The following is a 69,222-nucleotide window of genomic DNA, read 5'->3' on the forward strand; positions in this document are numbered from 1 at the left end:
GGGCTGTCCCCTGCCCTCACCCCCCCAGACACACATACGGTTGTCTCCCCCCTCCAGTAACTGTAGGTGCCCCCTCTCTCACCAGAGCGAGTCCCCTACCTTGATGAGCTCTGCTGCCTCATGGCCGGTGGAGGGCTGGGGGAGCTGCATTTCACTGTAATTTAAATTTGCATCTTTCTCATTTCAAGCGAAGTTGAACCTGTTTTTATGGGTTCACTTCAGGTCTTGGTCCATTTTTCTCTTGGGTTGTAGGTCTTTTTCTTAGGTCTATTCTTTGTAAGAATTACTTACGTTATAACAAGCAGCGGCCCTCTGTGAAATGAGTCACCTATATTCCTGGTTTCTTATTTATCTTTTTACTCTGCGCCCCCCACCATGCATCTGCCTTTTATTTTCATGAGAGTGAATATATCCACCCTTTGTTTTATGGCTTCTAGGTTTTGTGTAATTCTTAGAATGATTCAAAATTACAGATTTTTTTTTTATCCTTCCTAGTAGTTTTACAGTTTCGTCTTTCCTTTTTAAAGCTTTGATCCATTTGGAACTTATTTTGGTGTCAAGGAGTGAGGTAGGTATCCAAACGTTTCCTCCAAATGTCTGTTTAGTTGTCCCAAGACTGTTTATTTATTCCATATTTTGAATCACTTATTGAAAAATCCATTTATCCCTCCTGGACTTCACCTGCTCGCTTCTCCTACTTGCACTGGAGTCTTTTGCTGGATTTTCCTTCCCGTCATCTGACTGTCCATGGGCTGTGTTAATTATTGTGGTTCTAGAACATATTTTAGGATCCCACATGGCTGGTCTACCTCGGTTAGCTTATTTTTAAAATTTTTTCCTGGGTTTCTTTGCTCACATATTCTTTCATGTGAACTTCAGAATTGCTTTGGCAGGGCCTCTTGATTTATTCAGAGAACAAGCAGTTAGAACTTCAGCAGGGCCAGAGAAGACGCAGCGCCCGGGTAGAGGTTGGGTTCTTCTAGTTGCCCTGGGCACCCCCCCCACCCCCGCCCCCCACCCCCGCGGAGTGCGCAGGCGTGGTGCTGTCCAGGGTCCTGGACTGGGGCCTGGCCCCGGCCTTGGAAGGACAGTGTCTCCAGGGAGTGGAGGAGGGAGAGGACCTACAATCTGGGTGTCCTCACTTGCCTGTGGAAAGGGAGGCAGCCATGGGGTTCTTTGGGCCCAAATGTGGGTGGTTCTATCACATGCCCCTGAGCAGAGCGAGCCTGGCCCAGTGGCCAGAGCAGCAATGGGCAGGGATGTCAGGCAGAAGATCCAGGCCCTGGGAAGGCGGCTGTGGTCACTGTGCCGGGCGCGCATTCCAGAAACAGCCTACAGGAGGGCAGAAGGCAGCAGCCAGTAGACCTTGCGGCTAAACCTGTGCGTGCTCAGCCCAGAGCCTGGGGCCTGGGGCCTGGGAGCTGCTTGGAGCCTTCCAGAAACCTGACCTCCCCCAGGCTGCCCAAGAGTGGTGGCTGAGAGACTCACACCCAGGATATGGGCTGCCCATGGTTCTGCACCCAGGCCTCCCTTGCCTGGTGGCACCCCTGGGGCCCAGGCTCAGCTTCCACGGTGGCTGACCCGAGAGAGCTTTACCTGGAGAAACCAGCCACTTGGGTGGGCTAGTAAGGCAAGGGCACTGAGCAGGGGCCAGGGTGAGGTGGGCAGACCCCAGATGTCCTGATGCAGGCTGGGAGAAGCGCCTCTGCGGCTGGCAACAAACCTCGGCCAGCCTGGACCGTCAGCAGGAATCCTGGCTAAAAATACCCCACTCTCAGAGGCCCGCCTGCTGTCACTGTCTCAGAGCCCCTCCTCACACCAGGCACCAAAAACGTGCCCTTCAACCCCCGTGCAAGGCACTGGGTGATAGTCTATTGAACAGATGAGAAAACTTGGGTCCTGTGCACAGGGAGTCCCAGCCCGGGGCCCCAGTCTCCAAGACCAGCCAGAGAGAACTCTGTCTCACCTCAAGACCATGTCTTAGCCACCGCCCTTCTCCTTGCCTGTGACCCTGGGCAGAGGTCAGGGCAAAGCTCAGTCCAGAATAGGCCAGGGCATGGGGTGAAAGCTCTGCTATCCTTACCCAGAACAACTCTCTGTCCTGTGGCTCTTGAGGTGCAGAGCCACTTGATGGGGGCCAAAGCCCAGAGAGCTTGAGCTGAGTCACCCAGCAGAATGTGGGGTGCCAGGGAAACTCTGTCCCAATTGCCTACTCCATTGGTGCATCAGTCCCTGTGGGCTTTTGGGTGACCAAGCAGTATAGATATACCCTTTATTTTGAGCTTACTAGCTGAGTGATCCAGGACAAAGCTGTGCCCCCAGGGGCTCAGTTTCCCTCACTGGATACGGTGAGCTACAGTGGGAGCAATAGGAATCTAGCTGAGCTATGAAGGTGTCTGGGATTGGCCTCCCGGCTTGTTTGCTCAATGACTAAAATGACTGAGCAAGAGAGCAGATGAAGGCACTGAAGTGAAGAAGGCGAAGGGGTCCTCCACAGTGTCCTTTGGGTGGGAGCTCCAAGCAGGGTGGGGGGCTGGCCCTTCTCTGCCCTCAACCTCTCCCTCTGGGAAATGGAGCACATTTGCATCCCTGTGGTCATGGCAGCCCAGAGGAGGGGCTCAGGGGCCCAGGGAGCCGTAGGTAGACTGGACACTGAATTGGAGCCCAGTGGAAGACCCCTCACTGTGGCCCCAGAATGAGCCTGTGATTTCTGCCCTGCTTTCCACTCATGTCCACTCCAGCAGCTGTGGCCATGCCTACTCCTGCCTTCTCTAGCCCATTGGGTGCTCCCAGGTCCCCTCACCAGGTGCCTCCCCGACCCGGTTTTGACTGCCCTCTGGGCTCCTAGTGTGAACAGCACATCCCAATTTAGCTGTCACTGCTGGGTGGGTGGCTCTAGAAGGATGCACATTCCTTGCAGGGGTGGAGGAGGGGCATGAATCAAGCGCTGACGCCTTGGGCACAGCCTGGGGACCCCACCTTCCAGAGCTCTGCCCCTGTACCAGATTTTGGGCCCTCAGGGCCCAGAAGTATCTTACTCATCCCTAGCTGAGAGACCACCAACCTACTGCACCTACTAGAAGACTCTGAGCTCCCCCCTCGGTGACCACCAGGGAGCCCCGGGGTCTCATGCCTCTCTTTGGAAGCCTGGAGAAGGGGCAGATCTAGCCTCGGGGACCAGGTGCCAGCAATGCATGTCCCACTCAGCCTGCGTCTCCTCACCTCTCCAGGCTCAGGCTGTCATCCTGGGGCCTGTCACAGGGGCTCCAGGTCAGCAGCAAGGGGGCTGGGGAGAAGGGAAAGGCAGTGCGGTGAGAGCCACCGCTGTGCAATGGATATGCTTCATCCACAGTCCTCAGCAGCCTCTTGGAGGTGGAAGGTGCACATGGCCTGAAGGGCACATCTAGCATTCCAGGATCCGGGGCTCTGTCCTGTGGGAGGAGGCCCCTGTTCAGTGCAGAGGTCGGAGGCATTTGGAGATGAGCAGACCGGTGGGATTCCTCAGGATGCAGCCAGGGGTCAGCCTTCCCTGTAATGGTTCCAGTTGCTGCTGTGTGTGGCTTTAATAAATAAGAGATGAGGAAGCTGATGAATTATGGCTTAATATGCACCAAAGTTGGGCAGAGGGGATCCTGGTGGGGGGTGTGTGTGTAAGGCTGATGACGCAAGACCAAGACGCCCTCTGAAGCTGTGAGATCGGGGATGATGAGGGGCTTGTAGGGGAAGCAGTGGCTGTGGGCAGAGGTGGCCCTCGGATGGGCTTCTAAGAGGTGGGTGGGTCCACCTCTGTTATCCCGTCTGTAAAATGGGTAGTGGTGGTGGTGTCTACACCACAGGACAGAATGGAACGGTGCACTCAGCACGCCTGGCACAGAGTCGTCGCAGGCCTCGGGCAGGCAGCCACCCTCTGCGGTGTGGGCAGATGGCAGGCCGGCGCCCCCCAGCTCCCTGGCACTAGGACCACATTCCCTGCCACCCACTCAGAGGGCTGGGGAAGGGTCACATTGGAGCAGCGCCTGGGTGGCAGGCGAAGGTTTGCCGCAGGAACTTTGAGCTTCCTTCCACGTCTCTCCTTGCACTTCCCGGGTGGGGGGCAGAATGTATGTAACAGAGACCATTCTCTTGCTTCCCCACACCTCCCTGGGAAGGCCCTGGGGCTACTGCATGCCTGTGGGTACCCCTCTGGGCTGCCCAAGCAAAGCCACCACAAGCCTGTCTCTCCAGGACAGGAGCCTACGCAAGCAGCAGCTTTCTAAGGAGGTTGAACTGTGTCCCTATCAGCCCAGGACCAGCCACAGCAGAAGGGTCCCCTTGGTTAAACGTGGAGGTTTGAGTGAAAATTCCACCCTGCCCGTGAGGGCCCCGACTGGCCCTCTCAAGGGATAAGAGAGGTGGACAAAGGAGAAACAGTGACCAGCTGACCTAGCCCAGGAATCATCAGCATCTGGCTTGTCTACAGGCTGCACTGAGCCCAGAGAGGCCAAGGGCTGGGCCAAGGTCACGCAGCTGGGAGAGCCTTCTCATGCCTGATATGTTGACTGTGAAGGCTGGTCCCCAGGGTGGGGGTGGGGGTGAGGCAGCCCCGCAGCAGTGCGATCCCTGGAGGAGCGTGGTGGGCTGCCTGAGCTCGAAGAAGGCCATATCCTAAGAGTGGCGTGTCTGAGGAGGGCGATGCAAGCAGAAGCCAGCCCGGGGGTGCGGTGGGGGGTGTGTGTGTGTGACAGATCTGTTTAGCCTCAAGAGCAGACCATGCCTACTCTAGATCTCCAGAAAGCCTGAGGGAGCTCAGATCAGTGGGGCTCAAATGGCCTATCCTGTCTGCACCCCTGCTGGGCCCCCCGCCCGGGAACTGGCTGGTGGAGAGCATGAGAAGAGGACAGTGTGTGGCCAAGCTCTTCCCACACGGTCTCTGGCTTCCCCCCCAGAGGTCGGCCCCCACGGCTGGCTGCCCTCCCCACTGACCCCTCACCAACTGTCATGAGCCCTCCCTCTCTCACCCTTTAGGCCCTGGGTGGAAATGGCTCATACCTGCCCTCCTGGGAGACGCACTGTCCTGCACACTGTCCCGCACACTGTCCTGCACCTGCCCACATCCTGATAAATGTGCCTCACCAAACCCCCTGTCTCCAGCCTGAGGAGTGAGCCGCATCCTGCTGGGTGGACCCGACTGCCGCCTAGCCCCAGTCTCCGCCTGTCCTGAGCCCCCTCAGCCCTGGCCCACCCCGCCCCGCCCCAGCCAACACCTGGGAGCCGTCTCACAGGCTGGGTGGCCCACGAGGAGGGTGCTGGCCCAGGTACTGACTGGGAGCACAGGTATCCTGCCTGTGGCCCAGAGCAGGGGGGCTCTCAACACCCAAACCTGTGTGCAGGTGGGAGGCCCAGGTGCCGGCCCAGAGCAGCCAGAAACATCTGAGCTGGCAGCTGGAGAGGATCCTGGTGCCAGAATCCTCCACATGGCAATACCGGCTCCCTGTTCCCTCCTATGTGCATTTGTGCCCCAGAATGACTGTCCCCAACTGCCCCCAGGAGGGGACTTTGATCCTACAGGAAAATGGGGTCACAATCGTCAGCAGGTTGGTCAGCCTGCTGTCCCGGATCATTATAGCCACCCAGGAGCATGAGATCCTAGCTCAGACCTCAGACCAATGGCCAGTGCCACATGACTCACCGTTTGATGTGAGGTGGCCCTGTGGAGGGAACTCTTCCTGGTCTGGGAGCTGCTGCATGCAAGGACTCTAGAAGAAGGGTGCGAGCATGGTGACGAGCCTCAGCCCCTGCTGGCTCTCAGTCTGGCCTCAGGTTCCCCACTTGTACAATGGAGGACACACCTCCTGTGTCATTGTGGCAAGGATTCACCAGTGGCACTCAGCAAGCAGCACCCACTGGAGAGGTGCCTGCGGGCGCGTGGCTGGGGGCAGGAGCAAGTGCACAGGTACCGGAGTGCTCTGGGCTCCACCTCACCTCTGTGTGTCTGGGAGTTAAAGGTACTCCGCTGTGACCTGGTAACGCAAGGCTGGGATGAAAGCAACGGGGACAGAGCGGGCAAAGTTGTGGTCAGGGCCACAGTGCAGCCTGAGGGATCGGACATTGCAGCCCCTACACCCGGCCGGAGGGCCAGACCCCCATGGGCGCCACCGTTGGTTTCCACCCCCCGAGGCTGCCTGCAGCCGGGCTCAGAGAGCTCCTTGCTTTCCCTTGGTGAGGCTGGTGGGCCACAAACCCTGTGCTCTGCTGACCTCTCCCAGTGCCCCCTCTGTGGTTGGGAGCGTGGTCTGGGGGGGGGGGGGATGCAGAGTGCACCAGGCTTTCTAGTGACCAGGTCCCTCAGATTCGTATCACCAGGTGACACTGGCTAGGGCTCCCAGGGGGACCACTGAGCCCTTGGCCAGAATGATGATGTAGTCACAAGGAAGGGTCCAGAGCCTGCCCTGGGCACAGGGTCCTACAGATTGGAACCAAATTCGCCAGCCAGGCTCTCATCCCTCTGATCCTGTTACCTGCAGGGTGGGCTCAGGAGGCCCAGGCCAGGCTGACCAGCGTCCAGCACCCCTCTGTGTGCAGGGCATCGGCAGGGATGCTGGCCTGGCAGCTGGCTGAGGACTCCAGGATGCCCCCAGGAGCTAATCTGGGGGGCCAGATAGACCCCCCCTTCCCCCCAGGAGAGGGACAGAGGGCAGGTGTGTGTGGGAAGGGGCAGGGTCAGTGGCTTCTCCCGCCCTTGAGCCTAGGCTGGCTTTGCGGAGGGAGGGATGGGGCACTGGGCAGGGAATCTCCTGGGCCTCCCGGTTCCAAAGGAGGGAACCGGTGGGTGCACCCGTGGGTCGGGGCAGGGCTGGGACCGCGGCCCGTCCCTGCGCTGGTGCAGAGGGGGCCACGAGGACGGTCCGGGGGCGTCAGGAACCTGTCCAGCTTGGAGCCTCGGTTTTCTAACTGGCAGACGGAGCAGTCCTACCCCAGCAGAGGGCTGCTCCGCAGCGGGGGCTCCGGGATTTAGGGGGTCGAGTGGGCCGGGCGGAAGCGCCCCCCTCCTCGGGGCTCCGCACGAGGTCTCCGGGGCGGCTGGACCCTTCGGGGGACCCCCCCCAAGCCGGGCCCGCGCCGGCCGCCACGCCCTGGGGCCCGCGCCCCCCGCCGCCGCCCGTGCGCGCCGCCGTCCCCGCCGCCGCCTGCAGGGGCCGCCGCCGCCCCAGCAACGCGCCGCCTTTGTCCGGGGCCGCGCGGCGCCGCTGCACCCGCCGGGCTGCTCCCTCCTGCCGCCGGCCCGCGCGCCCCGGCGCCCCCCGCGCCCCGCGCCCCGCGCCCCGCCCGGCCCGCGCAGGTGAGCGCCCCGCCCGCCGCCAGGCCCCGCCCCGCCCCGCCCCCGCCCCGCCCCGCCCCGGCCCGGCCGGCGGGGGGACCGGGCGGATTCCTCGCGCGGCGAACCACATGATCCCATAAAACATTCATCGGCTCCGGCCCGCGCCGCGAGCGCCCCGCCGCCCGCCGCCCGCCGCCCGCGCCCCGCCGCCCGCGCCCCGCGCCCGCGCCCCGCGCCCCGCGCCCGCGCCCGCGCCCCCCCGCCCGGCGCAGCGCCCCGAGCGCGCCCAGCCTCGTCCCGCGGCCGGGCCGGGGCCGGGCCGGAGCGGCGGCGCCTGGATGCGGACCCGGCCGCGGGGACACGGGCGCCGGCCCCCCAGCGACTTTCGGTCCTCGTCGCGCCCCGCCCGACCCCGACGATGAAGAGGGCGTCCGCCGGAGGTGAGTGCGGGCCGGGCCGGCCGGGGCGGGGCGGGGCGGGGCGGGGCGGGCGGGGGGCGCCGCAGTGCCGCGCCGGGAGGGGGCCCCGGGCGCCCCGGCCCCGGGAGGGCGGAGCCCGCGGCAGCAGGAAAAGTTGCCGCTTCCCGGGAAAGTTGGCGGCGGCGGCGGGGCCGGGGGCGGCGGGGCCGGGGGCCGGGGTGGGGTCTGCCGGCCGGAAGGGCGCGGCCCGGCCTCGGAGCGCCCCGGCCCCGAAGGGGTTAACGAGCAGGGCTGCAGGACCGCGGGCAGCGAGCAGGGGAGCAGGGGCGAGGGGGCCGGGGCGCCCCCACCCTTGCCCCAGGACTCGGCTCAGGGCGCCCCGGTGTCCCGGGGTCAGGCCGCAGCGGGACGGACGGGGGCGTTGGCGGCCGCGGAGGGCGTGGGGGGCGGGGCTGGCCCAGAGCTGCCCCCAGGGGGCTGACAAGGGGAGAAGGCAGGCTCAGACCCCCCACTCACACACACCCGCAGCCTGAAGGCCCTGGGCTGGGGTGGGGGGCTGGGGGTGCTCAGCTAAGAGGCCCCAGAAGTGGTGGGGCTCACAGCATCCGAGCGGATGCTGGCAGCCCTCAAGGGACCCTTGGCTACCCTGGGCGAGGTCCTGAGAGAGGGGTCTTGGGGGGGTGACCTCGGGCGAGGCAAGTCGGGCACGCCCTGCCTGGAGGGTGCTCCCTTGGCGCCCACCCGGGCTGCCCTGCTGATGTCCGTGGTGCCGCAGGCTGCACACACGTTTCCTTGCACGTGCACGTGTCTACAAGGGCTGCACATTTGTACACCGCGTGTGCCCATGCATGCCAGGCTGCCCCAGTGTGCACGCACACACACGCTGTGGATGCACATCCATGTCCTCGCCCCCGCCTGCACGCCCACGGCCACACATGCATGCACATAGCATGCCTGCTGTGGTCTCCACGCTTGGCACATGCTGGGGCCCCTTAGTGGGACCTGCTGCCTTGCCTGCATGCACATGTGTTGAGGGGGAGGCTCTGGGCAGCCAGAGCTCACAGATGGAGGGGCGAGAAACGGGCTGCAGGAGCACGGCCCCACCTCTGTCTGCCTACCCCCGTGTCCTGGGAGTCTCCCTTCCACAGCCCGCTGGGTCTTTGTGTGTGTGTGTGTGTGTGTGTGTGTGTGTGTGTGTGTGTGTGTGTGAGACTCAGTATACTTCCGCACGTGTGTGTCTCCACACGCGTGACCGTATGTGCCCGTGGCCACATTGGCATGTGTCTCTTTGCCTCCAGTGTGGGTGACCAGGTTTTACCTGTCTGTGTGCCCAGACGGGCTGTGACCAGGCTTTACCTAGATCTTCGGCAGAGGCACTGAGGGTGTGTGCTGAGGAGCAAATTTAACATGCCCAGCCTAGGGTGTGAGGCCAAAGCCCCCCCACCCCACCCCCGCCACTATTGCCCCTCCCCCCATGCTGGAGCGACACTGCCGGGTGAGGACTGGGACTCACCTGGGCAGGGAAGGCCCATTTCCAACCTCGAGGTCAACACGGTGACAAACAAACTAGACTCTTCCTCTGTGCTTTCTAGTCGCTGTCCTCGAGCCCAATGGGGTGCAGGTATGTGCCCACACTGAGGCTGACCCGGGGCGACCTCAGGAAGGCCCTGCCCTCAGGCCTCAGTCCCAGCACAGTAGGAGCCTTATTGGTAAGATGTTCTGTGGTGTGTCACCTGCCTCAGGTGGGGGGTGGGGGGGGCACTGAGGTAGGGGTGCTGGTGTCCCACTCTCGCTGTGGTAAGGAGGATGTCGGGCCGGGGCTTGGAGAGGCGGGGCCGTACTGCCTGGTGCCCATCGTGTCCTTGTCTGTAGAATGGGGACAAGTGGGTCAACCTTACAGAGCTTGCGGGGGTGAAACAGGGGCGGGCCGGAGGTTGGGGCAGGCGCAAGGGCTGGCCACTTCTCTAAGCGGTTCGAGGGAGGGAGAAGCAAGCTCCAGAGGACGAACCGAGCTGGGGGGGTGGTCTGCACCCTACCACCGGGCAGAGGGCTGCTCGCAAGCCCTGGTTGCTGGGTGTAGGACGGCAGAACAGCCTGGATCTGGGTCCCCGTGCAGCCAGCCGTCGGTGGAACGACCTTGGGTGTGACAGTTCGCTTCTGTGTGCCTCAGCCTTCTCACCCGTCACTTGGGCCAGCAAGCGGGTCCGCCTTGTGGGTAGTCGGGGGCGCTTCCAGGTCAGGTCCCCATGGGGTTCTGATGCCGGCGCTTTTGCCTTCAAAATACGCAAAACGTCACCCCCCACACACCACCCCAGTCAGTGGTTCCCACAGATGGAAGTCCTCCCAGCACCCTCGCATTGCTGCTGGACCTCTTTTCTACCTGTTTGCAGATAGGGAAACAAAGGCACACAGAGGTCACAGGGGAGTTGGAAAGGGTGATGGGCAGCTGGGGAGCAGGAGGTGAGAGCCCCACAGAAGGTGGGAGGTGGCCAGCAACCCGCTTCCCGAGCTGCTCTGCCGCTCAGCAGCAGGGAGCCTGCCTCAGTTTCTCTATGTGGAGATTCACAGCCAGCTGGGGGTCCGGCAGTTGGGACGGGCCCTCTCCTGCAGTCACGGATGAAAGGTAGGGGAGAGGGCCAGGGTGTCTCAGGAGGCACGAGGGCTTGTGGGGTGCCTGTGGAGGACTCCCCACCGCCCGCGTGCCGGGCTCTGGGAGGTGGAAGGGGAAGTCTTGCTGTCTGGGGAACCCGAGGGCTGGCTGGAGACCTGTCCCGGGGCCAAGGACTCGTGTGCCGTTACTCATCGTCAGTGACAGACCACGCGGGGCTGGCTGTGTGTGGTGGCCCTGGTCCCCCGTGCTCTCGGGGCCACAGACTCCCCGCCTGCTGCCCCAGGCCCAGGGACCTGTGCTCCCCCACAGCCGGTGCTGCCTCTGGGCTGCAGCCCCCCCTTGTTCCCTGCCCCAGGCCTGAATTCACGGATGCCTGTGGCAGCTGGTGCAGCACCTGGAGGGGCCCGGCTGGCGGAGGCAGAAGGAACCCCTCCCCCGGGGCTGCCTTTCCTGCCCCCCACCCCCCCGGGCTGGAGGCCACAGGGACTCCACAGAGCCTCAGTCTGTGCGGCCAGAAGGGGTCAGAACAGGGGCAGCAGGAAGGGGTTCCACGGTGAGCGAGTGAATCGCATCGAATGAGTGAATGGGTATGTGCAAAGGCATGTGTGAGTGTGTCAGGGGAGTGTGTGCGACTGTGACACTCTTGCCCTGGTCCCTGCTGCAGGGCTCCTGAGGGCTCCTGGCTGTGCCCCGCCCTCGGCCTGGTGGGCCCTGACCTCTGACCCCCAGGCAGAGTTGCCTGTCTCTTGGTGGCCAGCCTGGGCCTGGGCCTCGAGATCCATGGGAGCCAGGCTGGCTGCCCACCCCCACCCCATCCCTCCAGCGGTGCTGCGGCACTGGCCCCCACGCCCCATTTCCCCTCTCAGGGTAACCCCTTGGCGCCCCTCTGTGTCCCCCACTCTGCGGCCCAGCTGCCCCATCCCAGACATCGTGTTTGCTTCTGAGACACCCGTTCATTCGCTCATTCATTTGTCCCTAGCCTGTCAGACCCTATTTGGAGGCGGGCAAATAAAGGGATGTGGTCCTTGCCCCCCCCCCCGAGTTTATAGGACAAAATGCTTTAAAGGACAGGTGGTCAAAGAGCCAAAAACAGAAGCCCAGGCAGAGGGTGGGCACGCCGTCCACACCCGCTGCATCTCCCCGAACCGTCACTGGAGCGTGTGGGCCCGGCCGGGTGTTGTGTGCTGCCGTTTCTTCTTTTGTCGCTGTATTTTAAACATTTTGCACGTCGGGAACTATTCTTGTGCATCATGGGTTTACTGGTGTGTGTGGAATCCCTTCCTGAGGGTTCGCCATAATTTGTCCGAACTTGCCTGGGCCTCTCACACCATCCAGGGTCCTGTAGCTGGCCCCCAGGGAGTGTCCCCAGGGCAGGCCCCGCAGGTCCCCAAGGGCATGGCCACGGGCCCCCCTCCCAGCTCCTCCCAGTGTTTTGTGGGTGGGCTCCCCAGGCCTCTCGCTCACCTGGGGTCCAGTTTCTCCCTGGTAGTGGTGCAATCTGCTGCTGGGCCTTGGTCAGGACTCTGACCCTGGGGATGGCCCTTATGCAGCTGGGCTTCGGGCTGCCCCCCTCCCGCCGCTGCCCTCACCCTGCAGCGTCCTGATGGCCCTGCTGAGAGAGGATGAGGATGGCCCACGGGGCACCATCCTACAGCCTCGACCGCCTGTATCCCCAGGACAGGGTCGCCGGGCCCAGGAGGGACAGCTGAAAGGCAGGGCCACGGGCAGGCCTCCTGGAGGGGCCTGTATGGGCAGAGGCTGGGGACTTGGGTCCCCTGGGCTGGGCGCAGCAGGCTGTGAGCCCTGTCGGGGCCCCAGCACGTGGGGCTGGGCCGCCCGTGATGCGGGGAGCCCAGGTGGAGGGCCCCGGGTGTCAGGAGTCGCCGGGCTTTGTTGAGGCAGCCTGCCCAGCACGCGGGGGGCGCTCCTCTGCCCCCCAGTCAGCGCCTCGGCGTCCCTAACTGGCCATCACGGTCACACTCCGCGTCAGTGAAGTTCCAGAGAACGTTGGTGGGATTGAACGAGGATTTCGCGGTCAAGCAAATTTGGGACCGGCTGGGTTAAGCGGTGCTAACGGGCCTCACACACAGCAGGGTGTCTCCGGGCCTTGGGTTTGCAAGCAGGTCGGGCAGGGCCTCTGACGGGCACCCCCAGGCGGCCCACTGCAAGGACTGGTGAGCCCAGAAACGGTTTTGGGCAACTGGCTGAGATGCCTCCGAGAGCCTGAGGGAGACCTTTGGGCCCCAGGAAGGGGGAAGGGCCCTCGGGATGGGTGGGCCGTCCTACACCCAAACCATGCAGCCTCAGCACCTGGTGGGCGGGGGGACCATGCTCCTCCTGGCAGTGTGAGGCAATGTGCAAATTTAACCTTTGGGTTTATGACTCTATTTCTTTGCAGCAAATGTCACGGGAAATGTCAGGCTGAGGCTGAAGCTGGTGAAGGGCCCATCGAGGAAGGGGGTGGAGTGCCCAGGGGCTCAGGCCAAGACGGGGCTCCGGGCCCCTCACCTCCTCCAGGGAGCCTTCTCGGATTGCCCTTCGCTTGCCTGGGCCCAGCACCGTGTCCTCCATCTGTCCCAGCTATTGTGACCTTGTTGAGATGTTGCCTTTATTCACCTCCTGCCAGGGCCCAGATGGGGCGGGCTCAGAGGCCTGCCAGAAGCTTCCCCATCCCGAAGTCTGGGCAGGCGTTGGATTAGCCTGTGCAGCGCGGTCTCATGTGTGACCTTGGGCAGCACCCGCCCTTTCCTGGTCACCAGAGGCCTCATCCGTAATCCTGTTGACCAGAGGTGGTGATTCCGGTTCAGAGCCTTTGTGGGTGGGAAAACGCTCAAGTCTGAGGTGTGTAGGGTGCTGGGCTCTGGGGGAGAGCCATGGGGGCTGGGGGGCTGGACCCAGCATCGTGTGGCAGCTCCAAGCACACAGTAGGTGCTCCATCAGGGCCAAGGGACAGTGAGTACACGTGGAAGGTGGGAAGGCGGGGGGCGCAAGGCCAGCTGGGGACCCAGAGCCCCAGACTCACCTGCCGGCCCACCCACCGCAGCAGGGCCAGCCCTGAGGCCCAGCTTGGCCTGTCACCGGGTTCTGCTATGGCCCTCAGGTCCCGGCCATCGCGTAGCAGGCATTTATTACCCCCTCCTGTACACCAGGCCTGTGCAGTTGAGCAGGGGTCTCGGGACCTAGCTGCCCCCACCCAGCAGTTCTGAATCTTTCCCCTGCACATGCAGCTCTGCTTTCTGGTGTCACAGGTCCCCTGGCTCCAGCCTGTCCCGTGCTGGTTACCCCGGAACCACCTGCCCCTCCGCCCCCAACATCTCCACCCAAGGGCCACAGTCCTGGCTGCCTCCCATCCTCAAAGACGAGTCCAGTGACAAGTTGGGCTCTGGGGAAGTCTGTCCCCTTTTACCCCTCAGCGAGGGCCGGCCCCCTTCCAAGTCCACGGCCACAGATGCCCTCAGCTGCCTGCCTGCCATCTGGTCCTCCGTTCGGGCTCTGAGATGCTTTCCTAAAACATGTCACCCCAGCCAAGCCCCTCTGCCTAAACTCTCTCAAGTCTACCCCTGGGTGACCCCCATTGTTTTCAGGGCCTGGGCACTTCCTCTTCCACCCTCACTGGGAGGAAGCCTCCAGCTCCCTGGTCTCAGCACCTGACATGCACACCTGTGCCTGTTCCCCCTCTCCATGTCCCCAAGCCTGGCACCGGGGCTCCCTGAACGGTGGGGCGGTCCCCTGCTCAGCTCCCAGGAGACACAGGGGCTGACAGCTTTGGCCCTTGGGGACGGCTGCTGATTGTCCGGTGCAGGCCAGTTGCCTGAGGTAGCTGCGAGAGGGCGGACCCCTTGGACCCTGAGGAGCAAAGGCACAGGTCTAGAGAGAGCCAGATGCCATCCTATGGTGGATGCCCAAGGCTGGGCAGTTAATATCTGCATCGGGACCCTCCTGGCTTTAGCCCAGAGCCAGCTGAGCACCTGGGCATGTCACTCACTTTCTGAGTCTTCTTGTCACATGGGACACTCCGAAGGGGAGTCATTGTTAAATGTCGCCCACAGAGCCCAGCCTGTGGGATCCCCTGCCCTAGGCTGGAGCTTCCTGTGGAGATAGAGGCTGGTGATGGGGCTTCCAAGGGCCCTCAGTGGGTCATGGGGCCCCCACCTTCCCGGGACCCCTTGGGTTCCTTCACAGCTGCCCTGTCCTGAGGGGTCTGCGGTGCAACCCAAGCAGCAGGGTAGAGAAGGGCGTGTGGGTGCCCGTGCCCCCCGGAGCGGGAGCCTCTGTTGAGCCATGGGACCACGGAGGAGGAGCCCCTGTGTGCACCTGCCCCTGCCCACCCATCCTCCTGCCATGAGGGTCCTTGCTACCTGCCCCATAGGGAGTCTTGACTTACCAGTTCCTGCCAAGGGGAGCCAAGTGATGAGTGGGGCTGGGAGGCCAGGGGGGCTGGAGGTGGGACGCCCTGAGTGCAGGCAGGGCCAGCAGCAGGGGGGTCTGGAGGGGCCTCTGGGACCCCCATATGGCAAGGAATCCCCGAATCCCAGCAGGAGTCTGGGCCAGGCGAACATTGAGCCTGGTCACACCCTGCTGCCTCAGAAGGGGAATTCAAGGCCCCCCCTGCCTTCACCATGTGGAGACTTCTGCCCCACAGTTCACTTTGCAGCAGCTTTGTGGGGTGGTGGAAGGGGTGCCGCGTGGTCTTTGGGCAGGGTGCGGGTGTGCATTCGGAGGGTGGGCCGTCTGCCCCCCACCCCCCGCTGAGGCTTCCAGCCCAGCACCGCCCACCCCCAGAGACGGGGCTGGAAGCGGGATTACAGGGAAGGGCCAGCCACCGCCATAGCAGTGTCGGGAGGGCTAGGGGGCCCAAGGTCCCCCGGGATGCTCGCACCCAGCTCTCCCACCTCCTTCCACAGGCCTTTACCTGCCTCCGCAGCACACCCCAGCCAGGAACTGGGGGTGGGCCCTGGAGCTCTGCCCTGCCCGCACCCTTCCCAGAGCCCCGCCACCTTCCTCCCACGGCCCTCCACTCTCCACGGCCCTCAGCCACCCTGCCCGAGGCTCCTGCTCTCCCAGGACACATTTGGCTGGATGACGCTGTGTGAGCCAATGGCCTAGGAGCCTGGGGAGAACTGGGCTCTCAGGTTTTCTTGCAGGCTGAGCCCCAAGACCACCCCCTGGGGGGGCCATCTGAGGAAGATGTAGGACCGTCATTGTCTCCCTGCAGTGAGCACTCCTCACCCCAGGGCATGGGGGCCCCCATATGACAGGGGCTGATGGGGGAGCTGAGGGCGGGCCCTGGGGTGTGGTTCTGGAGTATGGCCTGGCAGGCAGCCCCCCAGCATCCCCTGGGCAGGACCATTAGCCAGGCACCGAGATGTACACTGGGGGTGGGGTCTGCGAGGGGGGCCTGGGCAGGTCCCTGAGGGTCACTTGGGTCTCCCTCCATTTTCTTGGTTAAGTGTTTTCCAGGCTTTAGTGTCAGGCCACCTGTGTTAGGCAGCAGGGACCCCTGGGTTCTTTGATACGTGCTGCCCCCAAGTCCCCCCAGGTCCCAGGGACATGCCCCAAAGCCCATGAGAGCCCCAGGAGAAAGAAGTGCTAGTAGGGGTGTGGTGAGGCCCCTGAGGCCTGGGCCCCCACCCTGAGGTCACAGTAGCCCCTGGGTCTTAAAGAGGCACTGGAGCTCTTGGCCTGGTGGGGGCTCCTGGGGTGGGGGGGCAGCAGAAGCCAGGAGATGCTGGGGCTGCGGCTGGGGAGGTGGGGGAGATGAGAGTTGGGTGGGGAGCTTGTGAGGGCCAGGAGGGGACCCAGGGGGGCCGGGGGATCTCGGGCAGGGAGGACAGGGTGGAGTGGACGCTGGTATGCCCCCCCCCCGCCCCCGGCCAGCCCCAGCGCGAGGCCAGCCCGCTGCTCTGTGTGCTCCCGGCCGTGGGACACGTGGCCCCGCACACCGGCCGTGTCCAAGCTGTCTTTCATCTCCCGGCCTCACAGCCCAATTTATGTCAGGCAGAGGCTGACACGGGGACAGGTGTGACAAGTGTCTGGCTTCCTGTTCGAAAATTGGCAAAAGAAAAACTCTCCCCATAAAGATATTCCATCTACATACCTCCTGGATGTCACAGAGAGGACCCATCACGGCCGAGACAGATGGTAGCCCTAATGGACTCCATTCTTTACCTGCTGCTGGAGCCACGGCCCAGTCCCCAGGGTGGCCCGAGGCGAGTGGTGGCAGTGTGTGTGTGTGAGTGCGTGCATGTGTCTGTGTGCGTGCATGTGTGGGTGTGTGTGCACGCACGTACGTCAGTGCACCTATGGAGCCCTCCCAAGGCCACGGCTGGCTGTCTCCCCACTCCCGATCACGGGGAGCCTGACATAGGCGTGACCCTCCTCATCAGTGACAAAGGGACCTGGGGGTGGGGGTGCGGTGTGTTCCTAGAATTAGACAGACCTTCACCCTCAGGCCCTGCCAGGTGGCCAGCACCAGCACCGGTAAGTTCCCTAGACGCCCCACTCCGAGGCCCGGGGGGTCAAGACCTGCTTGGCATGTCACTCCCTCCAGCCGATGCTTTCTTGCTGCCCAGGGCCCCTGAGCAGGAGTCCCCGGGCTGTGACCCTGGCCAGGCTCCAGGGCTCTGCTTGTTCACCTGCTCCCTTCAGTGGCCCCGTGGGAGTCCGGCGCTGGGGGCAGGAGTGAGGATGGACACCACAGGCAAGGTGTGGGGTGGGGTGGGGGGGACGGGTCGGGAAGGGCCTGGCCTCCAGAGGCTGGCCCCGTGGGGCTCTGAGGAGAAGAGCCCTTCCAAGGAGATGTGTTGGGAATCAGGTAGGCATTCTGGAAAGGGGAACTGGCCAAGCAAAGGCTCATGGGAGCCAGCCACAGGGTCCAGGGCACGTGCCCGGGCGGAGGTGGAGTGAGGCTGGGTCAGGCACCAGGATGCCCCTTCTATCTGTGACCTGACCTCCCTTCTGTCAGGTGAGGGTGGTGGGTCCATGCTGGGGTGACAGGAGGCACTCCTGAGACGATCCCACAGGTGAGCCAGGCATGTCCTGCGTGCTCACGGCGGACCAGCCCTGTGCGGGCCGTGTGGTCTCTCCCTGCCCTGCGAGATCAGTTTCATTATCCTCATCCTCCAGGTGACGGAACAGGGCCCACGAGGTTGGGAGGCCTATGTGAGGCCCCAGAGAGGCAGATGCAGCGCCAAGGCCCGGGCCTTCTCCTGCCCTCCTGCAGGCCCAGCTGCGGTGGGCAGGGACCCCACGGCCTGGGGGTCTTGGAGGAGGTCTCCCTGCCAGAGGACTGCCTCACTCAACCCTTCTCGGGGCAGGACCCCCCCCCCCCCCATCCAGTGTTGGCACATGAGACCAAACAGACCAAACTGAAAACGTTTCCGATTTACCGGTTCGTACGTGTTGTAAAAAAAAAATCTGGGAAAATGTATTCGGAGATGTAAGAGAGAAGTTGTATTAGTCAGCTCAGGCTGTCATAACAAATACCACAGACTGAGTGGCTTAAACAACAGAAATTTATTTTTTCATAGTTCTGGAGGCTGGAAGTCTGGGATCAGGGTGCCAGCATGGTCCGGTTCTGGTGAGAGCTTTCTTCCTGGCTTGCAGATGGCCACCTTCTCGCCGTGTCCCCACGTGGAGAGCATGAAAACAAGCCCTCCAGGACCTCTTCCTAGTAGGGCCCTAATTCTGTCATGGGGGCCCCACCCATGTGACCTCCTCTAGGTCCCCATCTCCCAAGGCTCCTCTTCCAAATTCCATCACACTGGGGGTTAGGGCTTCAACATAGGAATCTGGGAGGAGACACAGACGTTTCTGTAATGGGAGTGACGTTGCCTTTGGCCTCGGGGTGCTGTTGCCACGCCCTCATGGGGATGTGAGTACCCCGTGGACTCCTGGGCCTGCACGTCCTCAGGGAGCACAGAGTCTGCAAGCTGCCTGTAGTGGTGGGCGTTTCTCGCATTCGTGCGTGACAGACATTTATGGTGTGTGCTGGTCACCAGTGTCCTGTCCCTGTGGAGCCCACAGCCCAAGGGGCAACCAGCTAAGTTGACCAGCGAGGTGTGTGGTGACATGGGCACCCTGGATGGAGGAGGGGGGTGTCAGGGACCCTGGGTCCCCCGAATTGCCCCTGGCCCTGGGATTTGTCAGGTTCTCAGACCCAACCTGTCCCTTCCACGGACGACCAACCCAGACCTGAGCGGTGAAGTCACCAGTGATGCCTGAGCCGAGCTGGTGCCCCAGCCTCTCAGGCCTATGACAGCCGTGAGGGGAGACAGGGAGGCAGCTGGGTGGGGGGGCAGGAATGGGGCGAGGTGGGCACAGCCTGGTTTCCTGCAGCCTGGTCTGGGAGGGAGGCTGTGACTACCTGCCCAGGGGATTGCAGTGTTTTAAGTGTCCGCTTCCCGCAAGAGGTGCTGCTTGGGTGCACGGGCCAAAGGCACCCCGTTCCCTGATCATCTGCTCCCTTCTCTTCACGGGGCTCCTCCGGCCCTGGGGGGCCCCCAAGGCTGCAGGGCCAATGGGAGGGGGGCCTCTGGGAGTGCAGTCTTCCTCACCTTTGCTGAGCAGTTACTGAGTGCCTGCTGTGTGCTGCCCCTCACATGGACCAACGGGGAAGCAGGCTGAGCCCCTGGGAGTTGGGGGCCACCTGGGGGCACTGCGGGGGGGGGGGGGACCAAGTCTGTCTGAGCTGGGCCTGGGCGTATGCTGGGGGAGGAGGGAATGAGGATGGGGGCGGGGTGTGTGTGAAATCACTAGGAAAACGTTTAGGAAAAAGAAAAATGCCTTTCTAGGCTTAATAAAGTTGAGCCATCCTTGGCCTGGGCAGGGAGGTGGGGGGAGTCCAGCTGGGCACCCGGCACGTCCTCTGCGGGGCGACAGGTCAGGCTGCCCGGAGCCTGAGGGTTACGTGGGGTGGGGGAGAAGGGTGGAACGTGGCCTGCAGATGGCCCCCTGACCCTGATGGTCCAGCCACGTGCCTGCGGTGATCCCCAGCAAGGGCTTCGGCTTTCAGGGGCTCCTCCCCGGGCCCCACCCTTCCTTGGCCCAGGGTGCATGTGTGTCTTGGGTCTAGTGGGGCAGGCTGGGTCTCTTGGGAGCTTCCAGCAGCTGTTGGGAGGTGGGGAGAGGCCATGCTGGAGCACCTGCACTGGCCCGTCTGGGGACCCGGGGCCAAGTGCTGAAGAATAAGGCGGCCCTCCCTAGCCCCTGCCCCCAAGGCAGCCAACCCCCTCCCACATGCCAGCTCCTGGCACAGGAGCCTCAGGAAGTAGCCGAAATACACTGACCTGCTTTTCCAAGAGGCAGTGGCGCCTGGTCCTCCCACCCTCACTGGTGAGAAGCCGCCAACAATTTCCATCCCAAATTGATTTCAAATAAGGAAGAGTTATCACACACAATCATATAGGAATAATTTATCACTCGTTAATAAAAGAGCAATTACTTATTCACGTCGCCCCTGCCTGAGTGCCACAAGTTCAGTGGCAGAAACGCATTTAGGGCTCTCACTGAAGCCAAGCCTGTTTGTGTTCCGCCAAGGTCAAGGCAAACCCTCCCCAGGGGCCACAGACCCCCCCACTCTGGAGGCCCCATGTGCACCCAACCCCCTGCCAGGTTTACCTGCTGGGCCCCCTGCTCTTGGGGATCCTCAGTCTGGACTGGGAATCTCAGGTCTGTCAACTGGACAGAGATGAGGAGGAGCTGGGATGGGACTTTGTCCAGCTGTGGAAGGTCTGAGCACACAGCTGAATTTTCAGGCCAGAAGCTGTCCCGTCAAGTGTCTGAACTGTAGAGGCCTCTGGAGCCAAGAGCCCGGAGTGTACCTAGAGATGGGGAACAACCTCGGTGACCCTTGGCTGAGCATGATGCCAAAGAGCTTTGTTCAGGGCCATGGAAATGCTGCTCCAGCAATCACAGGCCCACTTTCTCCTCCTGCACCCTGGAGATGCCTGCTTCGAAACCACATTCATTTCCACCTTCTAGCAGATACACTTTATTTTCTTTTTTATTTATCTCTATTTCTATTTCTGAGATTTCAGTGCCAAATATACAGTCATTTGGAAAGATAAAATAGTCAGCCATATCTTGCTCAAAGTTAAAACCTGCACCCAGTCCTTTAGAGCTAGTCTGGAGAATTGGCTTGCTCTGCCCCAGCCCCCATTCCTCCTTGAAGGCCACCACTGTTGCCTTGGTCCCTGTTTTTCCAAGTGGTTGCCTTCACATTACCATGGCTCCTACCCCAGCCCCCTCTTCCCCAGCATTCTTCCCAGTGTGGTTGTCTCACTACCATCCCTTAAATTCATAACCAGTGTTTCCCAACCCAGGTCACATGAATGCCCTCCCCAGGTTGGAAGAATGTGTGTGGGGGGAGGGGTGACCTTTCTGCTCTTGTGTGGCCTTTGGTTTTCCTGGAGTTTACAGTTGATTTTGTCTTTTCTCTTTCGTCCCATCTACTATCTTCCTATGCTTTCTCTTCTCCACCTCAGATGTTCTACTGGGTGTCTCATTTGACCCCAGGGAGGTCTGGCTCAGGTATGCTGTGGCCCCCTCATAACTGCCCAGAACTTCTGTCATCACCCAATATTTTCTGGGCCCCACCTCTTCCTCTTTCTGGGTTTATATCCTAGCTCTAGCTGAAGCACATCCTTAACTAACTCTCTAAAGAATGCACACTAAAGAATCCTTCATATGTTAGCAAACCTATTCAGGCTGGATTGGCCTGATCTGGAATTCCATGTTGAACATAATGTCCCTCAGAGTTTTGAAGCCATTGCGATTTTGTTATCTTCTTGACATCCAGTGTGCTGTATGGAGGCCTGATGCCACATTGCTTTTCCCTTGGGAGCTTCAGGCCTCTTTTGAGCCCCGGGGGCCTGAAGTCACATTGTGAATATCATCTCTTATGCTAGGCACTTGCCCAGTGGAGGTCCGGTCTTCAGCTCTGGGAGATTTTCTGGTATTATTTCTTTAATAACTTTTTTCTCCTCTATTTTCTTCGTTTTCTCAGATATTTGACCTATATTTGCCTTCTGAATCTCATCAATTTTCTTTCTTTCTTTCTCTTTTTGTTTTTCTTTCTGGAAGATTTCCTTGACCTTGTTTTCCAACACTCCTATCGATTTTTTTGGTAATTTTAGTAATTCTATTTTTAACTGCCAGGTACTCTTTTTGTTTTCTGATGGCTCCTTGTTCATAGTACCCTGTTCTTGTTTTAAATCTTCTTCTATCCCTGAGAGGACACTGATTAGATTTTTTCCTAATTTTTATTGATTCCCTGCACTGTCTCTGTTTCCTCTAGAGTTGTTCTCCCTCTTGTCTGCATTAGAGTCTTTTCTAGATGCCTAGTTTTCTGGTCACGTGGTCCTAGGGAAGCACTGTTGAGAGTGGGGCTTATCAACTGGCAGGTTTGGGGTGATCAGGAAGGAGCTACCCTGAGCACCCCCAGAAGCCTATGGTGAAGACCCTTTCCCCGGGTGCTTCTCCAGAAGAGTAGGTCCATCTCCCTGGTCCTGGCCTTTCTTAACACATACTCCATCATCATCACGTTGGCTCTCAGGGAGGAGGGATGACCACGAGTCTCTAACACAAGGAGGTAGGTGGTCAGGGAGGAGAACTACCAAGTGTGCCAGTGTTCTGTGAGAAGCAGCAACAGCTTGAGGCCATGCTGTAGCACAGGCAAGGATCTCTCATGACTCAAGCTGGGCTGCACTGGGCTCCAGGCCTGTCTGTGCACCTCCTCGCTCCACTGAGGCTGAGCCTGATGGCGGGAGTGGGGGAAGTGGCTCTAGGCATGCTTATGGTGCAGCCTGGCTGCCGGGCCCTCCTCCCATACCCTCCTCCTGCCTGAACACAACCTCTCTGGACAAAGCAGGGCCATCAGGCCAGGCAGGAATGGGCTCATGACTGCTGGAAGCAGAGTAATTGGTATGGCTCCAGGATGCCACCTCTGAGTTGTAGGCCTCACCTCCCTGGGTTCATCAGCTGAGATGGGGCTGACCTAAGGTCTTCTGGGGAGGCAGGACACCAACCCCAGAGCCGGAGGCATCTCAGGGTCCCAGGGAGGCTGGTGCTAGCTTGTGGTCATCCTTACGTCGTGGATATGGAGACAGACCCAGAGCTGGCCAGCAGCTTCCCCAGCCACTCCACGAAGTGGTATTGGGCCCACATCTGATCCTGGGACTACCAGACCCCAGGGCCTATTAGCCCAGGGAACAATAGGCTTGCACCAAGGATGAGGTGCAGAGGGTTCAGGGAGCCCAGGACATGGGGGTGTGTGCTCAATAGCTGGCCAGCTGTGGGAAGAACAGCTGCCTCTCAGCTGTATGTGTCTCAGGCTCGGGGCCTGCTCTGGTCACCTGGGGCAGTAGCAGGGGTTCTTAGGCCCTGTCCTCTGGCCTCTGCTGGTGGTCATGCTCACCTCCCCTCACTAGGCCCACCCAGTGCCCTTGTCTGAGGAGTGAGGCTGATGGTCATCCCCTTGCTGTGCTGTTGGATGTCATGAGATCTCAGGAAGTCTTGTGCCTAGAGAAGTCCCGGGAGGCCAAGGGCCCTATCTCTCCCCTCTCCCTCCCTGTTCCCTGGTATAGGCCCAACATGGACTGACAGGGCCTTGATGGGAGACATGCTTGGCCAAGAAGCCCCACACAGCCTCAAGACACCAATGCTGAAATGGGCATCCTTGGGCCACGACCCTGCTCAGGGATGTCTGGTGTCCACCCTGCCCTGGCCCTCTGCTCACCCACTTCTGGGGCACCCCACCTTTGTGTGAGGCTGGCTGTGCTTCAGATTGGCCTTAGGTTGGTCCCAGGCTGGTTCTCAGCTGCCTGTGATCTGAGAGCCTCGCACATGGCCTATGTGATGATGATGATGATGATGATGATGGTGTTGGTGACTACGATCTGGGCTTCCACAACCCACTTTCCATTCAAGATCCTGGCCAGAGGTCCACAGGGTGGTCTAGGGGGCAGCCTACTCAGTGTTTGACCACCAGCCCCCCAACAGCCTCTTTAGCAAAATCATCGTTTTTCTTTTGACCTACACACCGTTTGGGGGTCACCTTCCCTCCAGCCCTCCAAAGGACAGCCACACTCTGTCCATTCTGGCAGTGTGCTTTCAGCAGGACAGTGGCCTTCTCTGACCCTTGGTTTCCTTTTTGTTAGGTGGGGGTTCAGGTGACCTCTGCAGGGCCACTGTGAGGATGAGGATGGCAATAGTCACACGCAGTAGGTGGCCTGTGTGCTCTGATCACAAGCCGAGCTTGTATTTCTTTAAAGGGCCAGATCCTGAACAGTTTCAGCTCTGTGGGCCACACCGTGTGTGGGAACTCCTCTACTCAGCCATTGTAGTGCTAAGCAACACAATAGACACCCAGGTGTAGCCATATGCGGATAACCCGTTATTTACAAAGACAGGTGGTGGCTGGTGGGCTGGTTTGTCGGATGCCAATGGAACAGGAGCCGTGAGGACCCATTGGTTCAGACGAGGGTTTCACTCTGGTCACCTGGACATGGTGCCCTGGCCGGTGGTGGCCGAAATGGGAGCATCTCATCACTGCCTCTGGAAACCCTCATCCCCTGGAAAGGGCCAGACCTCATGGCCCTGCCCACTTGTCTCTGTCCAGGGACACTCACCAGCCCTCACTGGGCTTCTCCATGGTCTGAGCAGGTGCTGCCCCTCCCTCCCCACCCCAGCTGAGTTACAAAGCCCCTGAGCACCCTTCATTCTTTACACCCTTCCTGAGACCTGACTGCCCTGGTCAGGAGTGTTCGCGAGAGCTCAGCTGCCCTAGGACAGATGAGGTAGGCTGCAATCCAGCTGCTCCCGCAGGACTAGGGCTGATCTGAGTCAGACCGCCGAGAGGCAGGACTGGCTGAGCCCAGAGGGCAAGGGGACATGGGCCTCCCGAGACCTGCACTTGTCTTTTCATAGTAAAACAAATCCTACTCCTACAGAAGCCACCTGCCTACCTTGTCGGTGATGTTTGACAAGTGCCCAGGTCTCCAGAGCACGTGGGGACACGCCTTCCTGTCTTCTCCCATCGCAAAGAGCAGACCCTCTGCAGCCCTGCTTCCTGGCTAGAGCTCTCCATGTCTGTCCAGCCGCATCACAGCATTCCTGTGCTGTGTGGCCAGCTCACCCACTGTGCCCTGACCCACCCAGGCTCTGGCAGCTGAAGGCCCAAAAGTGTACACCTAGAGTGCGCACCGTGTGTTCCTGTAACATGCACCCGTGTGCTACTACAACACGCACCCTCAGCGGGTGTTACTATAGCATGCACCCCAGGTGTGTGCTGAGGAGTGCACTTCTGCACTGTGTCTGCCCTGTTGGAGGCTGATGCTCTGGCCTCGCAGGGATGGTCAGCTTCTGGCAGGTATCAGGTGCAGGGTCCTGGGAGGAGGTGGGATGTGTTGGGGTGGGCAGGACCCAGCACTGTTGGTCCTGCTGGCTAGGCGCCCAGTCCTGGATAGGAGCTGGCAGTGGGAAAGGGTCAGGGAGGCCAGATGGGCATGGTGGTGGGTGTGTGGCAGTGCAGGCCCCAGGCCCCAGCGCTGGGAGGGCCCCACTTCTGAGCTGTCCCCTTGGGGCAGGGCAGGCCATTTGGCCACCAGCTGATTCCTCCTTAACATCCTCTGGGGACTTGAGCCCGTGCTGGCCGCCAGATTGAATTAGTTGAGGGACCAACTGATGAGCAGTTGTGGAGACAGATTCTCCAGGTAATTAGGCAGTGGATGTTTGTTAGGGGTCTGGTGGAGGGGGGTGGGGGATGCTAGCTGAATCCCTGGAGTCAGGGGGATGTCCTGCACCCTGGGCAGCTTTTCAGCCGAACAGAGCTTCCAGATGCTGGCATCATCAGCCCTCCGTGTGGGACTCCTTGGGGCGGGGAGGGGGGGCAGCAAGGGAGATGAGCGTCAGGCAGAAACATGGGCTGGGGAGGGTGAGGTTCCAGAGCCCTGTGGTCCAGCCGCTCAGCCTTGACCAAGGATGAATTCCCAAGGCGTGGTCACAGGGCTGAGGATCCCCCCATCAGAAGGTCTGCTGGGACACTCACCCTGACACCAGAGTGGGCTCTGGTGCTTCTCCCCTGGTAGCTCCTGATGTCTGGGGCCAGGTGGGGATTCCATGGCCCCCTAAATCTCCCCCACCTGACATATGGCACATGCCATGCAGCAGGGTGACCACCTAGCCAGCCTGCTCCTTGACCATAAGTGTTAGACGCCGGGGACCAGTCTGCTCACAGTGCTCACAGTGTCCAGTGCGGCCCCCATTGTGGGGTATCCCCTCAGGAGCACACCCTTAGTGTGAGCTGTGCATCCAGGGCCTCTGGCCCTCAGGTGGGCCAGCCCCTCCTCCAGCAGCTTTGGTTTCTTTGATTTGAAAGGGACCCAGTGCCCTCCCAGATGCTGTGTTAGCTGGGAAATTCAAGGGGGGACCATAGCTTAGGTTCGGGGGTGGGGGGAATGGTAAAGTGGAGATGGGGGAGCTTTAACTCCACTGCCAAGCAAAGCCTTTTAGCAATTGCTCGCCGTGGGGTTTGGAATCCTGCGAGTCCCGGGACTGTGAGCAAATGGCCTCCCTCCTAAACATCATTTCCTCCCTGTAAAATAGGAAAATAAAATAGGCCTCTAGGAGGATTCAGCGTCTACTCTTGGCACTGAGTCCGCTGCGCACTGAGTGCTTTCAGGAGGCTGCTGCTGCTCGCTCCGCCTGCGCTGAGCCTCAGTTTCCCCCGCTGCAGGCACCTTGGCCTGCTGGAAGTGCTCGGCCCCGGGTCCAGTGCTCTCCCTCCCCGGTAGGTGACCTTGCCTGCTATCGACCTGGCCTGCCCCTGCAGCTGAGAAGATCAATGAGGAGTGGGGCCTCGAGGGGCATGGCTGGTAGCAGGAGGTGCAGGCCCTCTTGGGGTGGGCTGCCCCCGGAGCTGCTGCCGCCCTCCCCCACCGCTGCCCCCACCCCCGGGCGCCAAGGAAGGGGCTGGGAAACTCCAAGGGCAGGCACGCTGCCTCCTGCGCATGCCTGTGGGGTGGGGTGGAGGACAGACGGAAGGGGGTGTGGGAGGGAAGGGGGTGTGGGAGGGTGGTGGCAGGTGGAGGGGGGCGGGCTGGCAGGGGAACAGGAAAGGGTGAATGCAGCGCTGCCGGGGTGCCCTGACCCTGTGCGGTGTGTGGACACCACCAGCCCCCTACCCCCGCCCAAGGCTATTTCTGGCCTTGGTGTGCTGAGCTGTGGCCTCTTGTTCTGCTGTTTAACTGTGGTCTGTGATGTGACCCTTCTGGGGACGTTCTAGGTGATTGAGAGGGTCCTGAGCTGACCAATGTCCTGGCTGTACTACAGCTGCCCAGCCCCCGCCCCCAGCCTACTCACCCCAGTCTCCTGGGGGCGAGGGGGGCAGACAGCCACTCAGAGCCTCCCTGGAGATGCCCCCCCAACCACAGATGGCACAGGAGGGAGCCAGGTGCCCCTGGTGCCACCTGCACACTCGCACACAGTGGCTGCCCTTCAGGCTTGGGCTTGACATGCCCCCTGGACCATTTCGGATGGGAGCAGGCGAGGGATTAACTGCTCTCTATCTCAGTTTCCTTTTTTTTTTTTTTTTAAGATTTTATTTATTTATTCAAGACAGGAGACACACAGAGAGAGGCAGAGACCCAGGCAGAGGGAGAAGCAGGCTCTCTGCAGGGAGCCCGATGGGGGACTCGATCCCAGGACCCCGGGATCACAACCTGAGCTGAAGGCAGATCCTTAACCACTGAGCCACCCAGGCTCCCCTCTACCTCAGTTTCCTAATCTGTAAAATGGGTTTGTGATATTGTAAAGAAAATTAATTCTTAGGCTGCTCCGACTCACGCCTTCTATGCCAACGAGTAGACCCTCGTAGCGCCCTATGGCAGCGGGGAGGCCCAAGGGCACTGACCGGGGCTCTGGGCAAGCAAGATGCCAGCACTGCGCTGTATCTGTGGCCTCACAGCAGTGGGAGAGGGGGGCGGAAGTGCCCCGTAGGACTCGGGGACTGCACACCTACATCCCTCAGCACAGGCTAGGGGACCCCGAGAGAAGTAGAGGCCAGGGAGCACACCAAAGGCCTCCTGGGTGCCTACAGCCTCTGGCAATCCCTGCTCCCGAGCTGCTGACCTCAGCAGCTGCCTGCCCGCCCACTGGCTCCTGCGGCTGCTTGTGAGTCCCCAGAAGCCTCCCTCCCTTCTCCTCCCTGTTCCTCCTGCCTCCCCTTCCTCCCCCACACCCTGCAGTGACCATGAAGGAGAACCCGGGCCCTTTGCTGCCCGGACGGTGGGGCAGGGCAAGCAGTACATGTGTTGTTTGGGGCCACTCCCAGGCCCGATGGGATCTGGGCTCCAAGGCCTCATCAGCTGTCATTCCTGCCCCATTTGGCTGCCTTAATGGGAGAGGCCCTGAGCGGAATCCAGTCACTGCTCCCTCCACAGCCTCCCAGGCAGGAGTGGCCTGTCCTCCCCCAACGGTGGCCCTTGGACCATCTCCACTGCTCCTGAGGCCGACCTGAGCTCAGAGGGCGCTCCTCCCGTGACCCCATGGGCCTCTCCATGGGCGGGGTGCTGGAGAAGACCCCTCTGCCAGGGCCATTCTGTGCTGAGGCCTAAGGAAAGAAGGGGCAAGAATCTGCCCCAGGGATGGCAGGAGACAGACTGGTTTGGGTCTGTGGAAGTTCAGGTGGCCAGGCAGCCGGGTCGGGGGGCATGCCTTGCTGTGTGAGCCAGGGCTGCACGGGGCTCGGGGCTCGCTGCTGAGAGCAGGAACCACTGAGGCTGGGCACAAGTGGGAGGTGGGGCTGAGGGGAGGGGCTAGGAGGACAGATTGGGGGATGGGGCCAAATGGGGACCAGGTGGGGAAGGGTGCTTTTTAGGGTTCAGAGGGGTCAGATGAGTGACTGGGTCCAGCCCCAGGGTGGGGTCAGGGATGGCCATTCTGCAACCCGGCAGGGCCTCCTGTGTCCCTAGGGCCCCTGCTGTGAATATGAACACAGGCTGCAAAGTTGGGTTTGATTATCTCATAAAAAAGATGCCCCCTCTGCTTGCTCAGCGGAGGGGTTGCCATGGAGACCAGCAGGCAGGCCCCAAGGGGGGCCAGGCTGGAGCCAATTACCGTGGCTGCAGCGAGGAGAGAGCCCACCGCTGGCCGCTGCTCTGGCAGCAGGCCTGTGCAGAGGGACCGACCCTCACAAGTTGGCTGGCTCAGCGGGAATGGAGCTATGTCTGTGCCTGACGCCCCATTCCCGGCAGGGCCACATGGCTGCTCCGTCACTCAGCCCCCTGGCGTGGCTCAGCCCAGAGCCCGACTTGGGCCATCCTTGCAGTGGGTGTAGCCCCAAGCACGTGGCTTACGGCCTCCTGGGGGCTCCGGCTGGGGAGGGCTGGAGGCCGGAGGAGCCGCTGGTTCTGGTGAAGTCGGCTGAACCTGACACCAGCCCAGCTCACGGACCACGGCGGCAGGCCTGGCCGCCACCGGACCACTTGGCCGGTGACGTGGCAGGCGTGGTCACGGTGGGTGGCTGCTGGCATCGCCTGGCTGGCGGGGTGGCCCGGTTTGATGACTTTGGCACGGTTGTGACGCAGCATGATTGGTGACGTGGCCCATCCGTGGTGGTGAGGTCCAGAGCCCGGCCCGGTGAGTACCCAGGGCCCCCATCCGACCCTGCCCCATGTCTCCCGTGAGTCCTCGGGGACAGGAAGTGTTGTGTTCATAGCATAGTTACATCCCGTGACAGGTGAGTGCTGGTGACAGCTGGCATAATCAGGCCCGACTTTCCTAAGAAGCCCCATAAGGAGAGAGCCTGGAGAGGATGTCAGCAGTTTAAATGGAACAGCAGGCTGAGGGGGCCCCCTCACAACTTCCTGTGCGTGGCCACCGGGGAAGGGCACCCTGGGCTTCCGGAGTTCTGGGCCAGGCCGGCCTCTCTGGACTCCCATCCATGGCCCAGCCTTGGAGGTTGACAGAACAAAGGGGCCACATGAGCCCCCAGGGTACGGGTGCCCATCCTGGGGACCGGAGTCCAGGAGGGCACACTCCTTACGACCACTGCACATGCTGGCCTCGCTAGGACTCTGGACTTGGAGTGTGCATCCGCACCGGCCCAGACAGAGGATCCAGTGGGGCGAGGACCCCAGCGTGAGTCTGGGGCGGTGGGGCGGGGGAGGCCAAGGTCACAGCTCTGGGTAGGGGATGCTGCCCATGGTCCTCTCCTTCCTCCCACCTGGCTCCAGCCCCAGCACTCAGCCGGCCTCATGTCTGCAGAATCCTGCTCTTAGCTAACTGCCAAGAAAGGTGTTAGCTGTCAATGCAGGTGTTAGCTGTCAACGAAGGTGTTAGCTGATAACTCCAGTGTTAGCTGATAAGCCATAACCCTCCCAGGGGGATTCACATTTTAATAGACTCACTCTTGAAGGAGGAAAGAACCTTTGGCATTCAAAGAAGGGGCTCGAATGGTGGGATGATAGGTGGTGAGCTTCATACTGGGGTGTGTGGCTCTGCTGGTGAGGCCAGGGTGGGTGCAGCGCCCCAGGAGTGTAGGTCTTTGGTTAGGCCCTGTGCGTGTCTGGCCCGGAGATGGTGGGGGCTGGGGGTGGAGTATGAGTATGAGGAATTGCGCAGGCATCGATTGCCTGCAAAGGAGTAAGCTCCTCACCCGGGGAGGAGATCAAGCAGAGAATGAGGCCGAGGGGAGGAGGCTGCAGGAGGAGTTCCATGCCAAGTCAGGATGTGTGGAGGAGGGAGCAGCCTGTCTGGAGGGGGCTCGCAGGGCTCACCTGCCTGCCTTGCTGCCCCTGCCCTCAGGCATCCGGCTCCTGATCCCGTGAGAGCAGAGTTACTCGGGAGCCTGTGGTGCCGGTAGCAGTTGCGTGTGCCCTGTTGGTGGGACGCAGGCCCCCCACTACGGGAGGGCTGCGGGGCTTGTGGCTCCCTGCTTTAAGGCCCTGTGGTTTCCCCATTAAAGCACAGCTTTCTGCAGTGGTGAGGCCTCCTCAGACTCTGGGCAAGCCTTGGGCCTCAGGGGCTCTGGGAGCCTGGGCAGGAGGGCCTGTGCAGGGCACGGGGTCTGAGCCATAGTGCCTCCCTTCCTGCAGCCTGGGAGGGCCCTTGGAAGAGCCGCTGCAGAAACTGCTGGAGCCCAGCATCTGGCTGCCCGGCAGGCATGTGTGAGCTCAGCCGGCCTCTCTCCAGCCTGGCCTGTGGGCTGGTGGAGCAGGGGACAGGTCAGGGACAGTGCTGGGACTGACAGGGATGGTGTGCAGGCCTGTGGTGGGGGTGGGGGGCTCGCTAGAGTACTGAGAAGGTATCTGCAGGCATGAGTGTCCATCTCGGGAGGGCTTCAGGTGGGCCTTGGTCGTGACCCAGCTAACCTCGAGCGGCTGGTGTGGGCATGTCAGCTTGGATGTCTGAGCGCTGGGCAGGGTGGCCTGGGCATCTGCAGGGGAGCTTTCTCAGTGTGGAGCACGTAACTCCCCTGGCAGGTTTTACTGCAGTCGTCTCCATGTGGCAGATGCAGCTGGGATCACAGCACCTGAGTTTTCAGAAATGACAACGTGTCCTAGGCCCAGCGCAGGGCCCTCCTGAGGACTAATCGCAAGGGCCAGCCTGGCTCCAGCACGAGCCGCAGCCTCGCAGGGCCCTCTGCCTGTTAACCACCTTCTCCTCTGCCCACAGGGAGCCAGCTGCTGGCCTGGGTGCTGTGGCTGCAGGCGTGGCGGGTGGCAGCACCATGCCCAGGCGCCTGCGTCTGCTACAATGAGCCCAAGGTGACGACGAGCTGTCCACAGCAGGGCCTCCAGGCCGTGCCCGCTGACATCCCGGCCTCCAGCCAGCGCGTCTTCCTGCACGGCAACCGCATCGTGCATGTGCCGGCCGCCGGCTTCCGGGCCTGCCGCAACCTCACCATCCTGTGGCTGCATTCGAACGCGCTGGCCCGCATCGACGCTGCTGCCTTCACCGGCCTGGCCCTCCTCGAGCAGCTGGACCTCAGCGACAATGCGCAGCTGCGTGCCGTGGACCCCGCCACGTTCCGGGGTCTGAGCCGCCTGCACACGCTGCACCTGGACCGCTGCGGCCTGCGGGAGCTGGGCCCGGGCCTGTTCCGAGGCCTGGCCGCCCTGCAGTACCTCTACCTACAGGACAACGGGCTGCAGGCGCTGCCCGATGATGCCTTCCGCGACCTGGGCAACCTCACGCACCTCTTCCTGCACGGCAACCGCATCCCCAGCGTGCCCGAGCGCGCCTTCCGCGGCCTGCACAGCCTCGACCGCCTCCTTCTGCACCAGAACCGCGTGGCCCGTGTGCACCCGCATGCCTTCCGTGACCTCGGCCGCCTCATGACGCTCTACCTGTTCGCCAACAACCTGTCGGCGCTGCCTGCAGAGGTGCTGGCGCCCCTGCGTGCCCTGCAGTACCTGCGGCTCAACGACAACCCCTGGGTGTGCGACTGCCGGGCTCGGCCGCTCTGGGCCTGGCTGCGGCAGTTCCGCGGCTCCTCCTCCGAGCTGCCCTGCAGCCTGCCCCCGCGCCTGGCCGGCCGCGACCTCAAGCGCCTGGCAGCCACCGACCTAGAAGGCTGCGCCGCGGCCGCCGGGCCCTCGCGTCCCATCCGGACGGGCGGGCTGGCCGATGACGAGAGCCCAGGCCTCCCCAAGTGCTGCCAGCCGGACGCCGCAGACAAGGCCTCGGTGCTGGAGGCCGGGAGGCCGGCCTCGGCTGGAAATGCACTCAAGGGACGTGCGCCGCCCGGCGACAGCCCCCCGGGCAACGGCTCTGGCCCCCGGCACATCAACGACTCCCCCTTCGGGACCCTGCCCGGCTCAGCAGAGCCCCCGCTGACCGGGCTGCGGCCTGAGGGCTCCGAGCCCCCGGGGCCGCCCCCCACCGGCCCCCGCCGGAAGCCCGGCTGCTCCCGCAAGAACCGCACCCGCAGCCACTGCCGCCTGGGCCAGGCGAGTGGGGCGGGCAGCGGGGCGGGCGACGCCGAGGGCTCAGGCACCCTGCCCCGCCTGGCCCGCGGCCTGGCCCCGCTGGGCCTGGCGCTGCTGCTCTGGACGGTGCTGGGGCCCTGCTGACCCCGCCGAGCGGCCAGGCGCGTGTACATAGGGGCCCCCCGACGGGCGCCGCCCGCCTGCCCCGTCTCCACCCCGTCATGTTTACAGGGTGCGGCGGCGTTTGTTCCAGAACGCCGCCTCCCACCCGGATCGCGGTATATAGAGATATGCATTTTATTTTACTTGTGTAAAAATATCGGACGACGTGGAATAAAGAGATCTTTTCGTAAGCTGTGGCCTCTCGGGCTGGGTGCTGTGGGCAGCGAGAGGCCCACGGGCCCCGGGAAGCCCCGCGAGGGGAGGGAGCTGCCTGCCGCTGGGCCCTGTGGCACCCCCGGTGGTTACCGGGGCTGTGTCCTGCCCCTGCCCTCCTCGCCGGCCACAGAGACCCGTGTCATTCGGCAGGGCGCCTTGGCCACCTGCCCTTCCCGCTGGGCTGGTAGCGGCACCTGTCCGGGGAGGGCTATGTGTCCAGCACAGACACACCGGGCTCACCGGAGCGGGTGGGGGCTGCCTTTGTGGGATGACTGCTCTGTAGTCCCCTGAGCTCCCAGCCTTCCTCTGGAGCCAGCGCACCCCCCAGCTGCTCTCCAGCTCCATGTAGGTTGGGGTGGTCCCAGGAGGACCATGTGTGGGTTGAAGGGTGGCCCTAAAGGAGAGCTGAGTGGGTGAGGCCAGGCTTCTCCCATCCGAAATCTGGAGGGGGTGGTGTGTACCCTCACACCGCGCAAGGTCTCATGCCTGACCTGCAGCCCTGCCTGCGTAGGTGTGCGCCCAGGCATGTGTGTGCTTACACCGTGCCACGCCCTGAACACAGGCCACATGGGTCTGTGGACCCCTGCACACACATGTGCACACAGCACATACACAGGTGGGGCAAGGACCACACGTGTGCACACACATGCATGCACACATGTGCTTGCAAACACAGCAGACAAAAATATGCACGTGCACGTTCTCTCAAGGCCTGCATCCGTGAGGACTCAAGAAACAAAAGGGAAAGAGACCACATAGCCCATGGCTGAACTGAAGCTCCCCCATCCCCTGGGGCAGGGGCCTTGGGGAGCAGGGCGAGGGAGGAAGCACAGAGAGTGGGGGAGGGAGCAGGGTGGGGGGGAGCGATGCTGGTGGAACCAGATGGCGGTGGGGGCGGCCAGGGCTCCAGAAGCCCAAGGGAGGGAGGAGGAGGTGGGACTCGCTCAGCAACCAGGCTCCTGGCTCCCCTACCCAGCTCCTCAGTGCCCACGCTGTGGGCTCAGGCCCCCCCCCACCCTGGGGCTCGGGGCAGAGTCCAGGGCCTCTTCTTGATCCTGGGCCCCCTGGTGCTGCCTGCCCTCCATGTGGGCCCTTGCAGCTTGTTCCTCTGCACAAAGGGTGCATGTCTAAGCTCAAAGACCTGACTGCCTTGCCCCCAGGCTCAGAGGGGACAACTCGGGCAGGCCCTACAGGGCCAGGGACGCTACAGGCCCAAAGCTCCGACCCAGGCCCTCTGGACCCAGGAGACCCTCTGGCTCCCCCTTGAAAGCCCTCACAGAGGCAGCCTATGGGGTCTACCTCGGCCCTATGCCTGGGTGCCCACCATCAGTGCTCCCTGGCCCCTCGTCCCCGGGCCTCAGTGGGCACAGGCGGCATAGGATGAGAGTTTCTTTAACCGGTTTTCACCTGAGCAGACCCTGCCAGGCCCAAAAAGCAGGATCTGGGAAAGAGGCGAGGCTCCGAGCTGAGGCTGAGGGGCTTTGGCACAGCGTGGTGGCCCCTGGGCTCCCACCACCAGCCTGGCAGCCAGGAGATGGCAGATGCCCATTTGCAAAGAGCTCTGCAAAGAGCAGACTGACCACCTGAGCTCCTCAGCTTGCATGCCTCCCGGGACAAGGCACTCACTACCTATGTTGGGCCTGTTCCTCACTGAGAGACACCTCAAGGTACCTTTAAGGCTTAACTGTGTCTGTTACCACCTGGTGGCCCTCATGTGGGGGCTGGCACCCACTGGCAGCTCCGGAGACTACAGGGCCCCACGCTGAGATGTGCCTCCTCTGACCCCCCAGACGCCCTCCATGGGCCCTGCTTCCACAGCCACATTTTCCTCGTGGCACGGCCAGAGCCTGCAGCCCATCCCTCGGGACTCTGCACCCTCCTTTCCCCCAGGAGGGAGACCTAGGCCGTGGCAAGGAGTGGGGGCAAGGGGCCAAGCAGGTTTCTGAGGGCAAGGCGGGTGGCTGTGTGAGCCCAGGGGGACCTGGAGGGCGGAGGGGGCCGCATCCCACAGACTTGGAGGTTTTGTCCCGAGAGGGGCAAAGGCAGGATCTGATTTCCAGAGAAGGTCCCTCCGGCTGCTGCGTGTGCGGTAGAGGCTCGTGCAGTGGGGAGGGGGGCCAGGCCCAAGCATGGTGGGGTGGGGGGACCGGGTGGGACATGGCTGCCTTTCGCATTGGATCTGGCAGGAAGGCGGAGATGGTGGGCAGGGCTCCCGGCGTCTGCCCTGAGCAGCCGGCATGGGGCGCCCATCCCCGAGGTGGGGGTGCGGGAGGAGCGGCCACCGTTGTCGAGGCCCAGGAGACATCTGGGCGGGGGTGTCGCGTGGGCTGTGCGGGCTGAGCTCGGAGAGGGGCCTGGGCTGGAGGACAATTTGGGAGTCGTGAGCGTTTGGGTGATATTTACAGCCCAGGAAGCGATGAGATCACCGGCCGGTGCTGGTGAGGGGCCGGGAGCGGTGGGTGCGCGGAGCCTGGGGCGGTGGCTGAGCGCCTGCCTGCCCCCACCCGACCCCGCCCCTCAGCAGCCCCCTGCTGATTCTCCACGGTGGGGTCCCGGGCGCTGGGTGGGCAGGTGGCTGATGTCCAGCCCGTCTCTCGAGCCCCGCGATCTGCACAGGAAGCTAATTAAAACCATGAGAAGTGGTGTTGAGTGTCAGCCTCCCCCCAACACCGGCTGCTGCGTTACAGCGGATGCTCCTGGCCTCCACCCAAAGATGCCAGGCCGGCCAGCCACAGGGCAACCTGTGGACAGAGCATCCCTCACAGCTCACAGGTCAGCACTGCCCATAGCGATCGCTGGAGGGTGACCCTGGGTGCCGGGCCTCGCTGGGGGTCAGTGGGGCAGGTGAGCAGCCGTCTCAGGGTGCTGGGCTCAGGGTTGGGCGGCTCCTGGGTCACTTCTCTGCCAGCCCTGATTCCAGGGCCCTGGGAGGGCAGGGAGGCCCGACTTCAGGCCCTCTGGAAGCCACGGGGTCCCTGGGGTGGCCCTGTGTGGCCACCTGCCCCAGGGGCTGCAGGGTTGGTCCTGGGATAGAAGCCCCTGCCCTCGCTTACCTGGCTGCTGGGGTTTTGCACAGTAATCGGAAGAATTATTTTTTTTTAATGCTTAAATTAATTCTGAAATAATAGAAGCTGCAGAATGTTTAGCAGCTTATGGTAGACCGATGCGCAGGGAGACGAGAACATGCCGGGGACGTGTTTACAGAGCAGTGAGTGTTTGTTGGACGAGCTGGGGCCTGGGGTAGCAGGGTGGAGGCCCCCCACCCCAGCCAGGACACCTGCCCTGCTCATGGCCCTGCCTCAGCTCGCACACACCATCCCATTCGTGCGCTCACAGGGAGAGGCTGCTGGCGCTCGTGGCGTGCCAGTGAGGACACGGAGGCCCACAGGCGTGAAGCGATGTGCCCGGGCAGTGTTGCACCTGCCGGAGGCCAACACACGCACCCAGGTGCACCCACTGCCAGTGCAGCTCTGCCCCGGTGCCGGGACAGCACCGCTCTGCCTGGGGCTGTCAGCCTGGGGGTGTCTCTCGGCCTGAGGTCACCACTCAGCCCTGTAGGCAGATGCACTTGGAGCTGTGGTGGACGTGTGACCCCAGTGCATGACCTGTCCCCCTCCCAGCCAGCCTTGTTCTTGGTCCCAGCTTGTCCCGCCTCCCTTGTCTGTCTCCTCCCACCCTGCGCTGGGCTCAGGCTGCCCTGGGGCCCTGGACAACAGGCCTGATTGCTGTGGGCAGCACAGCCTGGGAGGGGGGCAGTGGCAAGGCTCCCCACGTGAGGTACGGGCAGCCGCAGGGGGACAGCGGCATTCTGCATGCAGCCCTCCACATGTGCCCAAGCTGGGACCCTGAGGGAATCCGGGGGTCCTGCTCATCTTCCGCCGCTACAGATGCCTCAGGATCCTCTTCCCAGTACCCTCCCCTTAGCTTCAACCCTTAGCTCCGATGCAACCCCCTCCTCCAGGAAGTCCTCCATGATCCCCCCAAGCTGACCCTCACCCAGCCAGGCGGTCACAGAATGGATCCATATTACCCAGGCCTCACCAGGCCAGGACTCAGGGAGGTCCAGAATCAGGTTCTGGCCCAGGGCACATCGCCACACTCACTAGCTCTCAGTTTTCTTGCCTGCTGTAAGGAATGAGTGAACCTTATGGCAGGAGTCCCTGCGGCCCACAAAGCTGCTGTGAGAGAGGCCCAGTTCCGAACCAGCACCAGAGAGGCCCGAAGACTGCCAGGAGGGCCGAGGTCCCATGCAGAGGGGCCGCTTGGGGTGCTCCTGCTACACCATCCCAAGGCTGTCCCTCCCTCCAGCTGACCCGCACATGCAGCAGGCTTGTCTTCTTGTCCCTCAGACTTTGTGCAGAACACACACCTGGACTCCCAGGCCCAGGCAAGCCCAGGGAGTCCCCTGAGGCCATGCAGCCAGTGGTGGGGCCGGGCTGGACCACCTGAGCACAATTCACCCTTTGGGACTCCTAGAGCTGGCCTCAGGGCCCCCTGACCCCACTGTCAGCTGGTACCCAGCTGGCCTGCTGTCCTGAGCATCACACACACAGCATTTCCCTCCTTCCTGCAGCCGACTGGCAGGCAGGGAGGCTGGCTGCGGACCTGCAGACCATGGGAGGGGGTGACCTGGACTCCTTGCTGGGCTGCGCTCAGTGGAGGGGGTCTTTATGCTCTGGCCCAGGCTGGGGGCGGGTGGAGCCCATTCAGCCAGAAACCTGCCAGTTCATCTTACATTATGAGGTACCTACTGTGTGCTGGGTAGAACTAGTGGGACTCCTTCCCGGGGGCCAGCAGGGGTAGTGCTGGGGCCTCTGCCATCCACCCCCCAGGCCACCAGGGCACACGGGGCCAGCCTGGGACTGGGTATGGGAAAGCCAGCTACATGGTCTGGCGTGTTGAATCACACAGATGGATGCATGAGGGAGGAGCCTTCTGTTGTCCCTGCACGCGCCCCAGCCTTGGTCCCCCTAGACAAAGCACAGGGACAGGAAAGGCTCCTTCCCTGGCCCCAGCCCAGCCCGCTCCTCTGCGGGGAGGGCTAATTAAACCCGCCGCCAACAAACACCGGGGAACTGGAGGCCTCCGATCTGTCTTCACAAAGGGCTGTGCAGAGATTTATAGGCAATAAAGGAACATCCATCTCGGGGCAGTCAGAGGAGCGGCAGCGGGGCAGGGGTGGGTGTGGGGAGGCGGCCCCCTCCCAAGGAGCAGGCAGACAGCCGCGTTGTGATGCCGGCAAAGGAGAGGTGGGGGCCGGGGCTTCAAGGGACGCTCACCAAGGAGGGAGAAAAAGTAATGCGAACAATTAAGGGATGATGAAGACCTTGCAGAGAAAACACCTTGACACGCACCTCGCGGCCGGGGAGGGTCTCGGAGATGCAGAGCCAGCCACAGCGGGGTGGGGGTGGGGGCAGCCCGACAGGGAGCGGCTCAGTGACAGCCTGATGCCACACAATTATTTTTGAAAAATGATGGAACAGAGAGAGAGCAGAATTGGAGGGGTGGGGGGCTGCAGCAGCCTCCAGGGTTCCAGAGACGTCTGGGAGGCAGTTGCTATGTCGGGCAGACGGGGGAATCTCTCAATCTCAGGACTACCAGGGCCCTTGAGGACGGAGCAGAGTCCCTTGGCGGCCAGGAGCAGCCACAGCCACACCTGCCCCCTCGAGGCGCCCACCTGGCAGCGTTCTCTGGCTCTCCGTCCCAGCCCCTCCCTCCCAGGACCCCTGTCCAGGGACAGAGCCCGGATCTGACTCTCCCTGGGTGCCAAATGCCCTGGCCATGCATCCCATCCTCCCTTCTGCCTTGCTGCCCACCACGTGGTCCCTCGATAACGCCTTCCCTGCTCTGCTCCATACGTCCCACTCTGTCCATCAGATCCTGGTTGGGGGACTAGGGTTTTCCTGCCCCCAGGGTCAATACCATCCAGGACACTCTCCCCTACTCCAACCACAGACCCCTCCGGACCTGCAGAGGGAAAAACTGGCGACAAGGCCACGTCCCGGGCCAAGCAGACCTGGAGAGACCACCCAAGCCAGGCCAGTGGTGCTATTGCCCCCATTCCTGCCTTGCCCAGGGAAGCCTGTGCCCCCCACACCCCTTCTGCGGGGTCTGGTCCATTCGAGGGCCTAGGCCAGGAGGGTGTGGATGACTTCAGCCCTGACGTGGCCAAGGGGCAAACACCTCCCAAATCTGTAGGTTAACTGGAGCACAAAGACTTGCAGACTTCCCCACCCCATTAGGCTCATTCTGTAAAAACCAACCCCAATTAACACACCAAATAGAAGCACCCGGCACCGCATTCTCGAAATAGGACATGCGCTGGGGTGAGAACGGTGGTGCAGGCGCAGTGAGGGGGCGCCCGGCATCCACCGTCACCACGGTAGCATCTCGGGAGAGCCTCAGTGTCCTCACCAGCTGACGCGGGCATTCTAGACAGTGAGCACAGAGTCTGGCATCCAACATTCTCCACCCAGTGAGTCCTACAGTTGCTCTAAGACCAGGCTCTAAGGCCACCTCCTCCTGGAAGCCAGGCCTGACTTGCACCCACTCAGCCCTGAAGCCTGAACCCTCACCCGGCGCTCCTCCCACTGCTGACAAGGTCCTGAGTGTGTTAGGTATCGACTCAAACCCTCCAAATGTAACCCGAGGTGCCCCCGTCTCCTATCTGTGACAGGGAAGTGTCAGGCATGTGCTGGATGCTCCTGGAAAGGCTTCCTGGGGCTGGAGAGAGGATGAGAAGGTGCAAATGTGACACTTAGAACAGCATCCACCTTCCTGGGACCACAGGACCAGCCTGAGCCAGAGCCAGGTACTGAGGACACATGGCACCGCTAAGGGGGGACCTTGGTGTCCACCAGTCCTGAGTCTGCCCCTCCTCCAGCTGGCTGAGACGTGCCCACCCGCCATGCTACCAGTCACCTGTCTCAGTCAGGGTCTCCCTCCTGTGGCCCTCAGGGGCTGGGGACTCACCGTCCCCAGTAGGAGGAAGGGCCTGGAAAGGACAGAGAAGGAGAAGTTGGGGAGGGCAGTGAGGGCCAGTGCAGCTTGGACAGGAGACAGCTTCATCCAGGGACCCTGCACCAGCAGCCCCTCACCTCCCACCAAAGAACTGCTGAGAGCCAGCAGGGAGCTAAGAGGCGGCTGACCCTCCAGATGAGGGGGGCGCCTCAGCCCTATGGGAGAAACTGAAAGACCAGGCTCTCAGCCCCATGGAGAGCCAGCCTGTGGTAGCCGGCATCGTCCCCCATGTGTGTCACAGCTGCTTGGTCCCCGATGGCCCCGCGGAAGGAGGGACTCACCCCCCCCCAACCTGGCCAAGGAGGTACCACGAAGGCCATGCCATCCCAGCAGAAGCTACAACCCATGGGGAGATCAAGAGGCTGATGGCTCACCCTGAGCTTGGGGAGCCTCAGTGGGGGATGGGACAGGGCAAGGACCTGAGCCAGGTGTGCATGGGCTCACCCATCTCCCTTTTACCAGCAGCCCATGAGGGATGGGAGCAGGGGCTCACCAGGGAACCCTGAACAGGGCCGGGGTGAGGCTGAGAACAGACGGAGGTGACCCTGGAGCCTGGTAGAAGCCATAAGGTTCATCCCACCTGCCTCTGGGGTCCCCAGGCCCCTCTGATGGGTGACTGCGAGGCCTGACACAAAACCCTCCTTGCCCCCAGCCGGCCTCTGGCTTGGCTGGCTGCATACCAAGCTGGAGGTCCGAGGGGACGCTCAATAACGCAGGATTTGACTTGCAAAATTGGCAAAGCAGTGCAAATAAGAGGACAGGCTCATGTGGGAGTGGGGGTAGGGACCTGAAATCCAGGCCCTGAGGGAACACCCCCAGCCTCAGGGGACCCTGGCCCGTCCCACAGCCTTAAGTAGGCAAAGCCACTGGGTGGGGTGGGGTGGGGGGCTGTAGTCCACAGCGTGTGGCAACGTTTCCTTCCCTTGTGGTGAAGGGCTGGGTGGCCGGGTGGAGGGGAGCGGTGTCTTACCTGACCTCTCCCTCACGTAGTCTCAGATCTGGGGGCCTCACACACCAGTCCTGCTGCAGCTCACCCCCTCCTCCTGGTCCCCCACAGGGACTTAGGGGCTGGCAGGGTGGGCCAGGCAAGGCCACGGAACCGTGTACACTCTGTAGGGCTGAGCTCAGCACACAGAAGGGGTGGCCTGAGGTGGCATGTGGGGAAAGGTGCTGCATCGAGGTGGGTGTCCCCACAGGACACAGGCACATGGCTGGGGTCCTCAACCCCTCCCTGGATCCTGTGCAGGCCACGACAGGCCTGGTCTGAGTCGGGGGGCCACAGACCATGAGGAGCTCCTCCATGGACCCTCTAGCACGTGGGGCCTCTGGGAGGGGGTTGGAGGGAGTGGATGAGGGGCCGGCTCGGGACCCACTGAGCCCCAGGGTCCCAGCAATGCGTTCTCCTTCCCCTTCTCCACATGTCCCCATCACAACCCTGGCCACACTGAGTTGCGGGCCAGCCCTCGGTGCTGAGGAGGACAAAGCCCGGCTGCACGCCGTGGCCAGCTGTCCAGTTAGCCAGGCAATTCCCCAGTTACAGCTCCCCTGTGGAGGCTGGCTGGAGGGCTGGCCGGTGTGGCCACGGCCCAGGAGCGGGGCCGGAGGCACCTGGCACCTGCACCCGACACAGGTTTGCAGCCTTGTGGCATTTTCCCAGCAACGGCCGAGTGGATGGGAGGGGCCCCTGGCGCCCAGTACCCTGCCAAGGACTCTGTGCCCACCCTCCACAGCCCCCTGCACTGGGCTGGAGCCCGTGTGCCCCGTCCCAGGGGGCTGGCAGGTGGGGCACCAAGCGGGCACCTGGGGAGAAAGGCTCCCTCTCGGGAGCCCAGCACCCGTACCGTCCACCTGCTGCCACCGGCGCCCAGAGGCGGTGTATGGTCGCCCCGGGGCACACTGGGCCCGGGCCCCCCCGCACTCAGCCTGGCCTGCTGCACGCCCCCACACTTCCCCTTTTAATTGGGCCTTCTCCCTGACACAGTGCCATGCAGGCCTGTTCTGTCAACGTCGGCACAATCTCTGCTCGCTGAAGCCTGGCGGAGCCAGAGGCCGGTGCAGCAGAAATAGCTCCAGGCCCCTGGGAGCCGCGCAGCAGGAGCGGGGAGGGGCTGGGCCCAAGGGTGGGGGCGCAGGCGGTCCGCGCAGGCCGCCTGGGACTCCCCTCCTCCGGCCGCGGCTTGGTCCGGGGCCCAGGCACCTCAAGGGACCCCAGCAGGTTCTGCACCCAGCTCGGGCCCCGGGGGCACTGGGCCAAGGCCACGCACTCGGCCAGCGTCGGGTGGGGCACCCAGCCTGGGCAGCCCGAGGCAAGAAGCCCCAGGATCAACTGCCATCCTGCTCCTCCCCGGGGGGCCGGTGTGGGGCCCATGCAGCCCTCAGCCTTCTTCCTTCACAGACCACCTGCCCCCCCACCTGCCGACTCAGAACCCCCTCTGGGCCTTGTTACACGTGCGCGTCGGTCCCCTCACTGGAGGATGGGTCGGCGAGTCGGGGAGTCCAGAGCCGTGCAAGTGCCCTGGGCAATTCCCGTGACTGGGCACATTTGCGACACGGGTCCCAAAATGCTGCCCTCCACATGGAGAGACGAAAGCAGGAAGAGGCAGGAATAAACACTGTGATTTTGTAACCAGGGAAACTACAGATAAAGACGCGAAGAGGAGCAGGGGGGGCCAGGGAGGAGATGGAGGGGGCCGTTGGCTGGCCCCTGCTGCCTCCTGGAGCTGGGGGTGGGGGCCGGGGGCGGCCCAGGGGCCACATCTCCTCAGGCCTCAGTTTCCGGGTCTGTGAAATGGTCATGATGAGACTCGCAGCAGTGCCTTCAGAGAATCACCAAAGGCCCTTGCCCAGCCTCGCTCCGCGCTCAGGCTGGGGTCTCAGAGGACTCCTTCTCTTCTGGGGTTCCTGCGTCTGCGGCTCCCGTCCAGCCTGCGTCCCCTTCACCTAAGGCCTCCTGCCATAGCAGCGGCTGGCAGCAGACACTTGGTCAACCCAGGGGACCTTGCCAGGGTCCCCTGGGGTGCTCCAGCTCCTAGGCCTTGAGCTCTGGCCCCAGGGAGCCCCAGGGTGGGTGTCTCTTGAGCAGCCAGGCCTGGGCAGCGCCACTCGCGCCCATACCACTGTGCTGTCACCTGCAGGCGCTCACTGGTGCTCAGCGCTGGGACACAGAGGCAGCAGGGGGCCCATCTTTTAGTCCGGTCACCTGTGGGCTGATCCCAAGCAGCAAACTGCTCAACCTACAGCATTGACCTCCTGCCCCGGGCATCGCTCACCTTGACTGTGGGGTCCCTGGGCCCGGTTCAGGGAGGGAAGGTGGCCTGGAAGGACCTGTTCCCTGGAAGCTCTAGGAGCCAGGCCCCCAAAGCCCCAGCCCTGCTCTGTGTGTTCGCACACTCTTCATTGTTTGCACGGTGTGTTGTTTACAACTCGCTTAACATCAAAACCAGAAACTACTGCTGAAACTCCAGCAAATTCTGGCCCCAAGGGCAGTTGCTTCAATGAGCAGTAGAACAGGGCAGGAGCGGCTGGCTTGACCCAAGCAGGCACCTAGCCACAAGCATCCACACCAAGGCGAGAGCCAGCCAGGAGCTTCCCGAAAGCTCCAGAACTGGGGGGGGCAATGGGGGGCAGCTGCAGCGGCCGCTCTGGCCCCCTGCAAAGGAGACACTGAATCGCCTGACCCAGCCTCAGACCCTGTCGGGGGCCGCGGGCCTGTGGCACCCGATGCCGCCGGGCCTGCCTGTGTCCTGGCAGCCGCCCAGTGATGTGGTCACGCAGTCCAAGGCCTAGCTTCAGTCACCAGATATGCTTCCCAGGCACCTGGCAGGGACCTTCACAGAGGACAGTCCTGTGCTCCTTCTGGCCCCTTGGGGGGCGGGTGTGCCCATGTGCCACCACCCAGGGAGGACACAAAGTCAGGCTGAATGGCCAAGAGCTGACCCCAGAGCCGAGGCTGCCGCACCCAGACTGTTTCCACCCCTCCCCACCCTCCCGGGGCTCCCCACCCATACCTCTGGCTTCCCTCTGGCTCAAAGGTGGGCCACAAGGAACCCCCGAGAACCCCGGTCCTCTTGCCCCCGGTTCACACTCAGCTCCCCCCACCCCGAACCTCTCTTTCCAAGACCCCAGGGTCAGGCCTGGACTTTGAGGGGCCCTAGTGACCTAGAGGAAGCCTCTGGCTTCTCAGCCGCCACGGTAGCTGGACCCAGGAGTCCGCAGGGCAAGTCTCAGGCCGGAGTCACCACCTTGCCTGGGTCTTCCTGCCGTGCAGTGCTGGGGCCCGCTGACACCCCCCTTCCCACCCAGTGTCCCTCCAGAGACTGTGCGGGCACCCCTGACCCACCAATCACCCTGTGGGTCTCCTGTCTGCTCAGGAGCCCACTCCTCAGCCTCAGTATGTCTGCAGGGTGAGAGGAGGACAGAGGCCCAAGAGGGAAGCGGAGGGGGCAGTAGGCACCCTGCTCCTTGTCCTGGCGGCGTGGCTGAGGCCTCCAGGCCCCTGCATACTGGGCTCACCCAGAGAGCGGCCCCGGGCTCCAGGCAGGCAGCGGGAGACCCTGAATGGGCACAGTCCTGTGCCCCAGAGGCCCCTGATCTGTTTTCAAATTCAGCAAGTATTTGTGAGCACCTGCTGTGCATGCACACAGTTGGAGGCGACTCTCTGTGGCCCTCACGACAAGCACAGGTCTGCAGAGCGGGAGGAGCTTGTGGGTGTCCCAGGAGCCTCCCCTAGGCCTTTGCACTTGCCAGCTCTGCAGCCCCCTCCCTGTCTCCAGGCACACATTTACTCCTGCTCTGGGCCCGGGCTTCCAGCCCACCTTCTCAGCAGGGCCTCCTGGACTGCCCAAACCTACCCCACGGCCCCCCGGGGTTCCCCTGGCCCCCTCAAGTTCACCACATGCAGCCAGGATCAGCCCCACGGAGTGCTGCTTTGTCTACACTCACCCAGGCCAGCGTCCAGAGGCCTAAATGATGACCTGTGACAGCTGCCAGGGGTCAGAAACATGTCAGGGCCATGGACGTGGCCAGGAAAACGTGGCCAGCCCTCGACGGCATCCCCTGCCATTCTGACCGTAGGCCTGGCATGGCCCGTCCTTGTACAGGAAGCCAACGGGAAGCTGGATCCAACAGAATCACCACCCTGGGGAGTGGCTCAGACACGCTGACTGTAAACAGCTGTTAGTTTCTTGGAGAGCAAAATAAATTGTGTTGATGGCAGAGCAGTTACTCTTCCCCATGCGGCCTGGGGCTGAGGGCCTCAGAAGTTTCATGTCCTGCTAGTTGGCCCTCACCGTGGACAGCCCAGAGGGCCTTGGGGCAGGGTAAGCCTGTCCAGCAAGTGAGGGATCCTGCCCCGGAGCGGACCCAGAGCTGGGCCTCAGGTCTGACTCCCCATCCTCCACCCAGGACGTGGCTCCTGGCCTACGCCTCTCACTGCCCCCTCATGCATCTTCACCCCTGTACCCCGAGCACTGCTGTACTGGGGAATCCAGGAACCTGAGGCCCAGTGTCAGGGACCACACGCCACAGCCCCATGTCCCACGGCTCCTGCCGTGGTGACGTCCAACAGCTCCTGCAGCGCTACAGGGTGAGGGTGGGGGTGTCAGAGCCGCCTCCTGGAGATGGGCTGCAGCCGCCCGTTAGCTCTGGGGAGGGTGAGCCAGGCACGGCTACCCAGGACCAATTATCACTGCAGCAGCTGGCCCTGCCTGCCCGGGGCCCCTGCCCTCACCACAGGCCGGACAACTCTGAACGTGCGGCGGGGGTGGGAGGGTGGGGGCAGGGGCACGTGTGCCTGTGGATATGTGTGTCTGTGTGTGTGTCCACGTGAGTGGACGTGTGTGTCTGCCTGTGGGGTCACAGCGTCTGTCCTGTGCTCCTACCCCTACCCTTGTCTCTACCTGGCGCCCACCCAGAGGTCCCCCTTCCCCACCCAGAGGTCCCCAGGCCAGCCTCCCTGCCCCAACACCCCACCTGGCACAGTGGGGGGAGGGGATCAGGACCAGAGTGTGCACTTCTCCTGGAGCCCGGCTGCGTGATGCGACTGACTGATGACCCCTCTCTGGACCCCTTGCCGCCCTACTGTCCCCCACATGAGGTCAAATGTATGCAGAGCTCTGGGATTTTGTCCCAGTCACTCCAGCTGTAGAAAGGGTTTTGAGGCGGTGCTCGGGGCGATGGGCAGAGGGTTCTGGCTGGGGAGAGGCCTGGGCAGGGGACCAAGTGAGGAACCCCCAAGCCACAGACAGGAGGAGAAGCCGGAGTTCTGGGCAGCTCAGGCCCACTCGGCCCTCCCCTACACACCAGAGAAACATCCCCAGGCCAGTATCCGCTCAGCAACTGCACTGGCCGCCAGCAGCCTTGGCGAAGACAGGAAATCCATACTGAGCTGAGCAATATTTCCAGCGAGGTCAGACCTGTTGGTGGGGGCGAGGCTGGTAGGGGGACTGAGCCAGACTGCCTACCCTCGCCCGCTCACAGGCTGAAAGCAGGCCAAGGCAACCAGGCCAGCTCCCCACATGCCTCTGTGAGCCCAGCCAGGCCATCCCGGGGTCAGGCCACCTCGGGGCCGTCTTCCCTTGGGAGGCATCTGGCTCATGAACCCTGGGGCCGGGTCCTCTCCTACGGGCAGCAGGGTCACAGGCACCGAACCCCTGCCTGCCCGGAACAGGGGGACCACCAGAGCAGGGATAGCCTCGCTGACCAGGACGGAGCCGCGCAGCCCTCTCCCGGCAGCCCCCGCCCCCTCCCCAGCTCTGGGGGCTGACAGAGCTTCAGGAGGCCCCTGCTCAGTCCCCCTGCACTGCTGCCTGCAGGCACGGCTAATTCCACAGGCAGCCCTAGTCCTGGAGACCCCCTGCCCCCCACCCACTCATCGAGGCTCCTCTGGGCCCCCAGGCCCCTTGGCCAAGTGGGGTGACCGATGGGATCCGAGTCCTCTGACCCCCGGAGACCCGCCTGTCCAGCATGAACCCAAGGTGCCTGCCCCGGAGGTGGGGCTGGAGCGGTGCCTCTGAGGTAGTCGTGAATGAGTGAAAAACGGGGTCGAGGCCTCAGGCCTCCCTGGGGTTTGCCCCGGATGATGACAGGAGCCAGAAGCTCCAGGTTCCCGTGGGTAGGGGTTTCCATGTAGGACCCTGGGCCCAGCTTTGTTGGAAGCTCCCGTCAGTGCTCGTTGGCCACCGCAGGACGGCCAGGGCCTCCTGGCACCGTCGTGGTGGGTGGGGTATGCTGTCTGGCCCTCGGGGAAGTGGGGGCTGGGAGTGGAAGCTCCTGCCACTGCTCCCCAAGGGTTTCCCAGGGGCACCTTCCCGCCTCAGTAGCCCAGTCCTTCAAGCCTGGTGGCAAGTGGCCAGTCCTGGCCAGTGGACTGTGGGCAGGAGTGGGGGAGGCCCGTCCAGGCTGGTTAAAGGCCGACACATTCTCTCTCCCTCTGCCCAGAAACAACATTCCCGACTGGTAGATGGGTCCCTCTGCCAAGTGCTGTGGCATCCAGTGCAAGCAGGAAATCCTCCTCTGTGGCTTTAGGATTTGGGACTATTTGTTTCACCAGCACAACTTGCCCAGCCTGACTAATAAAAGGGACAGCCACTGAGTGGGCTCCTCACTCAATACAGAAACAGGCAACAAGCAGGGTCTGAGGCTGCCCCAAGGAGCCAGAGGCGGAAACTCCCCTCCTGGACACATGTCCGAGCTGGTGGGCCAGCCAATCTCTGCAGACTTCAGGCCCATGAACGGGAGCCCAGAGAGAGGACTTGGGTGGGGCCAGCCAGCAGGACAGGTATGCAGCCGCTGTCCCCTGGGCCTTGCCAGGATGGGCGGGGAGCACTCTGTAAGAGGGAGGAGCCTTGAGCTGCATCCCCTGTGTGGTCTCTCCCTCAGAAGCTGTCCCCTGGACTGAATCGTCTCATCAGGATGAACCTACCAGCCTTCATCCCTCTTACAAGGGTACCCCCCCACCTGATCACAAAAGCCAGGGATGCGTGTGGACTGGCCCTCAGTAGTGACCAGTCCCCACTGTTCACTCTTTTAGGCCAGTCTGTATCCTTTGTCCCCCGCTGGATCCCAAATCCTAGTGCAGCCTTTGCCTGACACACAACTGAATGGCTTCGAGGGGGTACCATGATCACCCCATTTTACACAAGGGGACACTGAAGCTCAGAGCCACCGGCCCCGGCCCCACGGAGCCTGCTACACAGAGACCCAACACCTGAGGCTCCTAACCCCCTACCCTTAGACCAGACTTATCCAGGAGCCCCAAGACCCCCAAGGGGTGGGAGGGGTGCTGTGTGCCTGCAAAAGCATGTTTTCATTAGCAAGAGATGAATAATTAATGCCACGGTGCCTTTGAAACTGTTTTGGTTTTATTTTAAACCTTTTTTTTTCTATGTATAGAAACAGCACTTCCGTTAGGCACCAAATTTATTTTTTAATAAACACGGCTTTATTTATTCCATCCCTATTGCTCCCAGGGGCCCAGGGGCGTCAAAGACCTGACGGGCACTGCCATCCGCTCCCACCTTGTACCTGCGCAGCCTCCGAGTGAGGACAGAGGGCAGAGGACAGAGGTCATGGGCAAGGGCACAGATCCTGAATGCTCTTCCTGGTTCTTCGCATCTCCTCCATCGCAGGCTTGGGATGGGGTGATGGGTGGGTGGTGGCAGCTCTGAGATGAGGGGGGTGGAGCCTGGGGTAAGATGGGCACCGGGCAGAGTTCCTGTGGAGGCTGGGAGCTCCCCTCGCAGGGATAGCATGTGATGGGGGGGCAGGTCTCCTGTCCCGGTAGGTGAGAATGTGAGGCCCAGACCCCAGGAAAGCACCTGCTTTGCACCATCTATGAGGCCTTCCTTCCTTCCGGATTAGATCCTGGGACCCAGGCTGGGGCCTGGATGGTTCAACTCGGTGATTCTCTGGGTCAAGAGTCTGTGAAACACTGATCCCTTGGCTCTGCAAGTCCATCCTCAAATGGTGCTTTCTCAGAGAGGAAGTCAGAAATACTTATTTTTGAATTACAAGTCAAGGAGCGTGGGGCAGACAATACGTTAACACTCTCCAGATGCACCTTCCTGGGCCCAAGGCTCTGAGCGTCAGCACCTCCCACCTGTCCACGGCCAGGATCATGGAGTGGCAGCTGGACCCCACACTCTTGTCCTACTGTGCAGCCTCATTTCCTTGCCTAAACCGTGACACTAAACAAAAGAATTAGGATATAGACAATTTTTTTCTTGCAAGAAATCGTCATTAATTTTTTAAGGCGCGCAATATTGTCCTCAGTGAAATATGTGAAAAATGAGTTGTCTGTTCCTAATAAATATTTTCTAGATTAAGTATTTGTAATGCTATCAATTATTTATCTCCATATATGGAGAATGCATAATTTGTAATAAAATGCAGAAGGGATTTTAATTTTTCTGCACAATATATGAAATTGAGTTTTTGACTAATACACAAATAAATTGACTCTAATCCCATCTTGTCACGGTTGTATGGTATTGTTTTCGGTATAAATCTCTTATTTTATAGATGTTTTCAAAAAATTAATCTCCAATATTTAAAGATTGGAGTAAATCTCCCTAACGGGGTGTTTCAGTGGATTCCCATTTATGAGACTTGTCACTTCCACAGGCCTCCTCCACCCCCAAATCGTCAACTGCACATGCTGAAATCTTGCCAGGCCTCCATAAACATTTATGAATGTTCATAATTTACAAAATAGATGCTGCGCTGCCTGTAATGAGGAGACTCCGGGCCCATTGACAGCAGCACGCATGGGGCCTGGCCCCGTCCTGCAGTTCAGGGTGCCCGGCCTGGTCGCAGATGCCTATCTCACACATGAGAAGGTCCCAGCTGAAAAATCACACCTGGGCAACACCCTGCTTGTGTGGCCTGGAGACTGAAAGGGATCAATGTGTCAAGGAATCAGCAGGGACCCAGGAGAACAGGCATATGACCAGGCGAAAGCCGAGGAGAGGCAGAGGAGAGAGCCCAGACACAACTGTTAGGCCATAACCGTGAACTCCACAGACACCCCGGACATGTGCTGCAAGCCCTTGTCCTATTCTGGACACCGGGGACAGGTGTGTAGTGTGACATCTCGTGTGACCACCCCAGACCCAGCTAGACCAAGCCACGAAGGCTTCCTGGAAGAGAGGGCACAGTACATGAGGGGCACCCAGTCGCACTGGGACGTGGTACAGCTTTCTGTGTGACCCCGGGTGAGTCTGCGCCTGACCTGGACCTCGGTTTCTCCCCCTGGAATCACAGAGCTCAGGTTCAAGGCCCCACAAGCCTGCAGATTCAGGTTGTCCACTCTCATCTCGGAGCCCAACCCCAAGGGAGGCTGATGGCTCTGCAGGGTCCGTTACTGTTGGGATGGCTGATACCCCAGGCATCAGGGCGGGCCCAAAGCCAGGGCAGGGACAATCTCAGTGCCTCCTCCTCCCCGCCACATCACGGTGATTGGGCGGAAGGAGAGTTACGTGACTCAAGCCAGGCTGCTCAAGACACCTTCCTGGAACTTTTCAAGTGGAAGCAGGGGGGTGGATCCCCTTTCTCCCTGGGAGGAGAGAGGTGCGAGGCAGGCACTATGAGGACCACAGGTCCAGCCTGGGGATCGGTCGGTCGGGAAGGCTGACCACGGAGGGAAGTGGCAACAGGGGCTGGGAGGGGCCTCCTAGGCACTCTGTGTCCTGAGTTCCCGTGTCCTGGGACCGGCTCATCCCTGTGTTCCTGAAGCCAACCCAGGAGCCATGAAGTCTCCACTCACACTGTCCTGAAACAGCTCCCCGGGTCCTGGAGGGTCCTATCAGGCCTGGGTGCTCAGACACTCACCGAGCCAATGCTCCCGTTCTCATAACTCAGGGGCTGGGCTGGAGACACACAGAGCCCAGGGGGGGCACGTGCACATTAGGGGGTGACAAGCATTGCTTCAACACAAGCAGTCGATAATTGCAGAGCCAGAGGGTAAAGTGTATTTTTGACAACCGGGACTCAAGCCCTGAGAATCAAGAGCAGGACATCCATCCGCCTTACCACCCGTTGCTGTGGAACACAGAAAGCCAGGATGCCAGGCAGCAAAAGCCTATAAAGCAGAGGGGTGAAATAGGCCAGTCACAAAAGGACAAATACTGTAGGATTCCACTTATGTGAGGCCGTGAAGCCACCAGGTTCAGAGACAGAAAGCTGATGGGGGTTGCAGGAGCTGGGGCGGGGACTGGGGGGTTGTGTTTAATGGGGACAGAGCTTCGCTTCGGGAAGATGAAGAGCTCTGGAGGTGGCTGGTGGGCATGGCTGCTGCGCAGCAACGCGAATGTGCTTAATGCCACTGAACTGGACACTAAAAAAACGATTAAAACAGTAAATTTTATGCTACATATATTTTATCACATGAAAGAAAAAAAAAAGAATATTTCCCCTCCCAAACTTCCCCTCCCCCAAATTATAAGTCTATATACCATTGAATTTTTTTTTAATATATAAAAATAGGTCTCTGGTTCATTCTAGATTTACTATGCAGAGTAAATGTCCTGAATATGCAATCTTTAACTCAATAAATGGATCATTTTAGTTAAAAAAAAAAAAAAGGAAGAGGAAGTAAAGAGAATTGAAAACAGGACCATAAACTGGACAACTGAAGCAAGACCCGGCCGCAGCCATGACTGATGTCGGTGTTTTGCATTGTCCTTCTAGAAGGCAGATGCCCTCGGACAGGGAGGAAGCGGCTGAGTGCCGTGTGTGCAGCCTCAGCAGAACTGGCAGAGGAGCGCCGTGCGGGGAGCGTGGAGAGGGGCTGGGCTCGAGGTCACAGTGGCTGACGGGGCAGGAGGGACATTCTTGGGGGACACAGATGATGACCGTGTCTGGGAGGTCCCCTCCAAAAGGGACAGCTCCTCCTTCTCTTACTCTTAAATTTGCCCCAAACAAAAATTGTAATGAAAGGCCACAAGAGCCCTGTGAAGACGGGCTCCCACAGGGGACCCAGGCCGGGACAGAGGGCCAGTCCTCCTGGGGCTCTCCCCTCCCCCATCCAAGCAGGTGTCCAGACCCCAGGGACTCTGGTGGGTGACAGGCCTGGATGGCCCAGTGGGGCCCTGGGCTCCTCAGCACCTGCCAGGCGCCACCCCCCTTGCCCTGCCTGGGCCTTCCCGGCAGCGACAGTGTTAACCATGCCTTTTATTTTCTATATCGTGGTACTTTGACTTCTGGGGTCCTGGCTGCCCCCCGGGGGGCCTGCCCCTCCAAGGACTAGCCGATCCCTAGAGAGCAAACAACTCACCGTTAGCACACATTTCATAGACAAACCGACCAATCCAGAGTCCCTCCCCACCACCTCCTGCGTGGCTCCGGCACTCTGGGCCACCGCCCCCTATCCCCAATCACCCGGGCCGCCACGAGGCAGACAACCAAGGACACCTCCTGTGCCCCAGAGGGCTGAGAGCCTTCAAACCAGCCTGTCCTAAGGCTGCTTCCCCTGCAGGCTCCCCTTGGAAACTACAATAAAGGCTTCCCTCTCCCTCCACCTGCTGACCCACCTTCCCCAGCGGCCCTTGGAGCAAGGCCTACCCCCTTAGGATCTGTGAGTAACCACCATCTTCTCAAGGACGAAGGTCTCCTGGTCTGCTGGCTTTGCCAGAGCTGAATAATAATAAAACCTGGCTTTAAAAACAGGCAGTTCAGGAGCACAGGGACAGTGGAGGCGTGTGTCACAAGCTGCGGGCAGCCAGCTGGAAGGGAGGGGTACGCAGGGGTGCGGCGGGTCCATCCCCCGGGCCAGCTGCTGCCTCACCTGGGGGTGGGGGTGGGGCTGCTGGGGCCTCTCAGGGACCACCAGCTCGGACCACAGCAATGGGCATGCAGGGGTGCTGGAGGGTGCTGGGAGGGTGCTGAGAGCTCTGCCCAGGCAGAGGCGTCTACACCAGGGGTGGGAGGCTGCGGTGGGACCCAGAGCCCCGGATCACTGTGACTGTGGCCTCACCCTGAGCCAGACTCCCCACCACCCTGGGGGCACCCAGCAGCCCTGCTGAGTTCGGTCCTTCCACCCTGAGCCCTGGCACATCTGTCTCTGAGGGCGTCTCTGAGGCCAAGGACGTGGGAGGCTGAGTAGAGTGGTTACCAGGGAAGCTACACAGCCTCAATTTCCCTGGGGGTCTCCCCATCCTGGGCTTGACAGGCGGGAGACTCCGTCTCCATGACGGTGACAGGCAGGATAGCACAGGAGTGGCTGCCGCGGAGCTGGCAGGTATCAAGCAGAAGTCATGTCACCAGGGGAGCAGTGGGCCAACTGCGGGTTTGGGAAGCACAGCTCCGGGGCACTCAGGGCACCGGGGCCGGGGGCGCTGAGGGCTGGAGTTCGGGGTGGCAGCTGAGCCGTGCAGGGCAGGGTGCAGTGGCCGTGAGGGCCTCACACACCGTCATGCAGAGAGGGCAGGAGTAGATGTGGGCGTGTGTCCCCGCTGCCCTCACCCCAGGCTGTTGGGTGGGAGCTTGAGTTTGCCAGCAAAGGATTCTACACTGCGCCGAGGGGCTCAAAGCCCCAGGGGGCTGACACTGAGGATGTGTGGGACTCCCAGGACCCAGGCCCAGGGACAGGGTGACCTGTGGGCCAGAGCTGGGTGTGAGCCATAGGTTTGAGGTGTGAGTGGGCAGCACAGGCCAGGGAATAGCGAGAGTCAAGCTGCTATTCCCTGCACGTGGCACTGCACCTGCCCCCCTCCCCCGAACCTCTCAGAGCTGTCCCCCCAATGGTCAGTCCCTGGAGGGGACAGCGACAGCCAGCACAGTGCAGGAATGCCAGCTGGGAGAGTGGGGCCCAGGTGCCTCTGGCTGCCCGATGGCCCTCAGGGCATGTCTGGGGGCCTGGTGGGCACAGCTGAGGCCCCATTGACTGGCCTCATTACCCACAGTCTGGCTCCTGGGCAAGCAGAGGAGCCTGGAATCACGGTGCAGCTTCCGAAGGGCTTTGGGGATTGACGTGGACCAGGCCTGAGCCTGCCGCCCAGGGCTCGCTGCGGCCAGCAGCACTCAGGCCTCAGACTCTTGGCGTTGCTAGGCATGGGTGCACTCTCACGCACAGGCAAGGCTCACTCACAGACACTGCCGCTCCTGGGCTCCTGGGCTCCTGGGCCCACGACCGCGGTGCAAGGGAGCAGCCACGGCACTAGCCACAGCATCGCACAGGCCCCACGCACTGCCTCCGTGTCTCCTGCACCCGGGTAGCGGGATCCCATGTGCCAGGTGAAAGGACTCATTATGTAACACGCCTGGCCCTGTGCTGGGACTCGAATCCCTGACTCAGACCCAAATCCTGGCCCTGCCTCCAAAGAGAGCCCCCCTCAGGTACCAGGAGGGTCCAAGGCCCAGCCCAACCTGCCAACAAGCCTGACTTCCCCAGGCCCCAGCTGGCCGTTTCTCATCTGGCATCTCTGCCATGAACCCCACCCCTGGGTGTGTGCACAGGCACACGTGTGCATTGGTGTGTAGACACATATACAGACATGTGCATGCACGTGAGCATGTGTGCCCGGGTAGGCAGACCCCCGAAGGGTGGCAGCTGCCCCAAGGCCAGTCTCTGGAGGAGCTCTGCCCTCATGTCCTCGTGTCATTACATGTTTGGAATGTGATTGGAACAGATTCCTAGATGGGCTGAAGCCAGCAGAGCCCCCACACCAGCAAGGTACCCATGCCCAGTGCCAGGCTGCAGGGAGATGAAGGCTGGGCAGGGTTCAAGCCCAAGGTTTCAGGGTCAGACGGAGGTAGGCAGGCTCCAGGAAGCATCCAAGGTATGGGCTCTATTACTTAGGAAAGGACAGGTACTTCCTGTGTCTGAAGAGAGCACTCCCAAGACGGGCCCCCACCTCGGAGGAAGCACCCAGCCTTCCAGTGAAGCAGGTCCCAGGTCCCCAGATGAGCCACTTGCCTGCTAGGGACAGAGACACAGACGGGCAGGAGCTAGAAGCCTGGAGAGAGTGAAGGAGCACAGTCTCCTCCCCATGTGGAGATTAGATGTTGTTTTATAGGTGGAAACTGAGCCCTGGGGGTTGCAGGCCTTAACCGAGGAGCCAGAAGTTTCTAGGGGGCCCTCAGAGGGAGGCCCAATTCTCAGAACCTCCAACCAAGGCCAGAACCCATGGTGAGGCTCATGATTCAAGACAGAGTCCCTCCCAGTGAAGACAAGGGTGACTGGAGGTGGATTTAAGGACAGGAAATCCAGACATTGCAAACACATGACCCCCGTGAGATACCCGAGCTGGACCCCAAGGAGCAGATGCCAGGAGGAAACCAAGACTGGGAGGGCAGCGTGGTCCCCGAGCGCAGGGCTGCTCTCATGGGGGAGGCAGGATTGGTTCCCAGCTGCCCCTGGGCTCGGTTCCCCAGCCACTGTGGACTGCCGGGGAACCCGGGCCGACACCACCCCTTGGGCCCCAGCCCCACGTGTGCGGGCCCTCTGCACCCACCTTGCCGTGCCTAAGGACTCACAGGTGCTGCTGTGAGCACCGAGACGTGCCTCTTGCCTTACAAATCGATGGCACAGGTCAGGCTCTGTCAGGCCCCCCGGCCAGGCACCACCTGGGATCTGGGCCCCTGGAAGCAGCCAAAGCAGGGCCGTCCTGGTCTCCATCGTGCCCTGCAGACAGACAGAAGGTGCAGGGCCCAGTGGGCGACTCCTCATCAGCCAACCCACATTCTGTGTGCAGCCGGGGCCCTCCGTGCCTCAGTGTACCCTCTTCTTCTTGCCTGCAGCCTGTGGAGGCATCCCAGCGGTCCAGCAACCCGCCTTGCCTCTCCGTGGGCCAGGCTCCCAGCAGGCCTGCTGATGCCCTTGGGGCTCCGGGGTCAGCAGCGCTCCTTCAGGCCTGCGGTGCTCCCCTGCCCCTGCCACCAGCGTGATGGGCCACACAGCACCCTCTTCTTTTAAGGGGCACAGACAGCTTTGATGACGCAAAGCCAGATCCTCCTCCTGTTTCCTAAGAAAGCTCATCATCTTGTTTGCACATCGCAGAGCGTGCAGCTTGCCCCTTTCTGTCCTTTCCCTTCTAGGCCGCAGGCCACACCGGAGTTGCGCTCTGGCTCCTGACACCTTTGGACTCGGAGCGCACAGACCTGCTGTGCCCCAGGCTGCAAACACTTTTTCTGAGAAAATCTCCCTAATGGTCCTGGTCGTGCTCCAATGGTTCCTTGGGAGACGGGCCTGAGCAAGGATGGGAAGTGACGGGGTGCGGGGTGGGGGAGCGGGGAGGGACGGTGTGTCCCTCCCACCCCTGGGGACACTGCCAGAGTGTGCAGGTGACGTTCAGCAACAGAACAGAGTCAAGGATCAGCAGTGACAGCAGAGCCACCTGCAGCCGCCTGGGTCACTCATCACCGGGACAGGCTGCCAGGGCTGGGAGTGAGGTGGGCGAGAGCGACATCGGGTTCCACCCCCCTGAGCCGACGTGCTCCCCCCCCCCCCGGGGGCTGTCGCACACCCCAGACGACGTGTGTCCCGCAGCAAAGCTCCTGCCCCAGAACCACCTGGATCCTCTAGCATGTCGCTGTCGGCCCGCGGGGACGCAGGGCTGGGTCCCCAGCAGTGGCACCTACCCCGGAGACTGTCCCGGCCCCCCCAGCCTGTGGTCCCGTCCCCGCTGCTGCCCCAGGTGAGAGCCAGCTCCCTGAGTGACAGCAATTAGGGCCGAGGCTGGCGGGGCGGCCTGCTCCCCCCCAAGCACCTGCCGAGGCAGCAGCTCCCCGGGGGCCGCCGCGCTCCGGCTGCGGCTGCGGCACTTGGACTCGCTGCTTTCTGCTGTAAAAATGGAAACATCCCCTACGTGAGACGCAAGCTGGCAAGGAGGACGCCGCTGTGAAATCTCGCACCCCGAGGCGGCGGCGGCCGGGCCGCCAGGCAGGAGAGGCGGCACGGGGGGGGGGGGGGGGCGGCGCCAAGGAGGGGGTGCAGGGTGGGGTGTGGACCCCCCAGCCAGACACCCCTGCTGGGAACATGGGCCAGGCCCTCCCTGCCTGCAGCCACCGTCTTCCAGAAATGCCAACGGAACTAACCAGCCACGCCTGGTGCCCAGCACCCCCCCTCCCCGGAGCTGCAGGAGCTGAGGGAGGTGGGGGGCGGGCACCGTCGGGGGGACATCCGCCCCAAAGATGCAGGGGTTCCCTGGGGCCCGGGGGCAGCGCTGGTCCAGAGTCTAGGGCTCTGCTGCCAGGAGGGGGACGGGCCCTGACGGCGTGTCTGCGCAGCGAGGAGGGGCCCTCAGCTAGGACAGCAGGCCTGGGAATTAAACACGCCAGCCAGGCACACACAGGACCTCGGCCGCGTTCCCCAGACACACTCAGGCTGGCATGGGGACCCCGATGATCCCACCTGGCAGCACTTTCCTGGCCAGGACCCTTCTTCCCAGCACCTCTGGGAACTGCTCAGCCGCAGGCTTGGCAGCTCAGGTCTGAAATGTTCTTCGTGCTAACTAAACTAGCGCCTGCAAACACCCACTGGTGCCAAGAGCCTGTGCTGTGCCTGCAAACCCCACACCTGGCAGGGCTGCTCTCCCCCCACGTTCACAGACAACACTACATGGTACCCGTTTGTTCCACTGACAGTGGCCATCGGCCAGTGCAAGCCCCGAGCTGTGAACCCGTGCGGCCTGGTGTGGAGCGCAGCCTCTGTTTGCCTCCTGGGGACAAGGGACTCGAGCGGCCACCTCTGCAGGGTGTGGTCAGGGTGCCCCACGGCAGGCCCACCCCATGCGCACTTGCTCTGTGAGCTGCCCGGTATCCTGAGGAAAAGACGAGGCCCAGGGCCGGACCTCTAGCCTGGGCCCAGCCCAGCTCCCAGGCTGCTCATGACCTCCCCGTTAGCACCCTCGTGATGCGATGTGAGGGCAGCGGCCACTGTCTGTGGGGCCCTCTGTGCCTCTGGGCGCCGGCCCTATGTGACTTTGAAGGTGACAGCAGCTGTGAGGCGTGCGGGCCGCATGCCGTCCTAGAGGCCAAGGCCCAGCCAGGAGGGTCTCCTCCTCAGCCAGGGGTGGCCCTGCCCGTCCAGGCACCAGGTAGGAGCCGCGGGGCAGCTGTGCCAGCAGGGCTGATAAGGCGAGGCAGGACACAATGGGAAGGGTGGCTGCCTGTCTTGGTGCAGCCATGCATCGGGGCTTCGTGGGGGGAGCGAGGGGAGCTGCATGGGGGAGGGGAGCCGAGCCGAGATGAGCACTCAGCGAGCACTGAGCATGAGCAGCATCCAGCTTGTCTAGCCCCGGGGCAGAGGTCAGCTCTGGCACCCCACAGAGGTCGGACGCTGACTGCAAGCTGCCCTGAAGGTACCCCATGCCCAGGCCTGAGCCCCCTAACCACCTTCTGGCATGTCCAGTTCCTGTCCATACCTGAGCAGCCTCCGAGCGTTTGGTGCGGAGCAAAGAGGCTTGTTGACCAAGTTTGCACTAGGTTTGCTCCGTGTTCCGGTCTTCCCACCAAAGATGATCTACACCCTTGAGCCCTTCCCAGTGCCCGGGCCCCACCCGGCATGGCTGTGCGGCCTGGTTCCAAAGTGTCTCTCCGGGGGGCTGCCCCCACCCCCAGACAGAAGGCTGGGTTCCTTCACCCAGTGGGCTCCAGGCAGGACCATCCACCACCAGGAAGTTCCAGCTTTCCAGAAGGAGGATTTGGGGTTCTAGGATAGCACCACGCCTATACTCATGGAGCAGCAAGTGAGGAGAAGCCCACCCAGCTCTGGGGCAGGTGGAGCTTCTGGCTGGCATGACAAGCTGCCCTCATCACCTGGGGGAGCCCGGACCCCCAAGAGTAGACGGAGCGAGCAAGTAGGAGGCCACTGTGTGCCTCCTCCACAGCGGACAGAGCCGTGCGGTGCTTCGGGAACAGAAGGAAGCAAAGCTGGCCGGTGTGACTCAGCCAGCCGTCGCCCTGCAGTGGTAGGAACAGCCAGCGGGTCTCCGCTTGCTCTCACTTTCTGACTATTGCATGACTCCCGGGCCTATCTGGCTGCAAGGAGGGGTGGGCCTGGGCAGAGGGCCTGGGCAGGGGCCATCACAGCTGTGGGTGCTGAGTTCAGGGCCGGGACGAGGCCTACCCCCCTTCCCATTGCCTGCAGCTGCTCAGACATCCAGAGCTCAGAGGCCAGAACCTCCAGGGATGGGAGTCTTGGGTATGAAGGTGTGACCGGCATGACGGGACCTGGTTAGCATCGTGGGCGCTCAGTCTCCCACCTGCCCTGGATACTGGCCCCACTGTGCAGTGGGCTGCTTTGCCCTGGTTCCCCATCCCTTGCAGATCCTAAGGGCACCCAGGGAGGCCGGGAGCATGCCCTTTGGTCTCCCAGCTCGGTGTTTCTCCTGTGGTCCGTGGGGCCCCTAGGAAAGGGCAGGGGTCACATTCAGATTGGGATAGCCTGTTAGAGACCACTAGACAGGCAGTGCACAGGGCCCTGCCTCACCGTGGGCCGGGTCTGCAGCCTGGGTGTTTGATCAGGGGTCGGGGGGTGCAGCTTTGCTGCTGTATCACACCCATACACCAACCCCTCTGGGCTGAGTTGCCAAATGAGAGAGGAAATTGAGGCTCAGACCCACACTGAATAAGCATCGGGGTCCCCAGTGAGATCCTCAGAGAAGGGGCAGCACAGAAGTTCCTGGGGGGACCAGTCTGGGCCTGGAAATGCCAGCCATTACCCAGACTGGCTCAATCACCACCACCAAGGTTTATTTATGCCCTTTTATAGGGAAGGACAGTGTGTGCTGGGAGATGTCCAGTGATGGATTTAATGAGGTGACCATGCTGACAGTACCCTGCAGCCCCCAAATCACAGGCCCTGGAGAGCCCCTCTCCCAGACCCCGAGAGAGGCAGCCCCCTCTAGGCCCCCTGGAGAAGGCTGACCCACTGCCTTGGGCCTCCTGGGTGCCTCACGGTCTCCCAGGATCAGGCTGGGCTGGGCCCGCACCACCTGCCACGGCTGCCAGGCCCCAGCTAGGGCACAGTGGAGACCACAGGCCAGCTGCTCAGGAGCCCGTCCACAGTCCAGGGCCACCCGAGGTGCTCACGGCTCCCCAGACATATTCCAGGCTCCAGCAGCCGGAACAAGGAGGTGCCCATCCTGCCGATCCTGACTCTGCAGCAGAAAGTGGTGGGAAGGTCATGGTGGGGACCACAGAGCAGAGGCCACAGGTGACCTCCGCAGGTGGAGATGAGTGCGTGTTGGGGAGGCTCCGTACGCGGGTCTGGCCTGTCTCCGCCGCCACCGTGTGTCCTGTGGAGGCTCATCGCTCTCCCTCAGCACAGGGCTTGTCAAATACATGAATGATTGAGTGAGAGAGGAGTCACTGGCTCCCCCAGGCTCACACTAAGGTCACAGGACGCAGAGGGGACAGGGTCAGTCCGTCCACACAGCCAGTGGGGGGAGGGGGTCAGCCTCTGGTCCCTGCCCTGCCAGAGAAGGGACTTCACACAGGGCTCCTCCCAGACACTGGGCTGGAGCCTGACCCCACCTCTGTCTCTGGGCTGCCCTGTCACGCCCACCTCTGTCCCAGGGCCACCTCTGCCCAGGAGTTGATCATCTGATTGAGAGCAGCATTTAAGTGCCCAGGGAGAAAAATCAATTCTCCTGGTTCTACTTTAATCCATCAGTTCCATTTCTGATAAATCTCCTGGTGCCCAGGGTCAGCCTAGAGCTTAGTGCCCAGCAGAGATCAGCTGCCAGGTCAGGACTGTGGGGTGGCAGGGGCTGTCCCGGGGCCTCCGCTCCTCCCCACACACGCAGTCTCAGCTTGCTGCGAGAACCCCCCCAACCCAAAGCCCAGGCCCTGCCAGACAGGGGCCACTCGAACACTTCACCCTCTCTAAGGTCTGGGTGATGGCATCAGCCTCAGCTGAGAAGGCAGGAGGCCCATAGGTGGGCCTGGAGAATGAGAGCCTGAGAAACGAGTGGATGGGGTTTCCTCCACTTGGGGTAGCCAGGGAGGCTTGCAGAGCAGAGCCAGGGGGCTGTTGAGACAGGAGGTGGCTGTGCCTCCTGAGTCTAGCTGACCAGGAACCGACTCCGGGGCCTCTGCAGACCCAGCTCTCCACCGTGCAGTGGCCACAAGCACAAGGCCCGACAGAGGCACGGTGCCCCTGAACCCTCCACTTCTTGGCCCCTCCATGACCCCCAGGCCTCTCCAGGCCTCAACACCACGCTGGTAGAGCAGGGTCTCAGCAAAGTGCATGAGGGGGCTGAGTGAAGTTACTGGATAAAGTCAGGGGAAGCCCCAGAGCAGACAGGAGCTGGCCCAAGGGGGGGGCAGGAAGAGGTTGGAGTGCACACTGTGCGCCCTGGGCAGCCGAGCCTATGCAGCTGCTGGGGAATGGCTTTGTCCCCTGCCATCCGGCCACCAGGCCCCGCTAATGTGCCCCACACAAGCACAGACTCAAGGCAGGGGGCCAGGGGAGTCTCCACCCCCTCCCCAGCATGGCCCCAGGCCCACCAGGCACCATAGAGCCTCAGCACCCTCTTCACCCTCAGGCACAGTCCGTGGCTGTCAGTGGCCTTCCTGGGCGCAGAGGTCAGACGCCAACCCTGGCCCCCTATCTGCAGGGGCCCTGGGCAGAGCCGCGGCTCCCTCACTGTGACCCGGTGACATTGCGGGGGCCCACATTAAATGAGCTGATGCAGTTGCCACGCTGGGAATCTCAGAGGAACGAGCCGGTGCTGGAGGACGAGTGGATTAGACGGTGGTCAATATTTGTGGAATTGAATTGAATCCGTCATCTGGGAGCTGTGCGTGTTCTGGTTAGTTTTGTGGTTTCTGCCCCGAGCAAGCAAAACTGTGCGAGGCGCCCTCAAAGGCCCCAGTCGGAGCCCAGTCCTGGGCAAGAGGCCCACGGGAGCCCGTGTCCTCCGGGTGCAGCAGGCTGGGCTGGGTAGGCAGGGGGCTGAGGCCAGAGGGGGCAGCTGGGGACAGGAAGCTCCTGGGAGTGCTGGCACAGGGTGGGGCAGGGGGCCAGCTGGGGCCTCAGGGAGTCTGCCCTGGTCCCCCAGGGAGGCTGAGGTCCCACAGCCCAGGTCCCACCCCACTGCGGGCTCTCACTGGTCCTTGAGGAAACGGGGTGCATTGGGTCTGGTGTCCCGGTGGCCAGACTGCAGGGCTGCACCGTGTACCGTGCTGGTGGCCAGCCAGGGTGGACAGATGGAGGGATTGCGGGGCCGAAGTGGGGCAGCGGCACACAGCGCCCTCCTCCGAGGCCAGGCCAGGCACGCGGTGCCATGGGGAGGGGACCCGTGACCCTCACAGCCCTAGCGCCCAGCCTCAGCTCCAGCCACGGATCCTCCAAGGATCGTCCACTGGCTGGTGCTACCCACCTCTAACCCCCAAAACCCAAATTGGATTAGTTGTGTTTAGAAAGCGGCAAAGCTGCTTATATTTGAGCAAGGGCTCAGCAGATTACGCTGGGCCGAGAGGATGCCTGGCTGCATGAAGGGGGTTTGACAGACGAGGAAGTGCACCAAGCCGGTGCTCACTGAAAACAAACTCCAGGGGATGATCCGCCTCGGCAGGGGCTTCCGCCCACCCGGTAAACACCTTCTCGACCCTGTGCTCCAGACCAGCCAGGGCTCAGCCACTAGGCCCCAAAGAGAAGGGTGCGGAGGCTGACACAGCAACCGTCACTTCACGTGCCTGTGACTCGGTTGCCCGCCTGTCACCCCGCCACGTGGGAAGCATGATATGGGAGTGTTTTCTTACCACACCCATTCCAGCAACCGGGAAAGGCTCAGGGGGCAGAGGGCCCAGAGGCCAGGCCTGAGCCTGCAGGGGACACTGAGGCAGGGCCTGTCGGGTGGGCTGTGAAGCCACATGGCTATTTCTGGCAATAGTTTGAGGCCTCCCCCGCTGCCCCCATACCTCACCCTCCCCAGGCCCCTGTCGCTGGTGCCACAGGAAGTAACCAACTTGTGGCCCTCCAAGGGAGGATAGCAAACAATTATTTAATAAAAATGCAAATAAAATCCTTCTATCATATAGATCCTGGATGGTTTGGGGAGAGTAAAGTGAGCAGGAAATGGAACAGGGGCGTGAGCACCTCCCTTCCTGGAGGAATGCCACTTCGGGGTGGCCAAACGTGTGGTCACTGACACCCCTATTACCAATAAGGAGACACTCAGGGTGGTCTGGGCTCCTGCCGTTTGGCCTGGCAGGTGTCTCTCCTGCCTCCAGATCCAAGCAGGTTGTCCCATTCACACCCAGAGGGCTCTCCGGGCACCGCAGCCTGGCCCTGGCCCACCCGTGTCCTTGGGCAGGGGAGTGGTCCCCTCCGCTGGCGATGTGATAGGAGCAGGAAGAGACAGAGAAGAGCGAGCATATAGGGGACAAAGACAGACATATCTGGCAGCTGGAGGGGGTGCCCCTCAGAGGGGAGCTGAGGCCGCCAGGGCAACGGGTGCTCAGAGTGCTGCGGCCCACCCCCAGATACCCTAGCTGCACTCATCTCCCGTGGCTCAGCGGCTGCGAACAGAGCACAGAGGCCCAAAGGGACCACATTCAGCCCAAAGGGGCCGGAGGAGGTGCAGAGCACAGGGCAGCCAGGTCACTCGCAGGAGTGGGGGAGCTGGTGGGGAGCTGGCCCCGGGACCTCTGAGCTCTGCACCTGGGGATACTTGCCCCAAGGGTCTGTGATCACTGGAGCACAAAGTCGGGGTCCCCCAGGCCTCAGGCTGGTTTCCCAGCTCTCTGCAGCCGGCAGCCGGCCATCCCCTCCCCTCACACCCCAGCTCCTTGGCTGATCCCCGAGTGAGCAGGGCCATCAATTATTTAGTCGCTGCCTCTCAGCCTTCTCTCTGTTAGTGCCTCGTAAAGTCGGGGAAGATAAATCTCTCAGCTTGCTTCCGCCGGCTGACAGGGAGCTGGCAGGCGCCCGGGCGATGAGGCCTGGCCCCGGCCCCCTGGCCCCCCGGCCCCCCGGCCCCCGAGCCAGTGAGGAGCATGCTCGGCTCCTCTGCTATTAAACCCATAACTCAGCGGAAGCGGAGGAGGCGCCTGGCTCGTTCCCGTGAGGAGGCAGAGTTGGCCCTCCAGTCCTATCCCGCCAGGGGGGCAGGGGGACGCCCCAGCAGGGAATGGGGCCGCCACCGAGGGGCCCGTCAGGTTTCAGGGGCTGCGTTCCCTGAACCCTCCGGTGGAAGGTCCCCGGGCACTGCCCCTGCGGAGGCACGGAGCTGCTCCCAGCGGAGGCCAGGCCGCCCAGGAGCCCAGGCACAGGACCTGCAGGGCCAGTGAGGGCTGAGGATGACTGGGGCACACGGCGAGCCCTGTCTGCACGCCCCTCACCATGGAAGTGACCCTGGTCACCCCTGGTGGAAGAGGCAGTTCCAGACACATCTTTCAAAAGCAAAGCTGTCCATCACCATGGTGAGCTCCGGAGCTTGGGGCCTGCCCAGAGAGGATCAGCGCCTGCCGGGGCCACCCCGGAGGAGGCTAGTCCTGCACCTCCAGCAGGGCACCTGTCCCAACGAGGACAGATGGACGGTGACGTCCCAGAAGATCCAGCTCAGGCCTTTGCCCCTCTGCATAGCTAGGAGGGAGTCTATTGACTGAGTCCATACTGAGTCCATGACCCCCCATCCCCGCAGGACTCGGGGGAACTTGAGTGTGGGCAAGGGGGGAAGGCACAAGGAGGCAAGACAGGGTGGGCCAGGGAGGCATGGACTGGGGGTGAGGGCAGGGCTTTGGGAGTGGGTCCCACCCTTGACAGAGTCATGCCCACCGTGGACCCTTGGTGGGGTGGGTCTAAGAGTCTTAGACCCATTGGGCGCATGGTGGGACGGAGCTCGAAGAATCCTGGTGACTCCAGGCCAGTGGACCAAGCCGCATGCAGAGCAGAGGGGCCTGGCCCAGCTGCGGGCACTCTGGCGGCCCGGAGGCCCCACCAGGAGGCACTGCCCGACTGGAGCCTCAGCTCCTGGTGCGCACTGTGCTCCCCGCTCCCCGCACCCCCTGGCCTCTGCGGGGCAGGGGCTGAGACCCAGGTAATGAGGCTGGAGGTGCCACCCGTCCCGACAATTAGCAGTAACGAGTTGACAGGCGCCCGGTGCAGGCCACAGGTCAAGTGCTAATCGAGACTGATAATTACCTCAACAAGGCTGGGAAGTGGCGCAGTCCCTCCCCTCTGACCATTAATCCTCTGGATGTGGCTCCTGCCCTGCCCCGGAGCTAATGGGGTTGCCTTTCAGCTGTGACCACAAGGCTGCTGTGCAGAGAGAGGCTGGGGCCTCAGGGCATCCCCATCGGCCCCCCGCCCAGGGGCCATGCCGGCCTGCCCACTGGGTCCCGTTCAAGGCACTGGTTCCGACTCTCCGCCTCATACCCCTGCAGGCCGGGTACACCAGCAGCTATCCCAGGCCTGTGTCACACTCCATCCATACCTTGAGCTCCCAACACTGCCTGCCGGACACCAGCCACCCGAGAAACACAGCCTTCCTCATGCATTGGCCTGAATGCCAAGCAGCCCGCCAGGCCCCATGTCTAGTTTTGGGTACCGACCACCTGGTGCCTGCTGCTGCCACACCTTCAGCCCCCCCCCCCACAGGCCTATCCCCTCCCTCCCTCCAGGCCTCAGCCTCTGTTGATGTGGCCAGTGCTGATATCTGATATCCAGCCACATCGAGGAACTCGTGGGCCTGATTCCAAGGGTCTTTCTTGTCTGTGACCAGCCACACCGACCCTCCACCTGCCCCTGAGTTGTCAGGTTCTGTGGCCATGGATGGGGCCCAGACATCCGGCTCAGGGTCCATCCTGCCCGTCCGTGTGCAGACCCATGCCCTTTGTGCCGTGCCTGGCTCCGTGAGGCCCCCATAGCAGCCCCAGAGAACTACCTGGCAGGATGCGGGGCCGGGCTCACTCCCGGGCCCCGTCCCACGTGCCCTAGCTCACTCTTGGGGAACCGTCAGTCGGAGGGCAGGCACCTTGCCCATCCCTCTCACCGTGGGCTGGGGCCCAGTGTGCTCGCCCCAGGCTTCCTCTCACAGCCCTCAATGCCAAGGGGGCGGGAAGGGGGCCTGCCCCCACCGCAGCCCCTACAGCTGGTGCCAAACGCCACCCCGGGGGCCCTGAGCAGCCGCAGAGATGGACTAGGTGGAGGAGGACACGCCGTCTCCGGCGCTACGGCCCCCGGTGCCTCTGCCCAGAGGGATCGGCCATGGGGACGAGCTCGTTTCGAGGGAGCCTCCTCTGTCCAGAAGAGAGGGCGACCGACCGCGGCCCAGGGCACACGTGTGCCTCTGTCAGCCTCGCTGCATCAGCTTCCGCTGCCCCCACTGCCCTTCAGGGTGAGGGGGCCAAACGTCAGAAAGGACGGGGCCCTAAAGCACAAGATGCACACGGAGCCGAGCACCCCACTCGGGGCCGGACCTCCACGGCCCGGGCAGGTGCCGAGCTCCCGCGTCCCCACCCCGGGCACCCTGGCCTGCCCTGCACAGGTCGCTTTCCAAACCAAACACAGCCTGGGGGGCCTCGAACCTCGCACCTCGTGTTCCCCAGCTGGCCAGTGAGCAGGGCCGGTGGCTGCTGTGCAGGACACCGATCCGCCTCAGTGGTTCCTTGTCCTGCCCCACGCTGCCACCTCCCTGCTTCCCCCTCTCACCCCAGTCACAGCCCCAGGTGTTCCGAACGCCAGACACACGGACAAGATGGGTCTCCTCAGAGTACTGTCCACTCTCCACTCCCTGGACCACCGCCACTGCCCCCACTAGTCATCACTCCAACAAGAGTTTTCTGGCGTCCCCACTCAGTCCACCACTCCCTCCTCCAGCCCCCGGCTCAGACCTCCACGTCCTCGGCCTTGACTCCACACCTGCTTTCTTTGCTTTGCACATCTGCGCTGGTGCACCTGCCCTTCTGGAGGCCAGGGTCAGGTCTGTCCCCTCCACAACTGCACCACCAAGGAACTATCCAGCAGGAAGGCGGGGAGAGGGGGGAGGAGGAGGGGAGGGAGTGCGACCCGTAGGTGCACTGGTGGGCAAGGTGCTGCAAACAGAGCTGAAACCATTGAAAGGAACCGGAAATAAGCAGGCAAATATTGACCAAATCCCCCGTGGGAAAGAACTTTCTAAGAACAAAGGCAAAGATAAGTACACTTTGTGTGAAAGCTAAATTCTCGGGTGGCTCAGAAGAAACTGTACGGTTCAAAGGCAAGCAATGAATCAGGCAAATTTTTGACACTAACGTGACAAAAAATTAATGTCATTAACATAACATGAGCCTATCCCCAGCCAAAACACCAAGGACTTGAGCAAACTGCAGATGAAGCAACGCACTGAAAACCAGCCCCATCAAATGCCCTAGCCTCTCTGGCCAGGTACCACAGAAGCCCCTCGCTCCCCAAAGGCAGCTTCAGGGGGCCAGGCCACAGGGGTCTTGGGTCACGAGGACTTCCAGCCTCTGATGGAGTCTGACTCAGAGGTACAGATCCGTCTGTGTGGACTCGGTGTGGCCATGGCATTCACTTGTCACCGCAGAAAAGGTGGAAACAGCTAGACTACCCAACAATGCAAAGTGAAGACGAAGAGCAGACAAGCACAGAGTCACATATGAACTTAGAATGAAGAGTGTATGCACACAGCAAAATCAGGAAGAAATAAATAAGCCACCATTACCCATGGTGGTCTCTATTATTTGGACTAAATACATAGAGCATACAGACATGAGGAGGAGGTTCCCAGGGGGTGAAGCGAGGCAAGAGGGTGTGGGTGCTCTGACCAAGGCCAAAGCAACAATGGCTGCATTTCTGCAAGGTGATATAGGTCCCCATGGCTTGGGTCATCTCTCGGGGGACAGCCCGATCCCTGGATGAGGGGCAGCTGTGTGAGGGAAGGAATGGACAGGTGGCCAAGTGGATGCAGGATGAATGAATGGATGAACAGACAGACAAGTAGATGAGCATATAGGTGGGTGGGTGGCCAGTGAGTGGACAGGCAGATGGATGGATAGACAGAGCAATGGATCCATTGGATAGACAGGTAGATGAATGGAACGATAGAGGAAGAGATGAACTGATGAATTGATGGATGAACAGATGGGTGTGCAGAGGGATGGCTGGGTGGATGAACATGGATGAATAAAAGGATGGATGGAGGGATAGAGGAAGGGATGGATGGATAGATACATGGATGAACAGATGGATGGATGGATGGATGGATGGATGGATGGATGGTGGATGGATGGATGGGCAGGTGATGATTAGGTAGTAGATGGATAAATAGATGTGTGGAGGCATGGTTGGGTGGATGATTGGGTGGGTGGACAGGCAGATAACAAAGGGATGGGTTGAGGGACCTCTGGTCTGTGAGGCATAGCCAATGGCCCCTCCCCAGACTATTCCTTTGCCCCTCCCTGCAAGGGGGTCTGCTGGGATCACCATTTTTCAGGGAGTGTTGTGGCCTCTGCCTCCGCATCCCCTTGCTTGGGGCCTATGGCCCAACCTCTACCGCGAGCCTCAGCTTCCTGGTGGTTAACCCTCCCCTCTGCCTGCCCTCTGGGCTGTTCAGTATGCAGAAGGACAGGCCCTGGTATGGCCACCATAAATCTTGCCCCCATCCTGCAGCCAATCAATCACCAATCGGCTCCAAAGCCCCTGGATGTCTCCGAGGCTCAGCCTGCCCAGCCGGCTGCCCCGTCCACGGGAGCCACAGCCACAGCCGGCCCTGGATGCCGTTGGCTACATATATTGAACTTGAAGCATCGGATTACATGTTTGTTCAATAGCAATAAACTCCTAAAGTTTTATGGGGTCATAAAACCTCTGCCTCGGATCCCACTTAGGCAGTGCGTAATGTACACAGGCCGGTTTCCCTGCTAATGGGGCAGCACGAGTGATTTGGGGCTATTAGCTAGAAACATCACATCTGCATTTCCCAAAATCTCATAAATAAAGCCGCCTGCTGGAGCGCATCAGACCCAGCCTTGAAGTTCGAAGGAGAAGGGAGAGAGACAAAGTGGGCTGAAGACAAGAGACATGCTGCGGGAGCGGGGCCCCAGTGAGGGGGAGCGGGGCCCTATTGAGGGCCAGCGGGGAGGAAGGGAGAAGAAACACCCATGAAACAGAGGGGGATGGTCAGGCCCACCCACCCAAACACCGTCCCTGGAGGGACACAGAGGGGGTCCTCTGAGGGTCCTGGGCCCCAGCCTCACCCTCTGGGGAAGACAGTTCCAGGCAGGTGGGAGCTCAGAGGAAGGATGGAGCGGGTGCTGAACGGTCCCTCAGAGAAGGGCTCCAGGCAGAGGGAGCAACATGTGCAAAAGCGGGGACAGGATCCAGACTGATGGAGAGCAGAAGTGACCCGGGGCTAGAAGGGCCCGATGAGGTGGTGGCAGCAGAGCTGGGGAAATGGCCAGAGTGACCTCTAGTGGGCAGGGGCCAGGGCGAGGTGCTGCTGGGGGTAGAGATGAAGCAGCAGCTTAGGAGGTGGTGAGCTCCCCGTCTCAGGGGCATGCCAGCAGGGGAGGGAGAGCGCGGGCTGTGGACAGGCCTGAGGAAGGGCCTCTGCTCTGGCCTAGACTCTGGCCGCCAGGCACACAAGGACCCCTGGGAAAGGCCCAGATGGGTTGGCAGGAGGA

At 61.8% G+C, this 69,222-nt stretch overlaps 1 protein-coding gene across 1 annotated transcript; it reads left to right on the forward strand.

The window, feature by feature from the left end:
- The first annotated feature begins 7,567 nt into the window (after nt 1-7,567).
- Nucleotides 7,568-32,609, forward strand: RTN4R (reticulon 4 receptor). Its single transcript, XM_055323138.1, has 2 exons — nt 7,568-7,737; nt 31,001-32,609. The coding sequence occupies exons 1-2, from the start codon at nt 7,716-7,718 to the stop codon at nt 32,398-32,400; spliced, it is 1,422 nt and encodes a 473-aa protein (XP_055179113.1). The 5' UTR covers nt 7,568-7,715; the 3' UTR covers nt 32,401-32,609.
- Nucleotides 32,610-69,222: the final 36,613 nt, after the last annotated feature.

Source organism: Nyctereutes procyonoides, unplaced genomic scaffold, assembly GCF_905146905.1.
Source record: "Nyctereutes procyonoides isolate TBG_1078 unplaced genomic scaffold, NYPRO_anot_genome, whole genome shotgun sequence".
NCBI classification, from domain to species: domain Eukaryota; kingdom Metazoa; phylum Chordata; class Mammalia; order Carnivora; family Canidae; genus Nyctereutes; species Nyctereutes procyonoides.

Coding starts and splice junctions, on each gene's coding strand:
- RTN4R (XM_055323138.1), top strand. CDS start 7,716: ATGAAGAGGGCGTCCGCCGGAG. Junction 7,738..31,000: donor GAAGAGGGCGTCCGCCGGAG/GTGAGTGCGGGC, acceptor CTCTGCCCACAG/GGAGCCAGCTGCTGGCCTGG.